The 72,089-nt window shown below is 38.1% G+C and overlaps 1 long non-coding RNA gene across 1 annotated transcript; it reads left to right on the forward strand.

The window, feature by feature from the left end:
• Positions 1 to 22,711: 22,711 nt before the first annotated feature.
• On the forward strand, positions 22,712 to 26,731 carry LOC113963293. The gene is made up of 3 exons (XR_003532719.1): positions 22,712 to 22,785; positions 24,372 to 24,436; positions 26,660 to 26,731. It is a non-coding gene; the product is annotated as an uncharacterized LOC113963293 (long non-coding RNA).
• The last annotated feature ends 45,358 nt before the right edge of the window (positions 26,732 to 72,089 follow it).

The following is a 72,089-nucleotide window of genomic DNA, read 5'->3' on the forward strand; positions in this document are numbered from 1 at the left end:
CGGAGTTGGTCCAGTCAGTAGAGCCCTGGCTACATCACTACTTTTTTTGCTTACTATGCTCTAAATTCATCAGAGTTTGGGAACTCCAGAGTCCAGGCACACCGTCATCTAATAATGGTGATTTTAAAGGAGAAGATGAGTGAGCTGTTCTTTTAAATTGAGTGCAAGTGGTTTGATATCTGTGAGATTATTGTGTCAAAGATTATTTATCCCTCACATAATCACCTAGTATTTCTATCAGATAGTGCTCTGATCATCCCAAGTGTTCTATTTTCATTAAACAATAAGGTTTTCATAAAACCAGAATTTTCACAAGAAGGGTCCATGAATTTGCAGGGTTGAAAATAGAGCATGCCATACATGCGACTCCTTTATGGCTGGATGTGCAGCTTCCTGGACTCAGAATTCCTAAACCTGTGTTAATACAGTTCTTGCCGTACATTGCTTTGGAGTATATTTCCATGATTGTATTATCTTCGTTGGCTTGACCCTGGCAAGGTTTGTGGAACACCTGTTGAGGTAGCTGCAAGTTTTTCAAAGCTTCCACTCAAAGCAGCGTTGAGAATGTCAAGGCTCGGCTCAGAGCACTCATGGTGCAAAAGCAGGCAGTCCTGAGAAAGTGAAACCATACTTAGTAGGTGGTATTAAGTGTGTTTATTTCTCAGAGCCAAAAATCTTCTTAACCCTCAAATCATATCATACCTGAGATTAAATCAATGCAATTTCCTCACAAAACCACTTTGAAACACACCAGGCTACAGCATCCTAGTGGTTCGGCAAACTACTGAAACTAGCTATGTGGCTTTGATTTTTTATTTAGAAAATTGCACAAAGCCTTTTTGTTCACTTGGCAACTCTTCCTGAGGAGCTGAGCTCATTTGCTTCAACTCTATGTAGTAGGTGAGAGAATGCCCAGCTTAAACATCTTGGGAATTGCTGCGTAAATCTGCTTTATCTTCATTTCTTTATCTCAATTCCAGCAAAAAAACAAATGTAAGAACTTCTACACAAGGCCAATTTCAGACTAAATCCCTAACAACTGCAGTTATTTCTGCAGAGGCTTTTAGCTATAGACAACATTGTCTAGACAAAATAAAAAGTAGTTTGCTTTTTCTTTAAATAAAAATAAACTCTAAAAATTTAAAAAGTATTATGAGATCTGACCAAAACTAACAAAATCTAAGTTATTTCAAGATAAGGTTGATTGAATCAGAGCAACTTTGCTCTGTTCATGCTGGTCAGAAGTACACAAATGTATCACTAGGCAGACAGAATTGACTTTGACATAAAAGTTAGAGCTTTGCTTTTTGCTTAAGGTCTTATTTTTATTTTTTGGAGCTTTTGATATTTTGGGGTAAAGGTGATATGCCTAATACAAAGTAGTTCACATACAATCAATAGAAGGAGTAAGAGTTAGCTTCAGTGATTCTACAAGCTAATGTGGTCTCTATTTATATATATCCATTATTATTTGAAATGTCTTCACTAGCAATTTTCTACACCATTTAAGTACTCTATAATGATGTGATTCTTACATATGATAATATGCCACCAAATGTTTACAACGTTGTGTTATTTTCTGTTCAGTTCTATTGAATTTTTCCATGGGACCCTTGCATTGCAGAAAGGAGAAAGAAAAGTGGACAATTATGGGGGGAAAAAAAGTGGAAGTGCACTAGATGACATTTTCAGTGTCACAAATACATTTGTGTTAAAGAGCATAATACCTCTTTGTATCTGAAAAACTTTAGTGTGTACTGGTGCTGACTTCATTAGCTTCTGATCAAAACTAACACATTCAATGCAGAGAATTTGGCTCCAGCATTAGCTAAACCTAGCTTTTGCCAGTTTTCTCCAGCTGGGTATGTTCTCTAAACAATTTATAGAGCTGACCCACAAAAACTTATGTCAGTTGTTGCAGACTGTGGTGTGGGAATGCTTTTGAGAATAAAATATTCTTCATATGGAATTGCTACATCTAGTACTCCTATATTGAAATTACAAGCTTGGCATCAATATAAGCTATTTTTTATCCAAGGATGCTCTCACTGTGGAGTTGACTGTGGTTATGACCCAAAGATTTCTTCTAGCATTTAGCTTTGTCCTTATGCAACCACTCAAGAGTCTGCATCTAGTAGGAACAGGCTAGCCATTTGGAAACAAAGCTGCTTGGGCTGTAAGTTCGCATTAGAACAGTTTACCAGCACTAACACCAGTGTGCAGCCCAGCTCAAGTGAAATTTTGCAGCACAGCTTCTCTTACCTAGCTTACATTAGTATAAAATTGAGTCATATTTGCAGGGAAGAAACACATGCATCTTTCTTGATTAGTTTTTATCAAGGTTCCCCCCTTACCCAGCTCCCATTCACAGGGGAAAAATCCTCTTCCCCAAATAGAGTGGTTCTGTAAATTTGGACTGTCTGGCCTGTTTGGGATGTAAATTAGAGATTAAATACTAAGTTCATATAGGATAATAATTTTCAGTGAAAAACTGACCAGGACATATGCATGCCCACACTGATCTCTCTGCCTTCCTGCTGCTGTTTTCTTTGAATAGCTGATTTTGGAATGGACCTTTGGAGATCATCTAGTCCAAACGCTTCTGCTGAGATCCAGGTCAACTAGTGAAAGTTGCTCAGGGTTGTGATTCTTTTGATCTTAATTTTTTCAAGGACAGAGGTTTCAGTTTGGGGCTATTCAAATCCTTTCACTGTGGCTCTGTCACCTTTACTACCACCATCAAATATTTGTACACACTGTGATAGGATTCTCTCCTAAGTCTGCTGTTTTCCAGAACGAACAGTCCCAGCACTCTCAACCACTCGTATGATGAAATGCCATATGAGAGATTCTTTAAGGTCTTAGAGATATTTATGGCCCTTTGCTGGACTTGCTTCATATCCCTCTTATACTGGACTCAAGACTCCTGATGTGGTCTCACCAGTTCTGGTTACAGGGGAAGGATCACCTCCTTCAACCTACTGCAGATGCTGTTCCTAATGCAGCCCAGGAGGCTGTTGCATTCTTTGCTGCAAGGATGCATTGCTGGCTCATATTAAAAAAATGTTGAACATGAGAAATGCTGAAACTTTTACTAAACAAATTTATTGAAAATTTTAAAGCCACTTGTTTTGTTGAAGAACCAAGGGATGTTCCCAGAAGTTTTACCAGTATTAGGTGGATTTCAAGTGCATTAATATGCAGCATAACTACTCATGCCTTAATTTGGCTACTCCAGTGCTTATCTATCTAACAATCCGGCACTGGAGTCATCAGGATATTTTCTACACTAATGCGTATAAAAGGAGAGGAGGAGCACTCTGAATGTTCCATGTTACACCTGATTGCAAAAAAACACAACCGAAATAAACCAAAGAAAGGCTAAGTCTGCTCTTTATCTCACTTTATCTGTCACTATCTGTTGCTTCTCCTTTGTTCTTCTTGGAGATGAGGCCATGGAAGCAAACATGGTCCTGTGCTTATAAGGTTCACAACCTTTTAACAGTAAGTCGTATAGAGCCAGATTTTAATATTATTTACATGCCAGTGTGAGGTTTTAGTATCTAACTAGTGCTAAACAACTGTGGGAGTTTTTTGTTTGTTTTGCTTTTCCTCTATATGCCTCAATTTTTCATTTGTAAAATTCAGGCAAGTCTATGTCCTTACTAAAGGGGAGCAAATCAGAAACTATGAAAAGCAACTTTGAACAAAATAGAAAATCTTTTCTGTTTCCACTTTTTGGACTCCATCTTGTTCTGAAATGAAAACTTTGTCAAATAATGCTTCACTCTAGTGCCAGGATTTAATAATATTACTTAAACTCTCTATCGGATTTTAAAGACTTTCTAATTTAAATTTTTCAAAGTTTTCCCTCAGGACAAATTGAATAGGATCTTCAGGGTCTAAGCCATTATTTTGTATTGATATTCCTTAAATCTCTTGAGGGTACTTTGCATCTCTTGAGGGTAAGTGCATGTTTGTTTTTGTACACTAACACCACAGAAGGGCTTATCTTTAATTATATTTTTATTAGTCTGTGTGTTTTACAATTTTTTAGTATTTAAAACACCTAATTAATTTACAGAACGGTAGCTCTTCCAGCCCTTTTAACAAGTGATGTGATATCTATGTGATAAAGAAAGGACTTTATTAGGAAGGAATTAGACTCCTCCTCCCCCTGCTAATTTTCATTGGGAGGACGACTCCTGAACTCTGAAAAGTCAGGCTCTTTGGGCCTTCTCTCAAGTTCTGTGAAGTCCACATTTTATTGAGCCCTGAAACTAGAGGGCTTATCCTGTAGCAATTAAAGAGAAATCAATCTATCCCGTAGGTCTATATTAAATGCTTATCTTTCTAATTTTGATTTTTTAAAATTTGTGTGTGTTTGATTTGACTGATGTTCAGGTTGCTTTTCAGAGTGATCTTTGTAAGAAGTGTCAGCAAAAACTTTCTCATTGTTTTAATTTCTGTGTATTAAGAACATTCCTCCTAGCTCATTTTCCTCCTTCTTGCACTACCTCCTATGCAGTGTGACATTTTTAGAGAATTTTATGTCTACTTTTCTTCTTTGTGGGCCAATGAATATCCTCACATTGTTTTACCTCTACACTCTGCTGTGCTGAACTAACCATTTTTGAGGGGCATTCTACCATCAGTGCACATTTCTAATAAATCATGGCCCTTTTTAATATGTTTGGTCGGATTGATGGTGTATTTTGAAAGAAAGTTACCTCTTTATACTGTTATTGAAATGATTATTTTTTTATTCTTGAAATGTTGGAAGAAATAAATGTTAGCCTGGCCATGATATTAAATAATTCTTATTATGTTCCCATAATTATTTTCCAATTTTCATTAAACTAAGCAAACTGAAAGTCTAACGTTGCTGAGTTTTGCATGTGTTTCTCAGGGCAAGGTATTTAATTAGAAGTACTTTGCTTTACCTTAGGCTATTTTGCCTAGGGAATTTATTGTTGCAAAATTCCTGATCCTGAGCTGTCATTCTGTCCATTACTCCAAACCTGAGTATGTTTTTGACAATCGGAACAAAAAAACTAATAGATTCCCTGAATTTTTTGAATGTATCTATATATACAAGTAGCAATCCTGCAAGGTATTTGCTGCTCCCTTCTTAATTGTTTTACAGAAGATTGTGCCATACCTGCAAGACAAAATACATTTGTTTATTTCTCATGGTCCTTAATCTTTCTCTTTTTCTCGTGATGTTGTGTCATAGAGCTCTTTCTGCATCCAGCTAATGTAAAAATGCTTTAAAACATGTTCATTTTATCCTAGGTGTTCTTTCTATGTGCCATAGTCTGCAATTTTACATTTACAGGTGTAGTAAAATGGGCAGATATTAATTTCATAATTATATCTAGTTTCTACAAGATATCAAATCTTCCCAGATTTATGCCTGAGTTACAGATTTTAAAAAGTGTGATAGACTGTGTATCTATTTTATTCCCCATCTAAATAAGTATATTTACTGTATATCTTTTTCTATATATGCCTAAAATAGATGACGATAATGTTTTCAACAAGACTGAGTTAGCGTAGAACCAGAGGGTTTTAAGCAAGGAAATGCAAATTCATTAAATAATTCAGTAGACAAAACCTCATGAGTAGTTGCCAGATTCTCTGTTAGATCAGATTGTGGAAAAGGCTTATAATATAAAGGTTTGTTTTCTAATGGGCCGCAACACCTGCATGAAAAATAGCCCCAGTGAAACCAAGAACAATTTGTTTTCATTTCAAGTCATAGAATCATAGAATGGTTTGGATTGGAAGGGACCTTGAAGATCATCTAGTTCCAAACCTGCTGCCATGGGCAGGACACCTTCCACTAGACCAGGTTTCTCCAAGACAAAGATGTCATGCGTGACAGTGTCAAATGCTTTGCACAAGTCCAGGTAGATGACATCAGTCACTCCTCTCTTATCCGTTGATGCTCTATCACCATCTTAGAAGGCCACTGGATTTGTCAGGCATGATTTTGCCTTACTAAAGCCATGATGCCATGTTGACTGTCATCAATCACTTCCTTATTGTCCATGTACCTTTACATAATTCTAGGAGGATTTGCTGCATGATCTGTCCGGCACCAAGGTGAGGCTGACCAGCTTATAGTTCCCCGAGTCTTCCTTTTTCCTTTTATAAAAATAGTGGTTATATCATTGTCATAATTTTCCAATGGAACTGAACTCTAACAGAAAACTCTGTTTTCTTCTTAGTTTGGAAAACCAGGTCCTTATTGTCATTTACACTTGAATACCTTTGTATCACTCTAGTGGTCTAATAGAAGTCTAAAGGACCGTGAGTATGGATGGGAAGAAAGGCTTATGGAGATTATAAAGAGTATTAATACTATATAATGCATCACCAGAAAATTAGATTTTTTTTTTTTTGCAGAATGAGGAGTATCAAAATAAAGAGAACACGGTGCTTGGCTGAAAGTAATAACTCATTTCAGAGTAATGAAAGTTGAGTCAGAATAGGCACGCCTTCACTGTACCTAAATAAGGAGTACATAAGTAAACTCAAGGACACCTGGAAGATTCTCCAGTTTTATCTTTGACAAGAGACTAGAATATTTACACTTTTAAAAAACCCTCAAAATCTCCTTTTTAGACTATCTGTCTTTGAGCAATGGAAGCAAAACAAAAACTGATTGATAAATGAGTTAAATAAAATAAAAACCAATAAATACATTTTCTACTAAAAAAATACTGGATATCCAGTGGCTTTGGGTTTTTTCATAGTCTAAACCTCCTGTTTCTGCTGTCATGAAATGGCATCATAGCCAGAGTTATTTTCTGAGAGAGATTTTGCATTTAGGGGGAAAGTAGAAAACATTTTTGTGGCATGCTGATTTTTGGAAAACAATGGTAGTTTAGAATTGCTCAGAGGAGTGGAATGTCAGAAGTAGTCTGGAAGAAAATGGATTTGTTGGCAGAAAGCAGGCAAAATGGACGAAGCCATGTGCTAAGTGCAGTTTGTGACATGGCTTTTTTTATTTGTGCTATACCTAGTACTAGTTCACTTTTGGATCTGGTTAATGTGCAGCAATATGTAGCTGACTCCATAGGCTTTACAATTTCAAAATGTACATTTAAAATGTTGATTGTCATAGCCAGCAGCCAGATGTTAAACTGCTGTAACATTATCAGCATATCTAGAAAAGACTCAAACTTTTTGACTAACAGAAAATTTGAATTGTCAATAAACTTGATTTGCAAAATGTTTTTTCAGTGTGTTTTTCTGACTTGCACCATGGAAAGTTGTGGGTTTTGAACTGAATAATATAAACAACACTGAAAGTTCCAGCCTGCATGATTCTTGGTGGGGCTTCAGTGAATGAAATTGGAAATGGATTAGTTCCATTAACCTACATTTGGAAATAGGAATAGTAATACTAAGTGCCACCAGATTGCTAAAGTAAAAATCTAACCAGAATTACATCAGGACAGCACCAGACAAGTGCCATTTATTTTTCACTTACAAATGCAAGCAAATCTTAACAGTTTCAGAAAAAATTCTTGAGCTTTCAAACCAGAAAGATAGTCAGTAAAGGGAGAGGATTGGGGCACTTTGCTGTCTGGTAAAATATTCAAATGGCTTCTTCAATTAGATAACTGGAACAGTGTTTTGTGTGAAGAGTATGATTGCTTAAGAAGGACTTTGCTTTGCTGTTTAATATCAGAAATTATAATAAAAAATTTGAAAGTCTCTGAGGTTTTTTGGTATTGTTTTCTTAGAATCATGTCTGTTTATGTTTTCATGTGGAAAATGTGAAAAACTTGGAAGAAAAAAAAGAGAGCACTTTTTTATTTCTCATAGTTTAGATTTGATTGAATCTCAGACTCAAAATAATACTCAGGTGATGTGATGATGTCTTGGTAGAAGCATGATTGAGTTTTATTTGACTCTGAAAAAATAAAAAAAAAAATAGCAAATTGCTCTGCTATGTTAACCAGCATCTGCTACATCACAGTAGATGGATCTATCTTTGGGGATTCTCAGCTTGTTCGCTAACTTGGAAAAAATTTAGCTGTGCCCACTTTGTCAGCCCCTTTTCAATACAGCTGCTGTGTTAAATGAAACATGATGCTGCTGTGGAGAATCAGACTATCATTATCTTGCTTCTCTGATTATCTAGGTTTTCTCACTAGGTGATAGAGAGAAACAGGCATTGTGTGACATACAGTGAAAAGAAGCAAATAATACAATAATACTGTAGTGAAGCAAAGTGGTGCTCAGGCTAGTGTATACCCAGGGGTTGCCTGGCTCTTGACTCATTACAAGTGGGGCTTGTGGAACACCTTTTGCTGCTCTGCAGAAACCATGTCTGAGATTGTAGACCATCTATGCAGACTTGCTAACACTTCAGTCTTACTTTGCTTTAATTTGATTCACATACCTCTCTTTAATTTGATTTCATAGAATTGTTAAGGTTGGAAAAGAGCTTTAAGAGCATCAAGTCCAACCATCAGCCTAGTACCTTCACCCTGTTTACCATTAAACCGTCTCCTCAGGAGCCATATCCACACATTTTTTTAACGCTTCCAGGAATGCTTACTCCACCACTTTCCCAGGCAGCCTGTTCAATTGTTTCAGTATTTTCAAAGGCATATGGTGATCCCTTCACATGTTTTTAAAATGCCTGGTCTATTTTTGTGCAATTTTGAGGGAAGGTTTTGCTAAAGAGTTAGACTTCTTTGAGGTAATGTTGGGATTTCTAGGAATGCAAACACGATCTCACAAAAGCCATAAGCAATTCTAGCATTTTTCCACTTTTCCTTTCACCCTTCCTTTTTCAGGCTGAGATACAGAAGGGAAAAAGTTCCCTAAACACTCTCCTGACAAAACCACAAAAATAAAACATAAAAATCTGGAAAAAGTGAGGCACAAAATGTGGGCAGGGTATTATTATTTTTCCTACTACCATCATCATCATTGATAACTGAGATTGTATTATTGCTACAGGTTTCTTGCTATTTATTATCAGTAATTAGGTGTGTTGGCTATTTCAGTGTAAAAGTTCAATGTTTAAAATCCTAACCTGTTACTGCTCAGAACCTTTCAGCATGCAAATACTGTCACCTAACATTTGAAAAACAGCTGCATTTTTGGGATAAGTCAAAGGTCCTGCTTTACCTTTCAATTGCATGAGTGCAAATCTCCTATTCATTGAAGCCTGAAGGAATTCTCTTGGGGTGAACCAAAGGCTGGTGAGTCCTGTGATTTCAGAAGAAAGTGCATCGACAGAGCTATTTCAAGTAACCCAGGTTTAAGTTCTGAAAAGCCTCCAGATAGATCTTGCCTAACTTTCAGAAACCTGGAAATTCATCTGCTTCCTGCAAAGTGCCTTCTCCATAGTCATTAGGTTACTACTCACTGCTCTTCTGCAACTTTTGCACTTTCAAAACTCTTCTCCAGTGTACTTGTTTGTTAGCTAAAACTTCTGTGCGTGGGAAGAGAAACAGTGGCAGCAGTCTTTAGGTGATCTTAGGTTGCTGTAGGCAACTTCTTGCTTTCTTCAGTTGATTATTTTTTCTTGCTTTTTAAGAATTTTTTTCTTGTTCTGTCTCCTAGAGCTTACACTGTCATTGGAGATGCAGTGCCTCTTCAGACCAGCTGACCAGAGAAGCTCTGCCTGCTCTGGATTAACATACTAAGCCTGAATTATTTCAAGACTAGAAGAAAAAGTTTTAAGGCATTTGAATCCTTTAAAGAGTTGGAAAGCTATCCCAGAATTCAGATTATGTGATCACCAATTGGTCATCATTCATCTAAAAATGCAAAATTTACATCAGATGAGAAAATTCTAGTCAAGGTCTAAGGGTACATCTCCTTATTTTTCTCTATTAAGCCAGAATTCTCTATGAAGCTGCATCTCTCATGATGGATTTTAAGTATTGTTTCCTATGACAAACTGGTGTTCATACAGTAGGAAGAGACCCCTTATAGTGCTTGCGGCACAGGCACAGAACAAACAGGCCCGTAAAGGAGAAAGGGAGTCTGAGGTCTGAAATGACAACTTCTACAAAGCATTTTAGAAGGCTATTTCTTTTTATTTAGAACCAAAATTGACTTTCACTGAAAAAAATCTGTCTTGCTTGGCATTTCACATTAATTCGGTGGTTATATAGTGCCTCTCAGGGTGCTGTTCCCCATGCACTGGGGAGCTGGGAGCCACAGGGCATCTCTGTGGGGGAAGCAGGACCTGTTAGCCAGGTCCATTCCACAGCCTTAGCCAGGAGTGGCATAGCAGAGGGAGACCCAGTCCCAGATATAGGGTACTTCCCTGGAGCAAGGGATAGCCCAAGCTGGGACAGGAGGTTAGAGTGAGGGTGTGGTAAGGTCTACATCAATGAGCTACATGCTACCAGGCTGAGGAATGGCTGGGGTGCAGCTGGAATGGCAGCTTTGGGACCCAGACCTTAACTAGGCACCTACAGTAACTGTTTTACAGAGAATAAGGGCTCAATTGTATTTCTTTTTTAATGGGGCTATTTAAAAATGGGGGTGCAGAATGTGGAATTACCTTCTTTCCTCCCTCCTTGCAGGTGTGTGCTTCAACTCCTTCACTTGTAGATGGTTATTACGGTACTTGTAGGACTATCCCTCTAACGAGAGTTCATACCAGACTTTCGTTACGAATTTTATAGAATATGTATTTAACTCCAATGTAGTCAAAAGCTTTTGGGTTGAATGTGCCATTTTAGAGGTGAAGTTGTTAAACAAACGCACTATAAATAAAAAATGCGGATCAACTCAAAACCAATATTATATCAACATCATAGGGCACTATACAGATACACCTAGAAAACTACATATACTGTTCTGGCTGAAATGGCTTTCATAGGACATTCTTAAACAAAAATGTTGCATTGTAGGAGTGATGTTTATACCAGGTGCAAGAATTTCTTTAATAGACGTTACATTTATAGCGCACATAAAACCCTATTTCATTTATCCTTCTTGACACCCATCTGCTTGCACTTCCTTAGAATGAATTGTTTTCAGCTAAAAATAACTCTTGGCTATAGATATTTTTATTTTTCAGTAATAGTTAATATTTTCTTTGAGAAATAAATCCTTGTCTTTGAGGTTACTTTTTTGTAACTCACTGCAAATTACTATGACATGCTAAAACTGCAGATTCTTTGAATGTCCAGCATAGGAGGCAGTGGTTAAAGATCACTTATTTTTTAGCAAATAGATGTTACTTGCTTCCTACAAGTGTTATAAACACTTTGTTAGCATTTGCTTAGAAGCATAACCTTTTTAGAATTATGTATTTTCTTAACACTTGCACTTGGTCTTTCTGATTATAATTTTTTTTTCTGGAAAATTGAGAGTAATATAAGTCACTATTCATGAGCTTTTGAAAGATTAACGTTTCAGCTTTGTGTTGTTCATTATGGACTTGCACAGTCACTCATCTATCTAAGTCTAAACATACACACACAAATGCAGGATGTCTGATGTTAAAGGAGCAGTATGATATTTGCAAAAGTTAGGGAATGCCAGAATTAAACTTCAGTCTACTTATGAGCAGGCATATGCACATTATTTTTAGTTCTAGGGAAACAGGTTCTTTAGATGCTTTCATTCACAGTAAAATTTAACTGTCCTTCATTTAACAAGGGGATTATTTTTCATTTTTATCATATATTGCAATTGAATGGTTGGCCCCATGTTATTTTAATGTATGCTATTGAAATTCTCTTCTGTATAGCGAGTGCTTTTTTTCATAGTGGATTTCTTCTTATGTCCACAACCGTAGTCCTGGAATGCCTCGTTGATTTTCACAATATCTCCATAAGAGGAGAGAAGGGAATTATTAGATAAAGGAAATTGAAATGTGAAATCATTAAGATTAGAAGCTTCCACTCATTTTGGGCACAGTATTCAAAAACATGGCATGTGGTTTCATTTTTCTTACGGGTGAATATAGTACTCACTGACAGGAATGGGCAGAAGTAGGTTCTTTGTAAAACAGAGTGGAAACAGAGAAATTTTATATTCCATCATGTCAATACCACCGTTGTTTACAAGCTTTTTGATTATAAGTATGATCAGAAATCACAGAAACAGTGGTATTCAGAGGCCAGGGTTCCAGTCAGCACCTTGTACAGGAACATCCTTGGAAAGGTGTTTGCTCTTCTGTCTGGGTTTTGCTAGCTTCAACTCTGCTGCTCATCTCCTTTTGGCCATCTTTGTTGCAGTCCTGTCTCTCCCCTACTACAAGTCCTTGTCTAGTCCCATTCCTTTCATTTAGTCAGATGCAGTTTCTGCTTTCCAGTTTTTTAATTTCAGTCTCATTCTCTTCATTGTCTTTTCATAGATTTTGCACTCAAACTAAGTCTCTGTTCTGGTTCCAACCCTTGTGTGGTCACTACTATGCAATTCGTTCTTGTCATGTACTGACTCCCTCTGAACCACCCAGCTCAGTTTAGTCTTACTTCCAAATTCTTGCCCTGGGTTTCTCACCCAGTTTTAATGTTGATTTCTCTTGCCAGTTTGCATTCAGATACCATTTAGTGCCTATCCACCTTTGCAGGGTCAAGTCCTGTAGGGTTGAAGGTGTCGAGAGCGCTGAGAAGAGAGTGCGCTATCAGGAAGCATGTCTGCTCAGCTATGCATTCCCACTCAGGAAATGTGAACCATGTATTTTTATTTTGGCCAAATGTGAGTAGATTCTTGTGAGAGATCATCTAATTCTATCCTAAACCATAATAAAAGGGTCTTCTAAAGTCATAATAAAGGGTCTTGAGAAATGAGAGAGCTTTCAGTTCTCTGGCTCTGCCTTTCTGTGACCTCTCAGGCAGCAGAGTTCCACTTTGCTTTTCCTGGCCTAGTAGGGGAGGGGAGGACAAAAAGCACCACCCACCTTTCACAGCTGATAGAGCATGGTGTAGTGGAGGAACTGCTGCAGTAAGAGAAGCTGGAGTAGGAAGCCATTCCTCTGCACAGGTCTTAGTTCCCTGGTTGGTCTCTTCTGTAGCAGCCTTTGTTGGCTGCAGCCTGTGAAGACTGCTGGAAGTGCTTTCCTGGGGCTTGTGCAGGGGATACAGGTCTGTGAGGACCATGGCGGTGTTAGTGACCTGACTTTTGCAGTCATGATCGAGGCATCTACCTCAGCTTGTTCTGCTGTCTGCGTGCTAAGCCAGCCACCCAGCCAGTACCCTTACCACTCCTTTGCCTCGTAAGTCCAGAATGGAGTAATCACGTCAGCTGACAGGAGCGATATGTGGTTTGGGCAGGGGGGACCAGAGCACCTCATGCTCACCCCATCCTCCAGGGCCCTGGTCCCTTCTCCTTCCCCTTCTCTCTCCTCCTTGTGCCAGCCTGTGCTGCTCCTCTGCTTGCCAAGCCCTTGATCTGGTGGCAGAATCACAACGGGGCAGCCATCAGACCGATGCTTGCAGAAGGGCACCCCGCAGGTGACAGCCTTTCTGCAGATCTCTGTAAGTGTTGGCAGAGTTTGTTTTAAATAAAATGGAAATGCCTCATTTGCACTGCTAATTTTCAAACCATAAGAGGTTCTGAATCTGTTGCTGTACAAAGAAGAAAATTTCAAAGTCCTAAAAGAAAGCAAAAGTCAGACAATAATGACAAGGAAGGGGAGAACAATTCCCTGACCAGGAAATCAAAACAAATCAATAAACTGCTATTTTAATTTCTCACAGTTTGGGGATGAAAGATACCAAAACTTCAATAATTACCAGTGTGCAAGCACTTTAAGAGGTGTCTCAAAAAAGAAGGAAGCTTCAGGTGTCTGCTTTTATCAACCATGTAACTTTAAGGCGTTACTCAGTGTTTCTGTTACTGACAGGCCTCTCAGTCATGTGTGCATGCTTGGCTTTCTGAGTGATACAGGTCAAGGGCAAAGTGCCATGCAACAGTTTTAAATTTAGTGGTTCCCAAAACACAATTCTGCTGGTGAGCTATCCACTATAATCTGTGCTTTGTCATTTTATAGATTAATTCTTAAAAGATTGAAAACTTTTAAAATTTGGAAGAGACAGTAAGGCATGAATGTTTGGCAAGAATTTCCTAGATCCATCAGTTAGTCAACCAGACAAATCAATTTTGTTTCCAAGGGCTTTTTGTTTTGTTATGTATTTTCATTAAGTGTAGCTGAAATATGCTAGATTAACAGCTTTATAGAAACTGGAGTTCTTTATTATTGAACATATGTAGCACCATTCAGGACCCAACAATATAATTCAATTTTTCTTTATTGTTTAAGAAACTGCCCTCAGTTTGACAAGTTTGAGGCGTTGACCTGTGGGGCATTAAATGAATAAATAAAGTATTGCTAAGGTTACCAAACACTGTACTTGAGTAAACAGATGTTTCCAAGAGCTATAACTCAGATACACTTTAAAAGAAGCATTATTGCTCAAATCATGTGAGTGTTTGATAATCTTAGATTCCTGTTTCAAGTTAAATGCTGTGGTGGACAACTTTCTGAATTGCATATTTTTGCCTATTAATGCTTTATTAAGAAATTAAAGTCTGGAAAACTGATCTGTTTGAGATTAAAGTATTTCCCAATACTTACATAGAGAAACAACATAAATCATAAAATACATTATTTTCTCAAAGGAGGCCTTGGCATATACAGACATCCAGCTTCTTTTGCGATGAATCACACATACAAGCTGAACTGCTCACTCCTATAGTGACTCATTTTAATATACTTCTTTCTCAGACCTCAGCTCATGAAGCAAAATTCACCAGCACAAGTTTGTCCCATCTCCACAGTTTATTTCAATCACTGTTGGTTCTTATCATGTCGTGTTTTGTGTGATGGGAGGACCCAGGTGCCTGAAAATGGACATAAAGCAATGTGTAGTATGAATGAAAAGAAACCTTTTCTCTTTTTAAATTCGTGCACCAGAGCATCAAACATTTCTTATTGTGTGAAAATTTCAAGGAAATGTTTACCTGGCTTGGTAAAAGGAGCACAGATTGCCCTGTGGAAATGAGCATAAATTGTTTTGACTCTATTTCAGTTCAAAGACACTTTGGTATCTGAAGCAATATACATCACATGGCCAGATATAACATGATTTCTATTTCACTTCATTGTCAGGAAAAAAAGGGGAACATAACATCATTGGGTCACTGACAAAAGCTCAGGCTCATAATACTTTCTGATGCTGAAATTGACAGTTTGTAGATTGTATCTATTTGGATATTACTATAATCCAAAAAATGAGAGACTAAGTTAAATATCCAGTCACCTTTTAAATGATTTCTAAACCAGTATGGTGTCTGTGAATATGCCATTGTTTTCTATTCTGTGCAGGCAGCTTGAGTTGGACAGTCTGGATATAAATAACTATTTACATTTACCATCTTTTTTTTTTCCTCTTATCATCTCATTTTTGTGTGTTTATTTGAACATATATGTAGGCAACCTCTGGAAAGGCCATCAGTTTTGCGGTATTTCACGTCTAAGGTAGTTTTTCATATTAGATAGCTGTCACAAACCAGTAGAACTACCCCACCTTCATGTATTTTAGAGAATCCATGAAAAAGAGTATGTTTTTTAATCTAAGACTCCATATTGTTTGTATTTCTCAGATATCTTTCACTGAAATGAGTTCATACCATCTCTGTATGTAGAGCCTTACATGATGCTGCAAATTACACATAAGTTATATGTAGGAGTCATTTAATATCATTTTATCCTTATTAGTCTCGTGTAGAAGTGTATCTTATACGAAGTTATCACATTTACTCCTTTTTGTTCTCATTTTAAGATGTCAGTTACTTATCCTTTCAGTGTTTCCCTGTGGAAAAGAATGATTTAATCTAAATCTATCTTTTCTGCCACATGAAATGACAGACCATGGGAGAGGCTGGAGGAAGAGCTGCTGAAAGAGATGGGAGGGAATAGGGAATCTGGGGTGGCTGATTTCTATGCCAAAGGATTACAGCACAATTTTCTACTTCAAATATGATGCCTTAAACAACAGTTTTGGATCATGCTTACTCCATGATTGGATTGTATCCCTTTTGTTGTGCAATATGCAAATCTCCAGATAGTGACAATACCTGCTAGAAATAATGTCTAGTTACAGGGCCACAAATTTGGGGTAACTGGGATAATGAAATACTCCAAAGAATTTCCAGCAAGACCTGTTCGTATTTTTGGTTAGTCTGATGAAAATCTGTTTAGTTAAATTTTATTCATTCTGCTTCCAGGCTACAAGGAAGAAACAGTAACTTGCAAGAGGTGAGGGGAGGAACACAGACGAAAGGATTAACCTCTCCAATCAAAAAATATGCTCAGAGTGGGGTTTTTTGTAGGATTGTAGCTGGATTGTTTTGTATATTTCTTGCCAGTTCACTGACTCTGACTTAGTTCTGAGCTATGCCAAGTGTTACTATCTTAAATCAAAATGCAGTTGTGAGTTTGGGGTAGATATCAAAGATTAAATAACCCAGAGAATGAAGTCCATTCTCTTTCTCCAAGATGGTATTTTGCCATATTATGATGTAGGTATATTTTCAGGTATGTGCCTTGTACAGAGTTTTGGCCAAATAAAGCTCCCTATAAATGGTACTGCTTGTCTATGCTGACATTATCTGCATATTACAATAAGGATGAAGCACTGGGGGAAAAGCATTGTCAAATCATATGTGCCCAGCTGTCCTGACAGTCTCCATTTCCCCTGGTGTACTGATACATACTCCAAAGTTTCATTCTACCTGATGTGTCATTTACTGAATCACTGTACTCAGTGTATGAAGAAATTGTGAAGAGGATGTTTGTTTTTCTGATTAGGGAGAGACATATGTGGTTTCTCTGAGTTTACTTTGTTAATTTGTCATTCCTTACTCAAGCTGGCTAGACTCGACATAGCTGAAGGTGACCTGATTTTGGTCCTGACAAATTCCATCGACTGTGATAGAAGGAAGTGCTGCAGGAAATATACAGTTGAGTGGCGGGACATAATTACTCCAGCCACTCAAGCTAGGTATGCACAATGTCTCATCCTAGAGATAACATAGTAACTTTATCTTGTTTAGTGATTTTTTTTCTGCAAGTTTCCAAACTCCTTCATTACGCACAGTAGAGTTTGCATAGACTGCGCAGAAGGAGTGGTAAGAGTCTAGGACTATTTCGCAATAGGATTCCATATCCTGTCTAGCCATAATCCCTAAAGTCTTAATTTGAGAGAGTTACTACTAAGACTTCTAATCAGGTATCTGAACATTACATATTTCAAAAATTACGTCAGATGTACTGAGAAAGAATACTGTCTGATTGTAACTGAGCACTACATTCTTGTTCCTGATCCGGAGTCAACCTGCTGTGAAAAGCAATTGACAGCAACTAATTGATTAGAAGAATGTTAAAAAGAACATGTGCAATTGCTGAGGATTGTTTTATTTAAAGCACCTTTCCCTTCCAAACATTCAGACAAGTTACCTGCAACATTGATTTTTTCATATCTCATGGGCTTTAGATAGGTTTCCATTTTTAAAAGTAAAAAGTGTGTTATTGAACCCATCTTTTCAACCACCCTTTTATTTTGAGCGGGCTCAGTTTACAGTTTTTCTCCCTAAAAACAGACCAATTCATTCAAGACTGTGAGAATCACTGTAACTTTGCAGTTTATGCATCATGTTCTGTGGGAAAGCCAAATTTTGTCACCAAAAATGCAAGCATTTTAAAAAAATCTCCCATGCTACTTTGCAGCTTCTTCTAGCTCTGCTTTGTGAGAAACCATCAACCGTACATTCTAATTCCAAGAAAAAACCCCTTGAAATTCCCAGAAAAATCTTGAAGAACTGTGAATCCCATTCTTGTTTTAGGGATTAAAAAATTGCCTTCCAAATGATGCACTGCTTTTGTGGAATTCGTTTTTAGTTGTTTAACTCTGCAACACCTTGGAACACAAACTGAACTGCCTTGTTCACAGCTATCAATTCCCTGAGGTGATGGAAAGGTAAGCATTGTGACAATGATTCTAAACCCCTTTGTGGATCAGTTCCATGGTAAATAATTCTGTTGATGGTACAGAACACTGTGCAGAGAATCCTAGTCTTCCTCCAGCTCTTTTCAACTTTCTGGTACATAATCTAATTCTCTAAGTAGAGAAATGTTTCTTCTTGCACCTTGAGGCAGCTTTTCTTTCTTCATTCTGGAAAACTCTATGCCTTACTTTTACAATTGGCACCTAGGTGTAGTCTGAAATGCCTGTCAGGTTTTTGAGCTGCATCATCCTTTTCCTTTATAATCTGTGTTTCAGTTTTTTTCTGTGTTCAGGAGAATTTTTATTTCAAATCCTCTACTGAAAAACAAACAAACCAACCAAAACAAAAAAAGAAATGTGGTTGAAAATATATGATACTTGCATCCTCCTGCCAGAATTTGATTCAAATCAGTGGTTAAGAAAGCAGTTCCTTCCAAGCTCATGGTGCCAGCTGGTAGCTCATCAATGAAGCCTTTCTTTTTTAAGGGATTTTAAAATGTAAGATATAGGGAGTGAGGAGGGATTGTAAACTTATTTTGTAGCAGCAGTGTATGTCCTTCATGTAATTCAAAATTCAGTCTTAATAGGGAACAGAGTCTATATTCAGGAAAGAACTATCATTTGGTCTAATAAGAGTATATGTAAGTGTTCCCATTAAAACAGAGTGGTTCAAGTCCATGCTAAAAATAAAGCTTGTCTGTACGTTTTACTGAATCAAGAGTGGTTTGCTGGGAGATAACCCCAGTACAGTTTTATAACTGCTATGCAAGTGTTCAGTAGGAGGTAGAAGAGCCCAAGACAGATAAAAACTTTTCCTCTCACCTGGAGATTATTTCAGCTGGATTTTTTTCATAGGTTTATTACTGAAAAATGTCTCATCTGTAGCTTCCTGCTGCTAAATTGTTCTTCCTTTTTATACTTAAAATTAGTGTACATGCCTCCAGCCATTTCTTTTTATACAAGTGCCAGATGCTATTATAATTAATGATTTGCCCCAGATTGTTATTGTTTTTTTAAATAAGTTAATATTTTTTAATTCTACAGAATTTTAATTCTATACTATACTCTTGTAATATTCGTGTTTTCTTCCTGTGAATTTCTGCAAAATTAGAACTTAGCTTTACAATACTGTAGCAAAACAGATTGCTTTACATAATTGTCATGAAATCAAAGGGGTTAAACCTGTCAGAAGAAAATATAATATGTAACTCAGCAGCTGAAATTATGCTAGAGTGAAATAATATTCATATCTCACCAACTTAAATCAGATAAGCTGTGGCTGAGTACATAGGATGATTACAAGCAATATTGTCTTTGAGAAGGCTTTTTTTTTTTTAGTAATATCCATGTATATTTTAGCTATCTCCTGGGAAATTGCTCAGATAATTGCAGGTAGAATAATGTTAATTTCCAGAAAGTGCTGAAGTCATGTTTCTCATGCATGTATATATATATACATATATTTTTAATAATAAATTCAGTTTGTTATTCATCTGAAAAGGGTACTTCAGACTTGAAGTAACCAAGAAGATTAGTGTCCTCATTGAATTTATTATTCCAGATTACACAAAATGAACTGTTAAAGTAATTTTAGTTAAAGTTTGGGAAAGAAAAACAAAGTCTTACTTTTATTACTTAATTGATTAAAAAATGGGTAAATAGTATATATAAAGTGCCTTTACGCATACTTTTCCTGTAAATTTGTGTTGCATATCTCAACTTTGGTTTCATCTTGAGCCTCTCCAGGCTGAATGGAAGCTCAAAAGTAATGTTATCAACATATGGTTTATCATAGAGCATAGATGCAAGTGTGCTGGATAAAACACCAAAAGGATAGAAACAAAATAAAAGAAAAAAATTATAGATTTATTCAGGTCCAGCTCACTATAGTGTAGTGTAGACCACTCTTCCTGCCCCTGAATATATCTTTGTGCATACAATTGAAAAACATTGGGAGGTGGGGGTAATCCACTCCCATGGGTCAGAAAATTACAGGTGAACGATCTTTTTCAAAACAGTAACCACTTTTATTAAAGTAACTGAAAATAGTTTAGATATTGATCCCTTGCTTTTTAAGGTACTTCTCAGGGTGAAGAAAAAAAAATTTCTACAGGTTTAACACAATATTTTAAAAAATAATTTCAAAATCATAGTCAGAGAGATGAAAGGCAGAATTTATCATTAATCTTTTTATATCCTAACATTCTTAATGCTTTGTTTATCACATCACAGCTCATTCATTAATTATCCCAAAATCATGTTACTATGGTGGCAAGCAGTAATTCCATACAACAGCAGGTGAAACCTTTCTTTTATACTTTCATTGTTCTGGTTCATTTAACAGGTGATCTTTCAGTCACATTAAAAAACAAACAAACAAAAATCCCTAAAATCTTCAAAAAATCAGGCACTAGTCTTTCATATGCATTAGAAATAGAGCGAGGCATTCAAATGCATAATACCAGGCTGGGACCTCTGACAAGGGTACCAAATGCAGAACTTCAATTTATGGATGAAAAGCAGAATGAGTTGAACCATAGTATCTGGAGCTCATCAACTTGTGGGAGACAGCAGCTACTAGAAAACTGGCTCAAAGTAATTATGGTCTCTGAAGATGTCACAGCCTCATAGAGTGCATGCACCCTCAGTAACTGCTTGGAAAGGTGACTTTGTGAAGTTCTCAGGAGCATACCAACCATTTAATTTAGAAATCAAAATGCATGTCCAATACACTACCCTTGGAAGAACATGAGTCACTAAGGTCCAGAAGGCTGAAGCAGCCACAGGAATTGCTCTTCCAATGTTGGCACAAAGGATCATTTACAAAGACCTTTCATCCCTGCCTTTCCATGCTGTCTGTCTGCCGGATATTCTTAGAAGATCCTGAAGTGGAGAACAATATGGTTTCTTTACAAGAGAGAACACCTCTCTAACTCCTTTGCCCTGTAGGATAAATATACATTTTGCTGAAGTATTTGTTAACAATTTAGACGTTTTGATTGGAAATAATATAACCTTTTTTTTTTTCTGATGTGATTGTATCAAAGCAGGTCTATTTCTGCGTCTGGTTCTAGATTCTTACAAGGTTCATGCTATTTCTTTCCAAATTTTGAGGAATCCTGACATAGTTGAAGTGCTGGAGATGACCTCAAAGCCACTAATTAATACTCCAGAATATTAACGGCATAGCTTGAGGAGGAAAGTGGGTTACTAAGGAATGGCAGTAATCACTCAGTAACTGAAGTTGTGCCACAACTCTGTCATAAATTTTCATTTTGACACTCTACCACCATCTCCACCCCTGCACCCACAATATTCTGCTGATAGAGAAATCTTGGCATTCCTGAAATTTAGCACACTCATTCACAATCCCAGAGGAGGTTGTAACAAACTAGGAAAATAAGTTTAAACCTAGGAGGAAGAAGGGATATGAAGTCTCATTGTTCTTAGGATTGGCAGGATTTGAGTAATGTATATGAAAATTTAGTTGCCTTTGGTTTGCTTACCCTCTCCCCCCAGTGGTAACTGACTGCAAGTGTGCGAAATATAGCAAATACAGCAAATCAATTAAAGCTTGAGACAGAGTACACTGGCCTGTGCAGCAATTCAGCTAAAAGGTAAATGCTCCGTTGGGACTGAACATGCTCAGTACCAACTGAATCCTCAGTGAGGATCTGTTGTATTATTGCAATCCTCTCTTCAGCATCACGGAATTGATATTTTTCAGAGGTTAGGCTGGCCTTATTCAACTGAAGTTTTGCAGACATCAGAATCTCTCAGATGGTAATAATTGAATCATCCTGAAGCAAGCATCCAAAATTTCAGACAGAACAGTTAATATTTGCTGAATTCTGGAAGAATTAAAGAAGTGTGAAATGCTGAGGAATGTTTATTTCGGAAAGTAATTCAAACTTTGACAATCCTAAAAGGACATAAAGAAGTTTCCCTTAGTAATTTCATTCATTAAATGATTTCCACCATATGAAAATTTAATTTTTACTTAGGCTAGTAGCTTTTTCTTCTTGCCTGTTTTTATATATTACTAGGTCCTGGAGGTCTCAACTGAGATTGTAAACTCACTGTACTTGACATAACTGCGACACAAAATAATCACGGGCCCAAATTCTGATGTGGACGATCCATCATCTTTCTCAGTCTGTGGTGTGGAAAGATTGAAGATCCTTAAAAACAACATCCTTATATGTCTGCTAAATTACAAGAGTGATCCTATTTCTCCTTAGGCCGTTATACTGCTCTTAACTCAGGACTGTTCTTCCAGGGCTTCTTTCAGTCATTTCTTTAAGATATTATCAGTGCAAGGCTCATCAAATACCAGGAATTTACAGACAATCCCCAATGTCATCAGAAAGAAAGCAAACTTCCAATAGGTTTGTACACCTCATGTCATTTCAGTCTTAAACTTCCCTGGGAAATTTAGTCAGCAACCAGATTAAAATAAACATTTAAACATTTTGAAAATGTCATTGCAGCTCTGTTTTTTTCAAAATTCTTGTTGTGTTCTTGGCTTATAATATCATTGACATGACTTGGTCATGTTTTGTTAAGTTGACCTAGTCGAGGAGAAATGCAACTTTGGGACAAGGTTAAGAGGCTACAAGGGGTTGTTTTTGAATGTACAGAGATCATCATTTGTCCTTATAAACAGTGCTAGATTTTAACTCATCCCCTTCTAAATCCAGCTGGGTCATGGAAAAGCTTTGATTTCCTGGCAGAAGAATCAAGAAAAATGCAGAAGACGGGGTGAGAGTGAGTGTGTTTGGTGAGTAGAATGGAGATTTCTTGAGAGGTCATATAGTGCAAGGATTACAAGTCAGACAGGATATTGGAAGGCTATGAGAAAATGATGTAGGTATAACTTGTCCCAGTATGGTGCAATACAAGGGACAGGCCGTGTATCTGCCAAGGACCTGTATAGCTGTACTGTTTGACAAGGAAAGGCAAACCACATAGTTTATTTGTGTCTTCTTTCTGTTCCTTTTGACCTTCATTTTTTTGAAACCATTTTTAGAAAGCTTAGTCATTGTGTGGCATTAGCAATATGATTTCCTGGGAGTTCTGGGACTTTCTGGGTGTTGCAATCTTAGATGTTTCTTAGGGAAGTGTTTTATTTATGAAGCATCTTTAAGTAGTCAAGTCAGTGTTCTGATTTGGAGGAAAATCTTCTTTCTTGTCAACATGAAACTATTCCTGTGGTATTATGTCATTTTCTCTTCTTGACTGTAAATTTTCTTCATGATGATGGTAACTTATATATTGTAGAAGAAATAGGTTATATCTCACTAAATGGAATCTCAAAAAAGTGGCAAGAAAAATGTATCAGTCAAGATAAAAACCAAACATGGTTAAATATTGCTGAGTTCATTTTACTGTAACTGTATGTATGTGTTATGCTTTAAATCCTCATGATTTGTTATTGGAGGAAAACTGATTTTAAAAAGCTACAAGACCAGAATTTTTGTTATATTCTTTTACAGAGTTCTATCTCCAAACAATTGCTAGGAAAGAGTCAGTTTCACACATGCAAGACTATTCAAAATATTCTATATTTATTTATAATTACATAAATATATAGTCCACATGTAAGTATGATATTTCCAGGAATTGCCATGGAAAAAACAAAATTAATACACAGTGTTACTTAATTAATGGTAAAAAGTGTTACTTAGGAGCAAAAGCATCAGGAAAGTCCTCTCGAGTACTATCTGCAACACACTTGCCATCTGCATTTACTGTACCAATAACTGAGTGTTCAGTTTTCAAAACTGAATGTCTACTATGTTTTATGATGTAATGATAAATTACACACAAATATACTGTGAACAGATGCAGAACATTTTAGTGAATCTTGTCTCCTATCCAAATTTTCATCCAGGGAAGATGAAATTATAGACTAATTTAGTTTGGATGAGGCCATAAGAAAAGTTAAGAAAAGAAATTATATTGGGGTTGTAACTTGATAAAGTACTTTAAGTGAATTTGAAGTGAAGGAAAACAAAGAGAAGTCCTGACAGGGTGGCAGCTTAATCATTGGTTAAATGGTTGTGATTGAAAGATCTGGAATATTGACATCTGAAACAGAGGCATCAATGCTGTGTTTGCTACACAGACAGCAAAAAATCCTATTTTGTGTTAACTGGAATTGCCAAGTAATTATTGCCATAAGGACAAATCTCAAGTTTTTAACACAGAAGATGCTAACACAATTTTTGAAACATACTGCCATTTATAGAAACTGTATTTTAGACAGTTAAAATTTTCTTTATAGTTCCAATTACAGAAACATTTTAAATGCTATTTCAAATCTACTTGACAGTATATCTTTAATTGGTTGTGTTTTCTTTGCAGAGGTGACTAGACATGCAGAACTCCCCCTGACTACCAAAAGTTTTGTCTGGCGTAAGAAGATAGAAGTAAGGGCTATAATTAAAATTTAAATGTAAAAGTATTTCTGGAACTAAAACAGTTTTCAGAGGCATTCAGAGCTGTGGATTTCATAGGGGAAGATACATTGCTAGAATAACCCCCTAAATCAAACAGAATTTCTTTATAAAAGAAAATTTTCTACTAGTGACTTATTCTCTTTGTTTGTTCTTACCAAATTCAATCTAGGGCAGTTTTGACTGCCTGGCCATTTTATTCATTAAAATGACAGCTTGAATTCTAATATCGAACATGTAGCTACCATGAAAGTTTGATACAGTTGTTCCTTAGAAGTGATCAGAGATATACCATAGCATGTATATAGCTGCATCTGCACAAAATGAATATTATTCAAAGGGAGATGTTACTGTGTTTGCATTAAAATTCTGAAAGACTGCTTGAAAATATTCTCAGTGAGAGAGAGTTTTGCTTTCTTCCTTGTCTCAGACCTACATAAATAATTGTATACATTTCAGTACAAGAAGCAGGGAAGACTGATCCTGGGGCAATGAAGAGGATCTTAAGCAAGATTTGGAGGATTGCTCATCCTGCTATTTTTTTCATTGCAGTTTGTTTGCATTGGGGTGCCAAGAATTTTTAGTATACATTAAGACGAACTGTGTGCCTGCTTACTGTCTGCACAATCAGATCAGACTTGTATGGTTTGTTTATTATAATACAACTGGTCTTCTAAAGTCTGCAGTTGAAATTACTACAAGAAGTGAAATGGTATGTTGCTTTTCACAGCTTCATGCTATATTGCACAGAAACTTTTAAGCTGCTTACAGATTTTATTGAGGTATAGAAGCAAGAACAGATAGATGTCTGTTTATTTGCATAAAAGGAGTTAGTCACTTTCTGGAGTCAAAACCTCTGCGGTTTTGACCAATTCTTTGGCCTCAATGACTTTGAACTTTCCTATCAATGTAAAAATGCTATTTGTCTGAATTATTTTTTTTTGTTTTGCTATGCTGCTTTTTTAAAAAAGATACTGACAGCAGTATAAAATAAACAAGGGCATGATTGTCAGTACTAAACTGGTAAACATAACTGATTCCTGTTTTGCAGAAAAAATAAAGGTCCAAATAAAGGTTAAAGTTGGCTGAGAAAGTCATAATTAGAGAATCTTAGCAAAAAGCCTGATTAGATTTTTAGGCCAGGGAAAGTTAAAATCACTCAATATTAGGGTCTTTTCTGTAAGAGGTGAGATATAGATGCATGAATCCACGAGATAGACAAGTTCAGGTATTGTAGCCCTGGATGCTTGACACATGTTTCTGGCAACACACCACTTTCTTTATCCACCTATTGCAGGTGGTGTGGAAACCCTGAAAGAAACATCTCAGTGAGCCTACATGTCTTCCACATCTTTGTTGTGGAGGTATGTTGAGTCTAATATTTTTTGACTCACAAATATGGACAGGAATGAATGCATCAGTGTTTCTGTGTTAATGGTGGTTACTTCCATGGTCTCCTTCCATGAGATGATGCTTCATGGAGATAGATTGGGACTGGACGTACAATTGTGGAAGAATTTGATCTTTTTGCTCAGGTGAACACCATGAAGAAAATGAACTTGGGGAATTTATACTTAATTTATTGTCCATTAACAGAGATTTCTGATCAATATTTTGTGTTTTAAGAAGAAAAGAACATAAACAAACAAATAAACTCTTTTCTTCTTCTTTTTCCAAGCTCAACTCCAGGCAAACACCTTTCCTCCCACTTCCTAGTCTAAAGTTCTCTCATTTTTAGTAAGGGTTACACTTGGTCCATACAAATTCCTCCAGTGAGGTGAGGAGTGGTGCAGGAAGCTGGTGGTGTGCATGCAGATTTTGGTCTGAAGCTCTGAGCTTCTTACTGGTTTTCTGCTGCTGTTTTAATTACTACCCCTACCCTTGTGTATTTTGCCTGTGCACTGCAGCATTTAAGGACTGTCTACGGCCATGGGTGAGTTGCCCATGTACTGCAGCCTCTAAGGGGCAACCCTCGTCTTGGCAAGGCATGTGGCATTTGGGAACCCGCAGCTCAACACACGACACACGCACCCCCACCCCCCAGTGTGTGCTGTCAGAGGTGTTCTTTTCATTTGATGCATAAAATGTGTTTTGAATGTATTTAGGGGATGGCTTCTCAGCCATATTGGAGATTTGTCTGCAAGAAGAGTGACCCAAGTTCTGCTTTGACTAAAATCTAATTATTTCGCTTTACAGATTAGAAGAGCTTTAGCTAAGGAGGCTGAAAGACACTTGGCCTGAGTGATTCCTAAAAGACGCCTGAAAGGTAGGAGTCCTTGATCCAGTCTCATCCTTGATGAGTCTGAGACTGAATTCAGACATGAATTCAAACTGGAGACCCTGTATGCAAATATGAGTGATCTGATCCCTAATCTTCCACATCTCGTGTAAATGCTTTCTCATCCAGCTAGTTAACAAAGTGAAGTCAGTCACCACCATGACTGTGTGTCCGCAAGGAGCCTAATCCTGTCATTCAGCATGCCTTTAGTTCAACTATTGGATTTGGGTTCCAGGTGGTCTAACCACTGGTTTTCTGGAAATCTCAGGTGGTAGTAATGTCCCTTGCCCAGGCCAGAATATTTCAGGAATGCCGGTAGCACAAGGCTACAGTCACGTAGGTACATTTCAAGCCAAGAAAGGATGTGCTAGTGCTTTCAGGCACTTTGAACATGAGGTAGATATCTATCTGGGATATTCTGAGATGCTCAATTGGTCCTAAAGGCTTAAAATCCCATTTTAAGCACAAAGGGCATGAGTTTATACATGGAATTCGTATAACAATTTCATGTTAAATAATAAAAGAAATTGCAAAAGACTGTGGAAAAATAGAGTCCTTTTGAGAAGGCCTGATGATAAATAAACTGTTCATGGTTCCAAATATTTCGTGATTAGAAGAGCCTTATTATATACTTTTTTCCTGGTAAGATACTCTATCAATCATGATAGATTAAAATAAGTTGCTGAAGGTTTAAATCATTTCATAACCTGTAGAAATATCTGGCAGAGATTTTTGTGTGGGGGTAAATATGTTCATAGGAGCTGCTTTGCATTTCTTAATACTTCCAGCTCATAAATGTAACAAAAAGGAGCAATAAAATATCAATGTGATTGTCCAGAACATTGAAATAATTGCAGTTCAGTTTGCTGGACCACACACACAATTTCTATCTGTTAAGTTGTCAAGGACATTGTAAATTTTCAATTATGTCTGATATTTTGCAGTGAAATATGTACATATAATTTAAGTTGTTTGTCAGAACGTTTGTTTCTCTTATTTTAACTTAATGGGACAAGAATCCTTTCTTTTTCCCTCATAGAATATTGTAGTTCTGACTGAGCTGCACTTAGAAAATACTATCAATTATTTTCAAACCACTCACATCTCACGTAAAGAGTACTATGTTGTAGTTACTTTCTATTCTTATGGTAGATATACACTCAAGGTCATTGTATCCATTGCTCGGTGCTTATGAACTTCCTTTAGTGACTACATTTGCAAGTGCTGAATGCTGCTACTGATAGATGTAGGCATGAAACCACTTAATTCCACTGAAATCTATGGGACTACTTGTGTCCTTATGATTAAGCGTGATTCAGTGTTTTGCTGGACTGTGGTCAGAAAGCTCAGTGCTTTTTCAGCCTGGCTTATTAGGCACTGATCATGCAGTTCTAAAATCTTAATTTAAAGCTTAGCTGGACAAGGCTAGATTTCTATCAGGTAATGCAATCTGCTTGTGATCCTCTCTTCAGTTTCCAGTGTAATGTTAACTTGTGTAAAGGCAAAAGTGCAACTGGGCCATTTGTGTAGTAAATGAAGGGCTGCCCAAGTCCATTTAATTAACAGATTTAACTCAATTTTTAAGAGTCCTAACTGAATATTGTGTATAGACACAAACATATCTGATGCCCAGCATGACTCATGTTTAGTTATTAATATAATCCTGGAGATAAGGTATTTGACTAGAGCATGCCTTTTTGCATGCTGAAACTAAGATGGTTATATAATACCAGGAGTAGCAAACAACTTTTTCAAAGTCTCATGGAAGCCATTCAGGAGTGGGAACTGAATGCCAATTTCATTATCACCTATGAGGAGCCAAACAATGAGGCATTGTAGCCTCACAGACTGTGCTCAGAACAGGAAGTTTAAGTGCATCAGCCAGTAGGTAAACTCAACCAGGCTGAGTCCTGTCAGATAGAATACATCTGTTAACAGAGCCATTAGGTGTATTGTAAACGTTTTAAAACTTTTGCGAGGAATGTTCATGGGATGAACAAGGGAGAACGCCATGCTCTGGGCAGTTCATAGTAAGAGTGGGTTCATAGTAGTATTTTATCCACTGGCCTCAGGACATTTTGCCATGTAAACAGCTCTTTTAATGTACGTTTCATAGACCTGAAAATGAAGAAGGTAGGGGCTATGTGGAATGGGAACAATAACATTTTAAATTAAGGAAGGAAGATGCTAGAGGGGTAGAGAGGAAGTGATAAAAATACTTTTTGATTAGTGCTTTTATGAGGGAAAAGAATTCTGATGATTCTAGTTCTGAATAAGTACTGGTGTTGTAATTTACCAAGTTACTAGCTCTATTTCAAAGTATAAAAGTACTGGTAAAAATTTATTTCTACAAATCTCTTAGGCATTTATAAGAAAGGTCTGTTTATTCCCAAACAGTAAATTGACCAACTGTGGAAAAAAAAAATCAATGAGCGGCGTCACAAGAGAAATGGTGTCCTGGTTAATGATAAGGGCTACAATTGTGATAATTCTAATTATAGTAGAACTTTTCTACTAGAATACAGAACTAAAGTGTTTTGTATATCATGGTACCCTCTAACTACACAGAATTTCTGTCAAAAATAATTTGGGAGAAAATGTGTTGCATCAGTACCTCCTCCCTTTTGCTTTCTACGCCTTCAGATAAAAATTACAAAATACAGACAGCTGTTATTCAAACTCAAACAGTAATTTGAAAAAGGAGTCAGAATTTCAGTATTTGGAGTCTCTCTTATGTTGGTGGAATATTTCCTTCAGGCACTTTCTGAAGAAGACAGAGGCAGAGCAGTGCTGAATAATACCTGCAGTGCTCTTCAGAAGTTCTGCCAAGAACCAGTTCCATCTCTCTTCCTGGCCGAGGTGACAAGAAAGATTTTCATCTCAAATTTATTTCCCAGCAGCAGTTAGTGTTCACCTTCCCAACATAGCAGATTGCATTCATTAAAAATCACATTCAAAAATGTTGACAAGGAGAAGGAACTTTGCTGCTGAACTTTTAGAGATGTGCTGATATTCACATGCATCCCTCACACATGGCAAGGCTAGCAGTTACATGTAATAAACATCAGATTGTCCTTTAGTGATGTGATTCCAATGTAATTTTTTATACTCATTAAAAGGAATAGTTCTCTAATTTGAATCTAATTGTGGTGAATCATAACACTCTTCACAACTGAGTAGTCCCATTCTTACAGGAAAGAAAACCCAGAAGAATTTGCAATTTGTAGAAGGTGTTACACAGCTGTATGGGATAAAATCATGTGCAGAATTTGATACCCTGACTTTTATTTCTGTATGCTGATGCAGCTGTGCTTCACCAGCACCTCCACAAAGCAGAAGAGTGAGAGAAGTTGTGAATGGGGTTGTTCATTTATTTCTAGGCTTTTCCAGTGAAGATTCTGCCATTCAAATATAGGTCTTATCAGTCTTTAAAATAACATCATGTAAGAGAGTTTCCAATATATTTTTGTTTCTGTTTGTTTTATTTTCACAGGTTCTCAGGGAATTTTTTTCTTTAAAATTCCCAGCATGACAGAAAAAAGTCTGGTGACAGGTTATTACAAGAGCCTTCTTTTCCTTAGTACGAATTCATACATGACAAAGTTTGAAAATATTTTTTGTATTGCAGCTCAGACATTGTGGAATTTAGGAAAGCCTAAGGGGGTCAGGAAAACCCAGCTAACATCCATTTCACATGAACAATAGAATCTCATCTCTCATTTTGAGAATTTAGATCCAGATTGGGATTGAGATCTAACTGTAGATGTAAACTTTCTCAAATGGTTGTCTGTTATTTCTGTGGATCCGTAAATCCCCATTGCTGTGTAAATATAAAGCAAAATCATTACAAATGTCAACACTAACAATAAAACAATAAAATTTGTCGTCCTGTATGGCAAAATGAACACCCTACATAAGAGGCCTGAAATAATTTATCCATAAAACTAGAAATGGAACACAAAATTCTTATGCTTCATGTACAGTTTCAGTATTAACACAGCATGTAGACCTTGTGAATACCAGGATTCATATGGTACAGTAGGGAGGGCCAAGAAGTTCATAACTTTAGACCGAATTTAATATTTGAATTGGGCTATAGTAAATTACTACATAAGATGTCCTCATCTCAAATTGCTTCTAGTGTCATCTATCTGAGTCCCCTTCTTAACTCAGCTAGAATAACCCTTGAGGTTTTTATTCCCCAAAGACCTGTCATAATGTGAAATGGGACTGAGTTATTTTGCTCAGACTAGCAACAGATGCTAGTATTAGGACCACTTGTTATCTCCTTGCTACTTTTCCCCATAGATTTCATAGACTTGTGGTTCTCAGATTAAACTTTCAGTTTAGATGTTCCAGTTTGTGACCTAGGGAAGACAGAAAATGTAGCTGCTTTAACACGAGCATGCTCTTATTCTGTCACCACTAATAAATGTTTCTTAAATTGAGCTTTTATTCTTGAGAAAGATTCAAATGTTATTGTGTAAAGGGAGCTGGATTCATGTTTATTTCTGAGGTACTAATTGTGTATTTCAAGGAAAACTAGAAATCTGTAAAGTGAAATAATCTTTTCAAAATTTGCGTCCTTATGTAGGATCCTCCTCTGAAAATGTAGTTTATGTGCCCGGCCTTTGAAGCCACCTTATTATAGACCTCTGGCTGAAACGCTAGTTGTGTATTCAGCCTAGGATTTGGTTTGTTTTTCTTCTGTTAGTCATGAATGGGTTAGGAATGAACTAGCATGGTTTGCAATGACAGATTTAATATGTTGTTTTCCTCCAGCTTCTTCACAGAATTCTGTGTGCGTGTGTGTTTATACATACACATGCTTGCAAGAATCAGAGTCTAGATTTTTCACAGTGAGAAGTCAGTAGTGTCTCTGCTGGAGACTGCTCGTGTTTGTCTTCAGTTGTCAGTGTTTTTGTTTAGCCACAAAACAAAATTAACTGAAAATGCTCGTTGCAATTCAGAATTTTGGCATAGATTCTTAGACCAATTTTCAGGATATCCAGATGAAAAGAAATTTTGGTTTTTGCCCCAGAATTTATTTCCATGCACTTGTTTTCAGAAGGTCAACATAAATCAGGGTTTGCTATACAAGACAGAAGGTTAAAAAGAAGCAAGTTTTTAAGCATTCCTGCTTGTCTTGGCAAGCCAGTATGGAGCTGACTATCTCTCTCGGTTGTGAACATTCTCCTGCCACTTTTGTTGTCCTTTGAGCCCAGGTTTTACTGGTGTGATAATATTAAATCTGTATAAATGATGTCATGCATTTTTTCAAGGTCTGTTGTTAAAACCCAACCCTATATAGGAATGCCCTTTTATTCCTCGTGCCAAATTTTTCTTGGGACAGAGGTTCTAAGTACACTGTTGCTTTACACTTTTAGACTTGAATGCCTCTTTTTATAGCAGATATATCTCCTTTTTTTTTACTGTAGTAGCTGTTATTTTGTCACAGATCTGTAGGTTGGCAACAGTTTCTGTCAGCTGCTCACATGATTTTTTTTCATCATTTTGCATGTCTCTGTTTAACTGAAGTTATTTTATAGTCCAAGCCAAAATTCATTATGCTGAGACACACATGGTAGTGTTATGACTATCTCTTAGTATTACTGGGAAAAGGCATCAAATAATACGTGAAGTGTTGTTTTGAGTTCTTTTCTGTCATAAATTCTGTAAGTAATGTGGTGATTGAAGTAAAGCAAGAATATTTGCAAAGTGTGCATAGAAGATAGTAAAAATGCCTTTTTTTTTGGTACTTTCCATATTCCAGAAAGTCATAATTCATTCTTGCTCATTTTCAACTGTCTCAGATAGTGATGGCAAACCAAGAAATTAAGAAAATGGCAGAACTTACAGGGTATTTCAAACAGTAAACTTTTCTCTTATCATAGACTCATCTTGCATATGTTGTTTTTCTTCCCATTTCTATATGCAAATGAAATAGATGAAAAATATATACTGAGTTGGATTCCTTTCTCTGATTGACTTTTGAATGTAATTTGGGAGGCAGGATGATGATAGGCTGTTGAGCCCTGTGAATTACTTGGATTGCAATCTTATTTTTAGTGGACAGTTTAGAAACTTCAAAACTGAAAAATGTGCTCAGTTGAAGATGGAGCAACAGAGCAGGTGTCATAACTTTAGTTGTCCCTTCACCAGTAATATTTTATTCCAGATAGCAGTATGTAGAAGATAGCATGTAGTAGGCTTGATGGGCAGTATGTGGATTGAGTTGGTGGATGTACATTATCATAATTGTTTTCTAAATAATGTCTAAATGTATAGTTATAAGAATACTTTTTAGCTCTCCGATCCGGGAGTGCAGACCCAGCCTATTTTCCAGCCTTCTGTCAAGGCCAGATCCTGTGTCCACCAGTCCTCCTCCCTGTGCCTACACTAGATTTTTGTAGAAATGAAGTTCCATGCATGGGCTGGAAGGGAATTGGGGCTGTATTTCAGTATATCCCTGGTCTGCATAATGGGAGAACAGTGTACCAGGGATCTGGAAGGAACTGGCTGTCAAATATTGATGTAGATATTTCTAAAATTTTCTATGGGTAAAAGCAGACTTGGGAACAGGAAAAGTGAATACGAATAAAGTGGAAGCAGGGGAAAAAAAGCACAGAGAGGATTCTGTTGGAAAGAAGGAAAGGTGAGCATGTTGGAGTGGGATAATGAGGTGATGAAAAGTGGACTGTATGATTCCCTCTTTTCCATGGATACTCTTCAACAGGTGGACAGTAAACTTGGACAAAAGTGACAAAATGTGCACCTCTGCATGGTCTGATGACACCAGCAAAGCCAAGGGGATCTTCATTTCCTGGTTCTTCTCCTGTTTAGAGGAGCTCTGGTGGCTTCTTTGCTAAGCTCAAAGCAGTGACTTCCTTGAAGGTTTGCCTCAGGGTTTTGAGGTTTCTATTTATTTCTGATAGTTATGAAAGAAGCTGGACTAAAGTTTTATTCTCTTCATTACCATCAGTGGGTTTGTATAGTAAATTCCAGGCTTTGAGCAGGTTCTGGTTTTCATAAGAACTTGTCACCCAAAAACTGATAATGCTTTCATCTTGATAAGGATTGTGACCTGGCAACTAGGAATGTGATTCTGGTCTGGGCATTTTCTTTCAGTGTAAATTCAGTAGCTTTTCCTAGAATATACTCTGCCTAATTTCTGATCCCTTTAACAGATGCTAGATGCAGTGTCATGTCAAAATGTGCTGCATATGGGAGAATCTCAGTTTTCATTCAGTGATATTCTAGTCCTTGTGGTTTTTAGTAAGGAAAAAATACTAAACGGTTAACAAAAATTATCAAATTAACATTTTTACCTTGAAACTTTAGTCCCAGAGTCATGCAATTGGAGTTAGCAATTGTATAGACTACTTTATTTTCTGCAGCTGATATTGACGTTGCACATGACAACACCAAGCATTGATATTACTCATGATAACAGTTGTACCAATAGGTACAGCATATATTAAACATGCTGCAAAGATCAACCTGTAAGGCATGGAGGAGAGGAGCAGGAATTGGGAAAGCTACTGCACCTTTGTCATCAACAAAGAATTTCCTCTGTAGTGCCTCCTATCCTGGTTTAAAAGATGAGAATGTGTGCAGATGAGTGTGAGAGATCTTTAAGGAAGCTGTATTCAGTTAGGTCACCTCAGCTTTTCCGAAAACACTTGTCTCAAAATAATTTAGGCTGATTGCAATTCTGAGAGACAATTGGAGTCATCTGACTGGCAAACATACTTAAGGCTGTAGAAATGTCCTCTATGGGACAAGCGAAATGTCGATCACCTTAAAAAAAGTCATATACATTTATTTGTAAATGATATAAACCTTGAGTTTGCTGAGTTAAATTCTGCAGTTCATGGAGGCCAATTTCCCATTGAGAGCTGCCCAAATCAGAATTTTCAGAATTTGGCCCAGTCACACAATTGGCACAGGGTATATCTGTATTGGGTTTGCTTGGCAAAGTTCTGGTGAGGGCGGGGCTACAGGGGTGGCTTCTGTGAGAAGCTTCCAGAAATTTCCCCTATGTCTGACAGAGCCAATGCCAACCAGCTCTGAGACAGACCCACCTCTGGCCAAGCCCATCAGTGGCAGTGGTAGTGCCTCTGTGATAGTGTATTTATGAAGGGGGAAAAACGGCTGCAGAGCAGCAGCTGGAGAGAGGAGTGAGAATATGTGAAGGAAATAGCTCCTTGGACACCAAGTGGTCCTTGGACACCAAGTGCTCCTTGGACACCAAGTGTCAGTGGAGAAGGAGGGGGAGGAGGAGCTCCAGCTGCTGGAGCAGAGATTCCCCTGCAGCCCATGGTGCAGGCCATGGTAAGGCAGCTGTGCCCCGGCCCATGAAGGTCCATGGGGGAGCAAGTGGAAGCCCAAAGGAGGCTGTGACACCATGGGAAGCCTGCACTGGAGCAGGCTCCTGACAGGACCTATGGACCTGTTGGGAGAGGAGCCTGTACTGGAGCAGGTTTGCTGTCAGGACTTGGGAACCACGGTGGAGCAACCTGTTCCTGAAGGATTGCACCCCATGGAAGGTACTCATGCTAGAGTAGTTCATGAAGTATTGCAGCCGGTGGGAAGGACTCAGCTTGGAGAAGTTTGTGGAGAACTGTGTCCTGTGGGAGGGACCCCACAGTGGAGCAGGGAAAGACTGCGAGGAGTCCTCCCCCTGAGGAGGAAGGAGCAGCAGAGACAATGTGTGATGTACTGACTCCCCCATTCCCTCTCCCTCTGTGCCACTGTCAGGGAGGAGGTAGAGAAATTGTGAGTGAAGTTGAGTCCGGGAAGAAGGGAGGGGTTGGGGGAAGGTGTTTTAAGATTTGTTTTATTTCTCTTTACCCTACTTTGATTTGATTGGTAATAAATTAAATTAATTTCCCTGAGTTGAGCCTGTTTTGCCTGTGGCATTAATTGGTGAGTGATCTCTCCCTGTCCTTTTCTTGACCCATGGACTTTTCGTTATATTTTTGTTTTCCATCCTCAGATGAGGAGGGGAGTGATAGTAGGACTTTGATGGGCACCTGGCATCCAGCCTTGATCAAAGCCACCACAATATCTTGCCTTTTGATTTTTAACTCTTCATTATCCTCAACTGTCCTGGACAGACACGTAAGTTCTGCACACAGAGCTTGAAAAGGAGACAATCCCGTTTGTCTGTTTTCCTGTGGTGCAACCAGTGAATGAATAGAAAGATTGGAGTAGCATGATTAAGAAGGTGGGACTATCAAATAGGGAAAAATAATTTCTGAGGTGCGGTTATCATCCAAATACAGACTTACTGGGAGAGGCAAAAGGAAACTTTTATCTGCTTGTTAACATGAATCAATGGACATATTCATACAACGACAAGATGCATCTGCCCCTACAGCATTGTACACACCAACCTGGAGACCCCTATGTAGGAGCAACAGTCAGTTAGATGAAATTCATTTACCATCATGAATTAGGTGTACTCATTTCAAAGTCAGTAAGTGGTGTTGGTGTGGTGATTCGTTCAAATATGTTCAAAATAATTATGACAGCAAGTATTAATGGATGACAAGACCCATTTCAATCCAAAAATTAAGGTAAACCTATCAGAATTTCCTGAGGGAATTTTCAAGTTCTGAGATCTGTTCTCTCACTAATAAGGTAGTATTAAAACATTGGGGTATACTGGCTCCAAAAAATGAATTCTTCATGTTCTTTTTCCCCTCACAGAAATGTTTGAATGACTTATTAGTGCTGGTAGACCAAAAGTGGGGGGTCAGATGACTGCTGGAAGCACAGATGTCCTTGAAACATGTGGGCTTACATTTACAATAAAATCTGCAAAAATATTTATACACTGATGTACCATCTGTTTTGTATTGGTACTTGAATTTCTTTGAGGGTCTAGTCCTTAATTGCTATAGTGGAGGTAAACAGAAACATACAGGGTAAGACAACCTGAGTTTTAAAGAACCAGAATATTTGCAGTTATTATCAACGTGGACAGGAACTGCACGTTTGGTGGCAGGAAAGTGGAGACTAATTTGTACATGCAAGAGAAATCACAATCTATGTAATAAATTTTTCCGTATGAATAATTTCTTCATCTTCAGTGTTTGATGTGATTGTCACCCAATCCTGTCCTTTTTCTTGTGAAGTGAAGGTTATGGAAGAAAATTATTAATAAGATTTTGCTGTCTAGATGTTGATCCAAGGTTGTGATGCAAAGATCTTTAGAATGGAGGAGAATAACAAACTTATCTGAAAGCTGTTTCCATACTTAATTGGTGGTGCTTCTTGTTTATTCTCATATTTTTCAGGTGAAGTGTGCACTTTATAATTCGATTAATAAGATTGGCATTTCCTCCTGAAAGTATTCTAGAGGGCTAGATTTATCCACTTTTCAATGCTTTCCTGATATTTTCACAATTTTTTAAAATTTGAGATCCTGTGCAGTGATGATTCTAAATCAGTACCTACATTTGTCTTCCAAGAAAACCCATCGCTTCTCTATTTCCTTAATTTTTGAACAGTCTGTCCATGCTACTATTCTTATTAGACCATTTTCTTTTATGCAAGACAACATATAAACTGTTGCTTTTACACATCTGATGCAATAGTAACTTTAGTATAGTCCTCAATGAGTTGGAATTTCCTGCATAGTGGTGTGTGACACTGAAATGGTTTATGACATAAACATTATTAAAATCACTGAAGGACTTTTGTCCACTGTAGCAAACTGTGCAAAGTAGAAACTGCTCACAGAAGCACCCTTCCATCCCACTGGTAACAGCTCTCCGTGAACTGCTGCAGAGTGGGTCATTTTCCACAGGGTGTAGTCCTTCAGGCACAGGCTATTCCAGTGTGGGTCCCCCACAGGGTCACAAGTCCTACCAGGAAACCTGCTCCAGCGTGGCCTCTTCTCTCTGTGGGTCAGCAGGTCCCTGACAGGACCCTGCTCCAGCACGGACGTCCCATGGGGTCACAACCTCCTTCAGGCACCCACCAGCATGGGTCTCCTCCACAGGCTGCAGGTGGATCTCTGCACATCCATGGACTTCTATGATTGCAGGGGCACAGCTGCCTCACCATGGTCTGCACGACGGGCTGCAGGGCTCCAGCACCTGGAGCACCTCCCGTCCCTCCTTCTCCACTGACCTTGGTGTCTGCAGAGCTATTCACATGTTCTCACTCTGCTATTCTCTGGCTGCAATTTTCATCTCTGCAATAACTTTTTTTCCTTCTTCAATATGTTATCACGGAGGCATTACTATCATTCCTGATTGGCTTGCCCTTGACCAGGGATGGGTCCATCCTAGAGCTGCCTGGCATTGGCTCTGCTGGAAATGCCAGAAACTTCTGGCAGCTTCTCACAGAAGCCACCCCTGAAGACCCCCACTACCAAAACCCGGCCATGCAAAACCAATACAGTTCCTTAAGTGACCAGATAAAACAGAGACTTTCTCAAACTGCTGCTTCCGTTAGAGAATAAACACCACTTACACTTCTGCTATGCAGCCTGTCCTAGGCAGTCTTCAGCATGCTTTTTTAGAGCCAAATTGCCTGAAAGACCGTCACTTCAACCTCATGAACATCTCTGCTTCAATAGATCCATGGTCTCTAGCAGTAACATGAGGTTACATATACACATTTGTGCACTGTCCCATCAGATCTACCAGATTCTGCTCATATGGAAGCCCCACAACTGTCCTGGATTTGCAGGATTTCTTTGTTGCTCAGGCTCTGTGCATTAGTGTACAAACACCTTTGGAAAGTGTCCTTTATCAAATGTAGCAGTGTGACCAAAGAAGACATACCTTTGCTGGTGACACAAGCTGTGTATCTGTGCATTCAGTGGCAGCTGAAGGCCTCTACTCCTTTCTGGGCTCTTACCCTTGACCAGAAAGACTAAAGATAAAACCTTGTGAGCCCTTGTTTCCCCTGATCTTTGTCTACAAAGCCCAGTAGTCATCTTTAACCTGCTCAGGAGTTGCTCTGGTTGTCACTGGTGCCTGAGAGGATGCTTGTCAAGGCTATTGGTCTGAAGGTTTGAAACTAGAAGTCTGTTCAAGTTTAAAAGGGTCCTAATAAACCTGTGAAAAAATGCACACATTTGGAAGAAAATAGAAGTTCTGAAAAGGTGAATTCCTTCCATTTTGCATCCTAAAGGAAGACATTTGCAAATGCAGGTGATTACATCTTACATTGCTGAGCTGCAAGGTAAATCAAATCAAATTATATTTAATTCACATTTGCAAACAGAGAAGGTAGGAAACATGTCTTCATCCCAGGGAAACATATCTACAGTCACAGACACTGATTTCAGGGAGGTTCAGAGAAACTGAACTGAAACTGTTTTAACAGTAGCCTGTTGGCAACTATTCAGCCATAATAATGTGAATTTAGCAGCACTTAAAAAGAACATGGTAATTTGGTTTTCTTCCATTATATCCTCCAGATTCTCTAATCATCAAATTCTGATATGTTTCGTGCTGAAGGAATAGAAAAGAGTAGCAGAAAAGAATTAGGATGTTAAAGTGCCAGAATGACAATACTTATATAGAGCTTTGCAAGAGAAACTGCCTAACAAAGCATATTGAAAAACTCATCCTCTCATGTACAGCTATGAACTGTACAGAGGATAGAAAAAAAAGGCTCCCTCTAAACATTTGTGATCAGTGAATGTTGTGGGGTAGAGCTGTTTTCAGAATGCAGAATACTTTGGCATTCAAGGTGCAGTTATGCAATACAAAATGTGTATAAGTTTCCTTTATGTACACACATATTGAGATATGTATGTATCTTTTTGCATGTCCACATCAACACACGTACTCCACCTAATTAGCTCAGAAAGTGTTAATTAAGGGCATAGTTACCTCTGCACTTTGAATAGCCTTGCTAATCCAAAAAGAGACATGAAGAAACCAGTAGCCTAGGGCAAAATGGGGGCAGTGAGTGGGATGCTGGTTTTTTTTCACAGCTTTGCTCGGTCTATGCCTCAGAAGTGCTGCTAAAGGCAATGTGAAGTGTGCAGGAGGAAAACGGCTCAGGGTAGAGAAAAGATCAAGAAAATCTGCTGCTGCTGAACTTATGATCTTTGAACGGTCAGTCAGAAGATGGCTTTTCCATGGTAAAAAGCAAATGGTACCTCTTGAGACGATAGAACTAGAAATTCACGTGTGGAAATATGGCCGTTTGGGTTTGGATATGACTTCTGATTTTCTCTGATGGCTAGCATATGCCATTTCCTACAGACAGTATGGTGATAAATAGTCAGCCTTGCTGTGGAACTCTGAGATCCTAGTCTTATCTTTCTGTAAAAATTAGTGTTTCAATGGCTGCAGAGTCTTTATTTTTTAAATTCCCTTTTCATCCATACTGTTCATAAACAGTAGGAAGGATGAGGAGGGAAAAACTCCTCATGAAGTTGCGTTGGAGGTATAAGTCAGGGGATATCAGAGGGGAAATTGAGCTTCATCTTGGTCATCATATTTAACACAACGAATTCTTTAGAAATACCAAGTTTCAGTTTGGTAAGAAGAATGCAATATGCAAACTGCTCACAGAACTTTATTGCACTTTATGGTGATACCAGTTCTACAACTTCACGATGATACAAGCTACTTTATTCTTCCCTATTGAATAATCTCATAGTGCCTAATGATGTACCTCATGGGCTCAATAGTACTGCAGATGATGCTAACACCAGTAGTGGGATCCCTTTTGAACTGATGATAATCTGAATGGAAATAAATATACACTGAAATTATTGCAAATCAAGGAAGTTATAAGAAAACATATATATGAAAAAAACTACATGAGAAATCAGCTTTAGCAAACATGACTAGGTGATATGTAAAGCTCTTTTGGAAGTGAAGAAGAGCTGTCATCTAGTGAAAGCAGCTGTCATAACAGTAAATTATTTCCACAGAAAGTAAAGATAAGAAACAGCAAAGGATGTAATAATAGGGAAAAAAAAGAATTAATTTATAAGGCCAGGAGCGCAAACTACAGATGATACTGAAAAAGCAGTGAATTATTTCTTTGTTTCCATTTTCAGTCAGGCATTACATGTAGTTTAAAAATTTATCATATAGATATTTTAAAAATTAACAATAAATTCGAAATGCAAAAGTAACAGGTTGAAGGGTGCCTAAATAAAACAAATGTGGTCACATTGCATAGGCCTAATGAAAGTTAGTGCAGCATATTTAATTCAATAATAAAACTAGTCTCTGAAGTGTGAATAATCATCTTTGAAAATATGAATGGTTTAAAAAAAGAAATGCCAGGTGTGGATTCCAAGAGACATTCAGAAAAAGATTATTACTTATTAACAATAGGGAGAATAATAAATAGATAAACAATATGAAATTGTCAAAACCACATTACAGTAAATGTATCTGTTTTCTGGTTTTTTGAATGGGAAATTGCCTAATGGAGCTGCAGGTATAGTATATCTTGAGCTGAGAACTTCTGTATTGTCATATCAATTCTCAGAATTAAGCTAGAGAAGTCATGTCTGAATAATGTTTTCCCCACAAGTTTTGTGGCACAACTGCCTCAGAGAAAAATTATTGATTCACTGACAAATTGGGAGAGTATTTCAGGGAATCAGCCTCCATTTTTAAACAATATTTTAGTGTAATGATTTAAATTTTGGAATAGAAACTAAAATCAAGCTAGGTTTTTTTGATACTGGCTAGGAAATGAATGCCACTGATGATCTACCCATGATGCTGATGTCATTTACTTAGACTTCTGTAAGGCCTTTGACATGGTCTCACAGAAAATCTTTTTCTCTAAACTGGAAAGATGGATTTGAGAGATGGGCTGTTCAGTGGACAAGGAATTGGCTGGATGAATGCAGGCAGAGAGTTGTGGTCAATGGCTTTATATTCAGGTGGAGGCTGGTGACAAGTGGTGTCCCCTCAGGAGTCTGTATTGGGACCAGTGTTCTTTAATGTCTTCATCAATGACATAGACAGTGAGATCAAGTTCACCCTCAGCAAGTCTGCAGATAACACGAAGCTGAGCTGACACAACAGAAGGAAGAGATGTCAGCTAGAGGAACATGGACAAACTTGAGAAGAGGGCCCATGAGAACCTTATGAAGTTCGACAAGGTTAAGTGCAAGGTGTTGCACCTGGGTCAGGACAATCCCAGACATGAGTATAGATGAGAGAAGAACTCATAGAGAGATGCCCTGCAGAGAAGGACTTGGGGGTTCTCATGGATGAGAAGACGGACATGAGCCAACGGTGTGCAATTGCAGCCCAGAAAGCCTACTGTATCCTGGTCTGCATCACAAGAAGTGTGGCCAGCAGGTAAAGGGAGGTGATTCTGCCCCTTTACTCTGCCCTTGTGAGACCTGGAGTACTGCACCCAGCTCTGGGGTCCTCAGCACAGGAAAGACATGGACCTAATGGAGCAAGTCCAGAGGAGGGACATGGAGATGATCAGAGGACTGAAGCACCTCTCCTATGGAGATAGGCTGAGAGAACCTGGAGAAGAGAAGGCTCTGGAGACACCTTATTGAGGCCTTCTAGCATTTAAAGGGGGCTTATAAAAAAGTGAGGGAATGATTTTTTACATGGGCAGGCAGTGATAGGACAAAGGGGAATGGTTTTAAACTGAAAGGAGGGATTCAGGTTAGATATTAGGATGAAATTCTTTACTGTAAGGGTGGTGAGACACTGGAACAGGTTGCCCAGAGCAGTTGTGGATGCCCCATCCGTAGAAGTCTTCAAGGCCAGGCTGGATAGGGCCCTGAGCAGTCTGATCTCGTGTGTGGTCCATGGCAGGGGGGTTGGAACTAGTTGATTTTTAAGGTTCTTTCCAACTCAAACCATTCCATGATTCTATGATGATCTGAATATTTGCTCTGTTTTATGAAGAAAGTGTTGATAGAGAATGGATCCTCTGAGATAACTCCAAATGCCAAAGAATACTTTTTCTGTTGCTAAAGCATTGATGTCATTGATATCACATCCTTTACAAGGTACTGAAGGAACTGAGGTAAGGCAGAGGCCTGTGGTGGTGCCTGACTTGCTCATCCCTGAAGAAAACAGAACAGTTTGACTCTGTGCTCTTCTGAGTGATCTGTGTTAAGGTCTTACGCACCAGTGCTTTAAAAATGTCAGCAGACCCGTGGAGCTAAGAAGTTGAGCAGAATAATAATCAGGATTTGCCATACTTCAAGTCACTGTCTTTCTTGTATTATATAACTAGTGAATGAGAAAGGTAAACTGGAAACACCATTTCATGCACATAGGAAGGAGATGAAGGCAGGGAGATGTGGTCTGATGAGGTGTTTTTTTCAGTTCTGAAGGTAGTGGAAAAGGTCTGTTGTCACGTTATAATAATACCCATCCCTCCAGATGGAAGAATAATGTAAACAAGTCTGTTAAATAGTGCTGCTAACTGTCCCAGCTGTATGATAGAACTGAACCTTTCAGTTCATGATAGAACTGAACATTCCGTTGAGAATGAAGAAATTAAAATAATGCAGGTTCTGAGGATGATCTTTGGCAGGATCACCACTACAAAAATAAAACTCCTTTCTCATGTTTCCTGGTGTGCACGTGGCTCAGTCAATTCAATAAACCCTTATTTCTGAGAGAACTTGAAACAGACATATATATATATATATATATATATATACAGGTATTTATATAAGAATAGATACATGTCTTATGAGTGACACTGAAAATTCCCCTTAATCATGAGAAAACACTAGCAGCTCACTTTTAATGGCTCTACAGTCTTAGTAACAAAGACACTTAAATTGTTATCTTATGGTATCACAGTGCACAGGTATATAAAATATACTTAAGTCAGTGATTACTGGATGGATGTTTTTCATGAATTAACTTGACATAAAAGGTGACTGAATAGGAAATAGATACACAACATATTCTTTAGAAAAGTTACTTTGGAAGCAACGTCTTTGGTCTTGTGTCCATACCATGATCTTAAAGGTTCACACTGGATTTCTGAAATTCAGAATGGCATGTAAGAGCTTGAGTCTGCACAACACTGGTGAATTTTTCATAAAGAATTTTTCTGCTAATTATTTCAAGACTAGGCTAATCTAGAGTAATACAACATGTGATAGAAATGGAATACAGATTGTTGATTAACAGATAGAAAGAATTCCAGCATTGCAACAATGCCCTCTGCCTTGCACACTTCACTTCCAAAGTTTCTGAGAGCATGTAATGGTTTCTACATTATACTTTGCTAGAAATTCCATACCTCTGACAGTGCCAAATCCGCTATGAGTTGAATTAAATATGTCCTTTATAATAATTTATTGCTTCCAGTCTGTGAATTGCTGCAACAGTTTCAAACATCTGGACCTGTCATATCATATAATCTCAGAACAATAACCATAAGATGAGAGACTGGTCTATTTATGAGAATGGTATCTGTGCAGGGCCACAAAATCACAACCAAGAACATTCATACTTCCCTACTTAGTGCCTTATGCTAGAGCAATTTACACTGTACTGTTTTGTGCCTTCATTTTAGATCTTGAGTGGAAATTGATTTAACACACGGGAGTGCTTTGTTTATGGCTGAATATCTTTGAAACATAGGCATGGACAATTCTTGAGCAGGGCAGGAAAAGTTGGAAAACATCCCTCTACTTAATTATCTGTATGTGGGGGGGTTTTATTATTATTTTTCTGAATTATGAATACCTAAATTCTTTTTACAAATTGTTATTGTTATGATAACAACCTACTGAAGAGTATTTTGGACATATGGAAATGTTGTATAACCCCACAGCTGGAACATGCTGGGTGAGTGTAATGCTGGATTGTGTCCACAACCCACCTATAGCTCACTGGCCTCCTTCCCTACTGATGGCAGAATAACTGCTGGATAAAGGGCTTACAGAAGACTGAGGAGGCACTCAGGCATCACATTGGAGTGCATTTTGAAAGATAAATGGGAGCTGTGTAAGCCTTAGCTAGGGTTTTCAGAAGTGCTGAATGTTTGTGCTGACGCAGACATATGCAGATAGTTTCTGTGCTCGTGTCTGAACAGACATACATCATGTTGGGCTGTTGTGTGCCAAGGCTGCTTGCCTGTTCTGTACACTAGGTGAAATGCAGTGTAATGCTAATGTACCTACCCAGCTTCTGGTCTGAACCACACTTATGTTTGTCCAGGCAAACATGCAGGGCCATAAACATGCAGGGCCATAAACATGCTTGTTTACACCTGCAATGCATGTACATATTATGTCATACAAATTTTATTGACAGTAAATTTTCAAATTATGTATACATCTCTGAAAATCTCACTCCTAGTAGACTGTGAATTTGATTTTGCATTTTCAACCTGGAAAGCCAGTATACAGTAAAGAACACACATCATCACACAGATGTGATGCTGCCTCTGATTAGGTTTTCAGTTTAAAAGCATTGTGATTTGCTTGTACTTCATGCTAAAGTAACTAGAAACTTTTCTGTAACTAACTGAAATGTTTCATACGAGTTTGCTTTCAGAAGATAGAAAAGAAGAAAAAGTATAGTTGTACAAAAATGCTTAGGTATCTTTGGTATTACTTACTCTTCTTTTTTGAATAATTAAAAATAATACCTCTTCCAAAGAGTTAATGCTCAGGTGATTACTGAAGTAGGTATATTTGCAATGTATGGAGCCTGTCTTTTTATATAGCGTCTTTTACTCAGACAATATAACTTTTTCCTTTTGTTAGTTCTTATGATTTCCTCACATTTCAGTATCACTCAAAGGAAACAGATGAATTAATTAAATTAATTTTATTTTCTAAAATTAGTGATGAAAAACCTTTGGGGGAATAAGAATTAAAGGTACACTCAAGTTACTCTTAGTTGTTCTCCATGTTCAGATCAGATAAAATCTGAATAAAAATTGTTTCAAATTATGAGAAATCGTCACGTCAGCTTTCTCGAGCCTGACCTGATTGTAAGCTCACATGCAACTCACCTCACAACTCATCTTTCCTTCCTTCTAGACATGAGCTCTGCAGTTCAGAATATACCAGTAGCCCAAAATAACAAGCTCCCAATGAATGATGTCTTCTTCTGCTTTCACGGGCTGTGGAACCCAAAGAAACATTTTCTGAGACCCCCTTAAGGGCTTTACCTTAAAAATTCTGCACCCTTCAAGAGGCAATGAGTGTCCCCTGTGCTTCAAAACCTGCAGACCACATTCACACCATACTCCAGCCTACTAGTCCTTATATAGAAAAGATTTCTTCATATCTAGCTAATGATGAACTTTACAGAACTTTTTGCCTTAAAGGCCATTTCCTTACCTGAACTTCAAGTGCAAAACTAGAGACATGAAATAATATTATGTATTGCCAAACAGTCTCAAAGAAAATACCACACTTAAAAGTTTTATTTCATGTGTATAATTCAGCACAATCTTAAAACTACATGAAATAAGATTTAAATTGTTTTGAGCTCTGTGGCCAGGTTTTGTTGAAAGACTGAATCTCTTCAGCCTGAATTCTGCATTGAGAACAAAGCACAATCTGCCATTGTGTTCCTCAGTATTGAAATGCTACAAGGCTGACTGATTCAGCCTTCCCCTGTTCATGTGATGAATGACCAGATTAAGACACTTCATGATTTATGAATGAGGGCTGGTCACCATAAGGGTAAAATGGATGACCACTCATGTTGGAAATGCCCATTCTATTGTAGGAGAACACTACACTTTTTGGTTGAAGAGTCCACCCATCTTGTGTTTACTACAGTATACACTTGAATTATGAGAGAGAATGCAATATTTTATTTTATTTTTTTAGTTAGGACATGTAAGACTCTCAAGTGAGACCACCAAATTCTATTTTGTAGTGGAAGTTAAACTGACATCTTAATGACTCTCTTATGTGTTTAGATGAAAAGCACTGAGAGGTCCTAGAAACCACAGTTTGTTACTACCCACAGCAATGGTTCTTAGATTAGAAAGGATTCCACTGTAGTTTTACCATTTTTTTCATTTTATATATCAACAACTGTGGTCTGTTGAATGCTACAGAGCAGGCTCACCAATGAAGCCAGATTACTAAATTTCTGAGAAGAAGCAATGAGATAATTTGTATATTCTTTGTGTCTCCACAAGGAAGCATAGAAGAGTAACAAGCAAGAAATATATTTTACTCAATGAGTATCTCTGTATGTTGCAAAAGTCTCTGCTCTTCTGTGGACAAAACAGCTTAGTTGAAAAGATTTTCCCTCCATCTCTGAGTTAAATTTGCTCAAATACTACACTAATGCAGGATGAAGAGCTGATGCTAGATTACTGGCAAACACCACAGTCATAAGCAAATTTTTTTCTTATGCATATGTAGTTGCAAGGCTCCTTACCATCATTTCTGTGAGTTCTGGGGAGGGAGAGAGGATTTGCAAGTGTTTATTCATGCCTTTACGGTGGTCAAACTTCTAGCATAAAAATTAATAATGACAGTTTTAGAAATTAACTGCTAGACATTGTAGCGCTGTAGCAGGGTCCAGCTGACTTCAATTTTTTTCTTTTTTTCAGGAAATAGTTTTACACAGAGCACGTTTAGAAATCTGCTATACTGTGTCACATTTAAAGACTGTCTTCAAATATTCTGTTAAGAGCTTTGTACTATCTTGCTGGCAAAAATCAGATTTACTTATCTGTTTCATTACTTATGTAGCAGATACTACTTTGACAGCTGCTGCTGCAAAACTCTAAAATGGCTTAAAAATAACACAGCAGTAACATCAATACACTGCATAGAACTTTGCTACAGCTGCTTTGGGATCAAACACAAAACCTCCCAAATAGTTGCAAAAGAAAACAAAACAGTATGTGCTGATTTATATTGCATTCAGAAGGCCAATAAAACTGGGATCTGTCAAGGAGTACAGGAGAGCAAATTCCACAGATAAGTGGTGTTGCCATTGCTGCAGAACTCAACAGCAGAATTTGACAGTAAAAAATGTCCTTACTGGTCTTTAAATGTTTAATTAGCCACTAATAGGCAACATGAGAACACAAGAGAGTATTTAGGCTTATGTTGGTGAAAAGCATCCGGTCAAATGGTCAATCCAGCAGGAAATATTTATAGCTTTCAAAGTTATGTCACACCTACAGCATGTGGGCGAACCGTGGAAGACTGATCTGGGAGCTCCAGCTGCAAAGCACTGCAGACCTTGGCCTGGATATGTATCATGGAGTCACCTGAGGATAGTCCACTAGGTCCAATTTGTGTCAGTCAAGATTAACACCTGGATATATGTTGCAAAAAAATAATTATTCTACTTCAGTTAGGAATGAAGACAAAGGATGGTTCACCTCTTGTCCCTGTTTCCTGTCTTCACATGACAAAATACACTCTTTAATGGCCACAGTTCTTGGTGGCCTCAGCAGAAAGGTCAAGGATAAGTTAAGTTCTGAAGTCAGAATTACTTTTTCAACAGAATTACTTTTTCAAATTTCTTTTGGAAGCGAGACCTGTGTAACACAATGGAAATATTCAGGAAAGAAAGCTGAAGGAAGTAAATATTTTTCCTATATGTAATACTTGTTCTATGAATAGACAGCAAGTCTAATTTTTGTGCATGGTCAGAGGCAGGTTGGCTATAGCTGTGAAGTGTTTGGGTAGGCTTCATATGCTATACTGGGAGAAACTAACAAGTAGGGAGGCCAAAGGTTTCTTATTTCTCCCCCCAGTAGTAAATCTGATGTCAATCACAGTCATATGCGGGCAAGGGTTGGGAGGAAGCAACTAAAGTATCAATTTTTTGCAATTCTCCAATCCACAGCAGCATCTCTGCCTGCACTCTTACATTGATCAAAAAACCCGAGAAAACATTTTCATGCATTTCCTAGTTTGCAATATTTTAAACTGTAAATAGGATAATGACAAGTGAACACCTGCAGACATGGGATCAGGCTCTTTTCATCACTGACACTGAACTGTGGGTGTTTCCTTGACAAAGTGCTTTGCCTTGTATTTAAGTTAAATTTGGAATAATCTGTACTCTCGTGGTCGAATTCTATAAATAATTAAGCACAGAAGTAGACATATATTAGGAACACAAATTGATTGTCAGGAACATTAAATATGTAAAGAAAGGTATTTTTAAGTGGTAAATATTTGTAACAATACTTTGAATGAATAAGGTTCTAATTAAATTTTGATAGGAAATGTGGCAATTCTTGATACATATTTAAAAAGAACTATCTATATCAAGAAGTGGGACAGTATAAATCAATCCAAGAATTGGTAATTGGAAAATAGAAATGGAGGCTAAAATTGCTTGCTAATGTTTCTCTAATTTCAGTGGTGACAAGGCTGCAGACAGTTTATTTTAACCTCATCTAAGAGCTTGTCTTGTCTATACGGCAAGAGAGCAAATAAGTATTGTGCTGTAATAGCTGTGCACAAAGAACATTTTGAGCTCAGTTGTCTTTTTTCTTACTCTAATTGTTAATTGCTCTTTTAAAGTAATGTGTGCAATTGATATTTTCCTCAGATTTGAAGGACTTAAAAATATTGAAATACAAAAGATTGAGATTAATAAAAGGTAAACCTTGAAAAGAAAAAAATCTGAAGTGCATGTGGGGAAGTGTGTAAGATAAACATTCTGTGGGAGGAAGCCTTTTAACTGCAGACATTGTTTTGGACAACACTGTAACCCAGAGTTTGCAATTGCCTATAACATCCCTCACTGCAACAAATCCAAAATGCACATGCACAGACAGAGATGTAACCTGACCCTATGCAAGGAACTGGGGGCCGCCAAGTGGGCTTGTACTCCCTGAATCCTTACCATTACACTTTTCAAATTTCTGTATTGTTGGCTCTTTGATTGCGATCAACTGGGCTTTGGAAGAGCTGGGTTCACTGTATTTGCTGGTAAACTGAGCTGTAATAGGTTTTTGTATGCCCAAGAATGTTTGCCTGACCCACGGGAATGATGCAAGTGAGAATTCCAGTGCATGAGACCCCTCTAACAAGTTCAGGCTGCAACCAGATGTGAGAACATGTTTGCCTGTTGGGCAAGTTGGTATCTGAGGATAGGCTCAGATTCCCACTCCATTAGGAATTTAGACCTGGAGTTTATAGCCTGTGGCTTGTGAACTATTTTTGACTTAAAGCCTACAGAAGACAATGAAAAAAGAAAAGCAGTCTACTGCTGCTAAGCTTATATTTGCTCCACAGAGCTTGTATTTGCTCCACTTCTGGTCAGTCCCAGAAAGATTTGCAGGCTCTAAAAATTAAAGAAAAACAGAAGAAAACAAAAATGACTGATTGACCCGACTTTTTCATGGAGATTGTAATTTAAATGGTGCAGTCAGTAACAGGAAGACATTTGAACTACTTTCAGGGACTTGTAAGAACGATGATTTAAGTACCTGAGATGAAAAATTCTTTAGGTGAAACATATTAAATTCAATGAGAGCAAGTTCAGGCCCAAAACTAAAGAAGATTAAAGAAAATATGGTATCCTAATATATGTTCTGTGAAATAATATATTTATCTATTAATCAGAGAAATTTGAAGATTTTTTGAAAAGACATTTTTAAATTAACAAAAGCCTTAAATACCCCAAAACTAATCAACTGGAAAGAAAAACATAGTTGTTTTCTGTTGTCAATGGCCAGTGATAAATATGCAATGCAGCCTGGTTTTGTATAGATCACAGCCTGGGGTTTTTTCAGATGAAAAGAGATAGTTGCTTTATTATGGTACATATTTTTAGTGGTGATTTTGGGAGATTCATGAGGAATCATAATAAACATAATTAAAATTATCCAATTATCCTTCATGTGCACTTTTGTCAGTTGTAGTGTGTTTCATTTTCTGATGCATCTGCCTCTGAACTCAAAATTAGAACCCACAAGATTTAATTATAGGTGTATTTGCCAAGGCAAAAATTAGAGCTTTCTAAACTCTTTCAAAGTGAATTATGTCATTTAAGCCTTTATAAGGTGCATAATAAATGGTGCATATTCCAGATTAGTCAATCACCATATTTTTGAGAGATAGTAAGAGTGGTCAGGAAAATTAGGGCACAGATTTTGCATAAAAGATGTAATGCTCCTCAAAATCAGAAGAGCTTTTGTATTTTGTATTATTCATAAAGTGCTTTTAAATTTTTAGTTAAGTTTTTTTTTTCAGGGGTGGCAAATATGCTTACAGATAAAATCAAATCAATCACAATTCTCAATAGTCTGTATTCAAAAACTCCATAAGAAACTTGTGAAGGCTTTCTTTTGTATACCACTGTGTCCAGTTCTGGGCTCCCCAGTTCAAGAGAGACATGGACATACTGGAGAGAGCCCAACAAAAAGTCACAGATATGGAACTGGAGTATCTCCTCTGTGAGCGAAGGCTGTGAGAGCAGGGACTGTTCAGCCTGGAGATGAGACGGTTCAGGGGAATCTTATCAAAGTATCTAAAAACCTGATGGAAGGGTGCAAAGAGATGGAGCAAGACTCTCTTGGTGGTGCCCAGTGACAAGACAGGAGACAATGGGCACACACTGAAACACTGGAGGAGCCATCTGAACATCAGGAAGCACCTTTTCATGGTGAGAGACACTGAACGCTGGCAAAGGTTGCCCAGAGAGGTTGTCAAGTCTTCCTCCTTGGAGACAGTCAAAAGCTAGTCCTGGACAACTGGCTCTAGGTACCCTTGCTTGAGAATGGGTTGGACCAGTTGACCACCAAAGGTCTCTTCTAACCTCAATCATTCTGTGAATTTGTGAGAAAAGTCGAGCTTATGCAATTTTTCAGTTTTTCTCACGAAATTTCAGAGAGCTGGCCTGTTTGGTTTTGGGTTTTTTTTTGTTAGATGAGTGGATATAGTTCTCATCTTTCTACATGCTATAAAGAAATCTGCACATGAACGTGTTGAGCTTAAGTCAGGGCATACGGGGAAGGAAAAGAATATGGGAAGATGACATCTTTGTAAAGGGATGTGCACACCAGGTTTTCTTCTATTATACTATTGTTAGATGAGTGGATAGCTATCTTAAGCCTCATCTTGTGGAAAACAAAAAGTTTCAAGATCACAGCAAAAATTATATGCAAGAAATACAGAGACAAAAAAGACAGAATACTGTAGAAGTACAAATGAGCATTAAAGCTGTGAATGCTTTTCAGTACTGGAATAATACAGGGCTAAAGGAGAAGCAAATCTGATAAGTAAACGTACAGTTCTACCAACATCTTCTACTATGATTTGGTCAGATTCAATTTATTACTGTTTTGTCTTCACATGTGTATGCAATTGAGCCTCACTGGTATCTTTTACTTAATTTCAGTTGGTTTTCGTTTTGGGATTTTTTTAATCCTTATTTTCATTTTGTGTAGACTGTAAGGTCAGACATTAATATAATGACTAGAAACACCATAGGCCTGTGTGTATGTCAGGAGACTTATCCGTTCTTATAAAATTTATGCTGTTGTTACTCTTATGATAAGTCTCTCTAAAAATTAGGAATGCTTTTTATTTATTTGCTGCTTGGAAAGGATGAAAAACGAGCATATTTTTTATAAAGTTTAATGAATCACATTATTAAGCATTACATATTTTCCACCATGTCACAGCACAATACACAGCCCTACTGGGATCTTTTGTTAGCACACTGCAGAACATGTTGTAAAAGCTTTGTCATGATAACAAATATTTAGAAAATAATGACTATTACATGAATGGATTCCCATAGGTTATTTCAGCATAATGCTATCACTACAATCAGGTATTCCATGTACTTCCTTTCTTCTTATTCTCAGTGGTTGTGTGCACTGGCTTTCCTTCTCTGAGGTGGGAAAATATGATTGCTAAATTATTTCTATTGTTCACATGTTTGTGTAAGTGTTTCACCTAGGGTAAAATGGAGAGAAAGTCTGCACTGAGGAGGTTGCTTTTTTATATATACCTCTTTCTTTATATATACCTAGTTTTTATTCAATTTCTTGTTGTGCTAAATACTGAAACTGATGCAGAACATCACTTATTTTACTCTTTAAGCTTGTATGAAGGGACATTTTTTTGTTCCTGCACACATAAACACAGAGGTGTTTTTCTGACCTATTAATAAATGGAACTGAAATCAGGTAAGTTAACAATTTGTCATTTTATTAATTTTGTTGTAATCTCCCAGCTTCATCACCAGGGTGATGGAGTCATGAATTCTGATGATTATCTCTTAAAGTGAGGAGGGCATGAAATCATGCTTAGCAAAACTTGCCCAACCATAGCATCTTACAGGATGCACACTGGTATAAATAGGTAATCCTATTTATTTAGTGTATAAATACAAACAGTGCTGTGGTATAAATACCACTGCTATATGAACCACTTCTAGTTGGTAGCAGTGTACAGAGTCCCACAGGATTTCGTGTCATACAGGACATTTAGAGGTGTATAGAGAAGGCATGCAGTCCTTCAGGAGCCAGTGAACAAGGAGACATTCCGGTGGCTTATGGACTGCACCCATCTTTTGACAGTCTTAGTAAGAAGTATAATTATTATAATTCTGTTTATGGTAGTGCATATTGTTCACCCAAAAATATTCACATATTCAGCAGTGTTCTCAATTGTTAACAAAGGTGTCAGTTTAGAGTTGATTGAAGTTCCTCCAGAGAAAAATGCAGAGTTTTTTTCCCTGTGTAGATTTAGGAACATTTCTTCCCACAAAATGCATTTAATCCCCATTTTCCAAACACAAAGCTAGTTCTTCAAATCTGGGAGGTACAACTTTGACATTTGGCAGGGGTAGAAACTAATGATCCCTTGAGATGCATTCTGACCTACTTTTTCAGGATTCTTTTGTAGGTCTATTACACTTTTGATTGAATCAGAAGCTCATCTTTTGAAGCTCCTTTGGATAGATTCCACTCACGGAATCATAGTAAGGATACCAGATTTAGGCCAGGTTGCAAAATACTGTTGAGACAACGGGTTGATGTTTTAGTGGCCTTGCCTTGTGTATGTTTTAGATACTTTCTGTATAAGCCTGTATTTTGATAAATTCTGTCTCAAATGAAATATTTACTATATGACTCAGAAAGAATGTTTGAGAAGAATTTCATCCTGTAACAGTTGCTCACACCTGTAACAGTTGCTCACACCTGGACAAGCCTCATAAATACATTATGTTCTGGTGCCTTGAATTTTTTTCTGTTTTTTACTTTCCTCCTGTAATTCTTAATGTATAATTTATCTATCAGAAATTTCAGGGAACTGGATTATTTGTTTTTCTTTGAAAGGAATAAGAAAGGTTACTTAAACTGTATGAGTTCATTTTTGTATTTCCCTTTTTACTCTGGGGCAGTGGCTTGCAAACATCTGAACACTGGTTACCCCTTGAGGTCAAGCTCTCTATCAGCAATCAATTTTGGTTTTAAGTAGAATTGTCTATTTTGAGAGAGACAGGTTGCAGTTAATTGATCTTCTCAGTTATAGATGAAATTATTGAATACTGCCTTATAATAACTACATCAGCTGAGACTAAAATCTTCTCTGCATAAAATTAGTTCATTCTTGTATGTGGTTCAGTACTGCAATATTTTCATTTAAATCCTCTGCACATAGAATTTCATAAGGCTACCATGTGTAGGCATTGGAAGGATCTCTGCAGTACCCTAACCTGACCATTATGATACATCAGTCCTTGAAGCTGTACATTCCCTGCAGTTCTATGATAGAGATCATGATGTTCCACAGAAATACCACTGTGCTGCTGAAAGTGCATGAAAATGCATAGTGATTACATATGAAATACCACATCGTTCCTGTTTTTTATTGATAATTTTGATTAATTCCTCTTTCACAACTGATAAAGTGCATGGCGATATCTATTTCTGAATGTGAAGCATATCCTACAAGGGGATTTATTTAAAGGATGACTGTTTCCCTAGTATTTTCATTAATTCATAAATTACATGATATATTAAGATTTTATGAGTGCCAGTAAACATCCTCATTAGACTTCAAACACCTGACACATCATGCACACAAAATACTACACTGAATTTCTAAACTTAACATATAAGAGAACTTCAGCACACAAATATTTGTATATTTAAACAATGAGATATTTAGTGTTCCCATGTCTCTTTGCTGAAATCCAATAACGAAATGTCAAAAAGTTGTTACATTAGTAGCAGAACTAGTAATTTATTTGTGACATCTGTACTCCTTGATGTAAATGGAAAGTTCTTCAATAATGCATTAATAAGATCTGTTCTCTCTATCTACTTGTCTACCCCTGTGAAGCTTGTCTTTACCTCCTGCCAGTTTTGTTAGAAATCAGCTTGGAGAAGTGTTATTAGGAGAGCGTGATAAAGTTAGCCTTGGTTCTTCAGGAAATTATGCTAAATTACTACTTTTATTGACCATCGTAGTATAGTGTGTAAGCAGCATTCTATAAACAATGCCTTTGCTTCTTCTTTAGCTATTATCAGTATATTATACTATTAAAAACACACAGCTAAGGTACATGAAATAAGATTATTGAAGTGTTTTTCCACTCTGGAAGTGATTTCTTTTTGCTGAAATACATTATAAATTTCTGTTACTCCTTGTCTGTGTTGTCCAGATACCAGTTTGCCACTAATTTACCTGAGGAGCAAACATCTCTATTGTTTTGCTCTATGAATGGAGATGCAGAAATCACTACAGTTTGTCTCCCAAAATTTCAAGAAAAAGATAATAGGTTAGTTAACTACTTCCTAGCAGCTTTTCTAGTAGGTTTTTTTAGCGTTTCACTAAATAAGTAGCAGCAAGGCAGATTGCATTCCAATGTTGAACATGTATTCTTTCATTAAGAGAAGAAAGGCTGAGAAGGACTAACACTAAGAAAGGCTGAGGCACTCATATGTCCTGCCATTTCCACTAAATGCATCAGTTTTTATGGAAAACTTCCAGCACCTTATACTATACATTATATGGAAAGAAGAAGAATATAGAAGGTTAAGATACAATTTTTCCTAGGCATATTTCAGTAAACAATATTAGTAAAATATGAATTAGAGTTAGTACAGGATAAACATAAAATTGTGAGTTTTCCAAACATCTCTAATTTAAAGTGGGACCGAATACAACATCAAATAATTTAGAAATTTCCTTCAAGGAAGTACCCATAAATCCAAATAAAAAGATCTGATCTTGAGCAAGTGTGATTCTTAGAACTGCCTAAAAGATTTTAAATTATTTTAGGAAATCTCATAATAATGTCTTTTCCTCATGGTCTTCTCAGTAAAAGTTAGAGATCCCAGAAGTAGACAAGATGCTTGAAGAATTTTAAGTTTAACACTAATCCAAAAGTCAGTTTGGACATTATTTTATCTAAACTAGTTACTCATTCACCTTGACTTTAGACAAAACTATGCCTAATAGCTAGAGTCACAGGTGATGAAGTACGATATAATCCCAATCTGTTTTCCTTCAACTGAGACTCCAGATCAGCCTGTAGAGTCCAAGGTAATTTCCATTACCACCTCAATTTTATTCATTGCCTGGAGATTTTAATGCTTTATTTGCAAACTTTTAATACGAGTTAAATCTGAATGTTATTGTATTAATTGGAGAGACATTGTTTTAAATGAGTCATAGATTAAAACTATATACCAGGAGCCCAAGTATTAATTAAAAAGAATATGCCAGATTCAGCAGCATAAAAATACCATAATGATGAACAGTTATAATAGGATGAGATCCTTTTCTGGCAGAAGATACATTCCTTGGATGTTCATGGCAATGCCTAAAGCAGCAAGAGCTGCATGGTTAGCAGTTGGCAATTTAGTCTCAAATTGCAGGAGGCTTGCCAGATAGAATTTTTTAAACTTCAGAATTCAGAGACTTTCTGTTGCATGTGCATGTAAATTAAACCTATTGGAGCCTTTTACCAAGTCTTAATTGTAGAAAATTCTGGAAAGGCAAGATAATTTATTTACTCTCTAAGACTGGTAAAACTAGCAAGGATAGTTAAACTATCATTTTGAAATGAAAATACTTTAAGGAATATTTATCACCATTTTCTCCCCCCCCACCCCCAACCCAAAAGTTACTTTAGCATTCCTTGGCACCAAACATCTCCCTTATTTCAGTAGATGGTCATATTTTCATGTCAAAACAACTTGAGGAAGAAAGAACACTACGTTCTATGGAGTGTGTCAATTCCAGTTCTAGTCAGCAATTCAAACTGTGACAAACTTATATTACGCTTCTTAAAATAGGTGCTTCTTTGTGCAAGTTATTTCCTGTTAGACTATGAAAGGGATTTCTCAATAATTTTCTACATAGTTGAGAGTGCCATCATTGAATCAGCCTGCCTTATCTGACCGAAGGCTTTCTACTAATGCCTAGATCCTAATTCTGGAACTGTATAAATAAGCCATCAAATATTTGAAATTACTGCAGATGTGCCTTTTTTTTTTTTTCTGCAGGATCAAGTTCTCCTTCCATTTAATGGAAAATCTTGCCTTCGTGGGTGTCCTGGTTTCACCCCCGCCAGCAATCAAGCCCTGTGCAGCCCCTTGCTCACTCTCCCAACAGCAGGATAGGGGAAGAGAATCAGAAGGGTAAAAGCTAGAAAAGTCATGGGCTGAGATAAAGACAGTTTAATAAGGAAAGCAAAAGCCATGCACACAAGCAAAGCAAAACAAGGAATTTATTCACTGCTTCCCATAGGCAGGCAGGTGTTCAGCCGTCTGCAGGAGAGCAGGGACCCATCCATCACAGGCAATGGCTACTTGGGAAGACAAATGCCTTCACTCCAAACGTCCCCACAGCCTTATATGCTGAGTTGCCGTATGGTATGGAATATCCCTCTGGTCAGTTTGGGTCACCTGTCCCAACTGTGTCTCCTCCCAATCTCCCATGCACCCTTCACCAGTGTGGCAGTATGAAAAGCAGAAAAGGCCTTGGCTCTGTGTAATCACTGTTCAGCAATAACAAAACCATCACTATATTATCAACTCTGTGTTCAGCACAAGTCCAAAACACAGCTGCATACTAGCTGCTGTGAAGAAAATCAACTCTACCCCAGCCAAAACCAGCACAATGGGATAAAAACCATAGTGTCTTTACCACCAGCAGTAAAGATCATTACCGGCTATTGGGTTAAATAGAAGGGTGCAGTCCAAGACCCAGTATTACCTTTGAATAGTTTATTTTATTTTGTACTTGACTACTGTTTAATAAACATTTGAGTGGATCCTATTCAGATTGTTTTACAATGTAGAGGGTGTCCATTTTGCAAATGATTATAACTAGTAGAGTCAGTCATCCAGATAGTGATGTGAATTTTCACTTAACCTCGTGGATACCAGCATTCCCACCTCTCCTTTTCAGGTTTTTGAAAATACTGGTTTGCTCTGAAAAAAATTCCTCTTCTGAAGTGGACATAAAGTTACATTGTTTTGTCTTTTAAAATTCACTGTGTATGAAGAGTGACTCACCCTCCTAAGCTCTAGGACATTGTGGGAGTTAAGGTAGCTTACCTGAACCAATCAAAAAACTTAGTTTTTACACCTTTCCTACATCATCAATTTTGGTAGCAGCATTGAAGATGACAGGTTACTATTTAGGCAACATTCCTGTAGCTAGATTAACTTTGGAAGCTCAATAATAGTGAAAAGTTCCCTCATATTATAGAGCGAAGGACATTTCTACCATGAACAGGCAGTGTGACATTAAAAAAAAGAGGCTACCTTTTCTGTAAAGACCTCATGGTCTCACCAGTGCACTGCCAGCCCAGAAGACCCACAGCATCCAGGACTGTATTCACAGGAAGGGAAATAGGAGAGCAAGAGAAGTGCATAACCCCTCTACTCAGAGCACTTGCTAAACCATATCTAGATCCTGCATCCAGTTCTGGACATCCTCTCCCATGACATACACCACACCCACACACCTCACTCCCCCAGACAGGAAAGGTGGGTAAACTATAGCAAGTTCATCAGAGAGCCTCTGTAGATGCTAATGAAAAACAGTCACAGCACTCAAGAGAATGTCACAGGTTCAGTACTTGCCATGTTCCCAGAGGGAGCCAGAAGAGGAGGGTGCTCTTACCACGTCCCCTAATGTCAGCCTGCCCAAGGCTTTGTTCACTGATGAGGGCAAGGTGACTGCAACATGAGGAGGGGGGTATGAGCCAGCTTTGTTTTAATCAGCTTGGATAAAAGTAACAAGGAAGACATGATGGCACAGGCTCTAGTAACTTAAGTAAATGTTCAGGCAAATGCATACGATGGGTGCAAGTCCATGTTTTGTTATCATCAGTTTTACTGTTATCCTACCCAGGTAGAAAACAGCTAGATGAACATTACCAGAACTGTGCATAACAGTAGACATAGCCAAATCTAAATTTAGCAACTTTAGTAGTAATAGTGAAATACAATGGAATTAGTTATTTCCTTGTTGTTCTTTGTTTAATAACAATTGTACATGTTAATATTTGGATGAATGACAACACCAGCAATTCTGAGTATTTACTAGGATAAGTTCTTGTGCCAAGGACTCTGTAGGCAGTGAACTTTAAGGAGACCTGAGTAGACACAGACTTAATTTCCATGCCTATTCACACAGAACATTTCAAAATGCCTTCAGAATGCTAGACCTTCCTGTGAATAATGGAGTAAAATGTTTCCTTATTGACTACATTTATTAACTTTTAATTCATTTGTATACCATGGACAAAAGAAAAAAATCAAGGAAGAAATGACTAGCTGAAAAATCGTATGTTCATTTTTTTCAGGATTTAATTTTCTCACTTTATCTGTTACAGATAAAGAGTACCTTAGCATCCCATAGTAAGATTAGGTTAATGTTTTGATCTCACTTAAATCTGTCTGAGACACAAGTTGTCTAAAAATATTCTTGAAGGATTGTACTGTGAATGTTAGCTTCCTCAGAAGATGCAGGTAAAATCCAGTGTTGCAGAGTATAGAAATCCAGTCTATAACAATTTTGTCAACTGAAAATCCCAAAAGTTATTATACAGGTGACAAGAATCATCAGTTTTTCCTTTTGGATTGATGACAAAACTGTTTGGAAATTTTCAAGTGACACAAAACCAAGTAAATGAATCTTGAAATCTGCTGGGCCATGGCACACTGGTATCTTTATCAAAGAATGTACAGATTTCACATTCATCCCATGATTCGTTCTAACAGCATGTGCTATAACTTCTTTAAACCACTGCAAAATTTCAGGTAACATGGCAAACTACTCAGAAACAAAAACAAAGTAAAAAATGAGAGTAACATTTAGCACTCAAAATAATTTGAGAGTGAAAACAAAAGCTATAATTGGGCTAGAAGATGACCTATCTTAAAACCGACAGATGCACTTTTTCATAAATTAGGCATGACCAGTTTTGACACATTTGTGTCTTCTGCTGTAGTGATGGACAGAAAGGTTTGAGGTTAATGGGCATTATCCTCTTTCCACAAGGAGATGTATGGATGGTAGTGCTTAAAAATATTATCTAAGTCTCTTTATCTTTAAGGAGAGCTTTTCTTTAGGTGAAAAAACAATCCCCAAAACCAACAGAGGAGCTCAGGTCTCACTTATGCTCTTAGGTGGAGCTGAAATGACAATGTATTATTTGTAATCTCTATTTGATAGAAGTTGTATGCTACAATCAGTACTTTGAATTGGGACAAAGAATGTTAAAATCTTGTCCAGTTAATGAAATTTGAATTGTCTGCTTTGAAGGTGTGTTTGAATGTGATATGTTCTAAGGTTTCCTGTGCCTCTTGGCATTTACTCACAGCAAGTCAGATCTCTTTTTTTTTCTTTCTGAAATTCTTTTTCAATTCTTACATGGTTATGCTGTGTTGAAACTGGCTCCTTTTTCAGTTGGGAATGCAAAAGCAGAAGGAATGCATTGTATCTTTTCTGAAGAAAGGAGTGAGAATTTCAGAACTTGGCCCAGAGACTGGTCTGTAGCCTGTGTACTTAAATGTCATGGGAAACTTTTCATCATTATTTGAAGTCTTTTTTTTAGCCAGAACTACATATGTCCTAACATCTGTAGCATAAAATAAGAAATGTCAAATGGTCAGGGTTGTATTTTTGGAGCCTTCTGTATGGTTTGCATGTATTTGTAGGAAAATTACAAAGCTTTTATCAGTGGCAGTTAGCCTAGCATGCATTTTATAAGATAATTTTCCATCACTGCAATTTATAAAAAATTTCATACTTTTTACAACTATAATCAGGGTGACATAAAGATGTACTATTTAGTTTTCAACAACCAACTATTACCATATATAATATTAAAAAAACCCAAACCCAGGAGAAAGCAACATTCTGATTATGAAGCTTCAATGATTTAAACTGAAAATACGCCTTAAAAATTCTATTTTCTGGGATGTGATTAAAGGTGCTGGAGAATTGTCTGGATCTGACATTTCTGCAGAGGAAATCTTTCCCTTGCAGAGACAGAACCATCAGGCCTCAGAGGCAATGCTGTCACTAACGAAACCAAAAGTATGCAAGAATAATTCTGCCTATGAGAGAGAAGCCCAAGAATTGGAAACAACTGTAGAGAAAATGGCTACCAGCTACAGATGATGAAAGGCACTTCAACCAAGCTGTGCCAGAAAGAAAGAAAGAAACTTGCTATTAGACACAGGATGGGCAAATCAGAAGGAAATGCATGATTCCAGAATAGCCTTTAGATATGTCTCACGAATTTCAGTAAGTTCTAATTGTTATTTAAGGGTAGATGTTTTCCACCTATTAGTCTCTTTTCCATTTATTTTGATTGATCTTTATCCAGTTTTCTCCAACTCACGCTCTAATTTCAGGCAGGTCTAAAGATCAAAGACTTTGTCTATCAGAGAGGTGATTCTCACTATGCGTGTGAAGACTCAGTTATTTCTCAGTCTTCTCAATAGTTTTGCAATACAACCTGCAATAAAATTAGCTAATCAATGGAATGTACATGTGGTGGATGTAGTAATTTATAAAGTCTGTGGAATTAGACATAACTAGGCAGTTCTGTCCAGCAATGTATAAAGTGTTGAAATACACTCACTGAAGATGGATCAAATGTGGCTGAGCATGTTTTCAGTGAATCAAAAGAATCTTTCCCTGATTAGTCCAGAAGTAAATCTGACTGAACAAACACATCTGGATTTTAGGTTCACAGCTGTACCTCTCCAGTGTTCCAATATGAGAAAAAAGAGAGGTGATAATTGGCAAGGCTGGCAATTTTGTAGATGGCTTCTTGAAGGATCGACTAATCAGCTACTCATTGAGGTTATCTGTTCACTGATCTCCTGCTGACATGCAGTAAAAATCATGGCTGCCAAATACTTTTAAAGCACAGATCTCTTTCTGGATGCCAAGCCTGAAAGGCCTGTTATTTTGATGCAGCTTGCCTGGATGTAGAAGGCCTGATTTGGAAATCATTCTCTTTGACAGATGTTGTTTTTGCCTTCGGCTTCATAGGAAAGTGAAGCAAGTAATAAACATAATAAAGTTACAGCACTTAGAAGTAAGCTTTCAAAGCAGTCCAAGAAAAATATTATTAATATAAAGTAGTTCTCAACTGAAATCAGAAACGTCTCTTTGGACAAACACATAATTGAAACCCACGGCATTGTCTTCTGACTGAACATCATACGAATTTTATATTTACTTTCCGTACATTTTGGGAAAGATAACCTGCCTGGTTTTTAACAGTGAATATTTTAAATCCAACACAATTTGTAAGATATATTTAATGATAAGTTCTGACTAACAGCATCTACCACTTCTCGAGCGTTTGAGAAACAGAGTTAGACTACAGATGTTGCAATGTTTTCAAAGATCTTATAGTGTCTCTGAGCATATCTATCACAGCTTTGTTTTATGTTTGAGACTTCTAAATCCTTTCTCTGTGAGTATATTGTATGGGGTTGGCATGGCAAGGTTTTTGCAGTGAGGGGCTGAAGAAGCGGCTTCTGTGGGAAGCTGCTAGAAGCTTCTTCCATGTCCAATAGAGCTGATGCCAGCCAACTCCAAGATGGACCCACCACTGGTCAAGGCTGAGTCCATACGGGATGGTGGTAGCACCTCCAGGATAACATAGTTGAGAAGGGGCAAAAAGTTACTGCACAAGAGCAACTGTGGCCAGAGAATAGAGGGGTGAGAATAAGTGAGACACACAGCTTCGCAGCCAATGGAGGTCCATGGTGGAGCAGATACTCACCTACAGACTGCGGAGGACCCTACAGTGCAACAGGTGGAAGTCTGAAGCAGACAGTGACACCACAGGAAGTTCACACTGGAGCAGGTGGAAGCCTAGAGGAGGCTGTGACACCATGGGAAGTGCGCTGGAGCAGGCTCCTAGCAGGTTCTGTGAACCTTTATAGAGAGGAGCCCATGCTGGAGCAGGTTTGCTGGCAGGACTTCTCACCCTGTGGAGAGAGACCCATGCAGGAGCAGTTCATGAAGAACTACAGCCTGTGGGAGGACTCATGTTAGAGAAGTTTGGGGAGGACTGTCTCCTGTTGGAGGGAGCCTACGCTGGAGCATAGGAAGAGTCTGAGGAGTCCTCCCTCTGACAAGGAAGGAGCAATAGAGACAATGTGTGATGAGCTGACCACAGCCCCTATTTCCCATCCCCCCATGCTGCTGGAGGGGGAGGAGGTAGAGAAAATTTGGATTGAAGTTGAGCCCAGGAAGAAGGGATGGGTGGGGAAGATTTTTTTTTTATTTCTCATTACTCTACTCTGATTTGATTGGCAATAAATGAAGTTAATTTTCTTGATTTGAGGCTGTCTTGCCCCTGATGGTAATCGCTGAGTGATCTCTCTCTCCTTATCTCAACCCATGAACCTTTTGTTGTATTTTCTCTCTCCTGTCCAGCTGAAGAGAGGAGTGATAGAGCACCTTTGCTGAACACCTGGCATCTGGCCAGGGTCAACCCACCACAAATATTTAGGAACTTGATTGTTAGGTATTTTTCTGTTTGGAGTGCCAGAAATAGAACTTAATGTAAACTCTGAAGATTACACAGGTTGGCTGATTTTATTTACTACATTTGGGCAGTTTAATATGGTAGGGTTTTGTTGGTTTTTCTTTGGTAAAGCTGCTCGTCTACACTTAATATGACCTAATTTTTAAAACCCTCTTGCACAAGCCAATTCAAGCAATGTGACCTAAAAGCATAATCTCTTCTGAAACCATGAATTAATCGAAACAAATGGTTTCCTCTGACACTAGTTTTTCAGGCTACAAATTGTAAACACACACACTGAAATTACAGGAAAAATCTCCTTGTTCTTCTTTGGTTTACTTCAAAACAGGTGATGAGGAAAGCACACCTGCCTTGGACAGACCACCTAGAGAATCTTCTGCTTTATAATTTCACTTCAGCTAAAATTCAGGACAGTGCCGATTTTAAACGCAAAGGAAGAGCCTTTGACCTTAGAGGTTTAACTCTAGCACTTAAAATTAAGCCAGTTTTTAAGAGGCATGTGACTTAAGGGCCTAGAGCACAAAGAAAAATGAGACCAATTATTTCCCTTTTAAAACCAGCAACTAAGAAAACCTAGCAATATGTGTTATTTCCTCTCTGAAATTCCAGTCTGGCATGCAATTTATTTGTTGTTGGAAGAACAGGCGACACTTGCTGTGCTATTGGAGAGATCATTGTACTGCTTATGATGGACAACTTACCCTTCTTCTCTTGCAGATTCACACAGGTGACTGCCAATTCAGGATCACAGGATAATTTCTGTTGGACGGGATCTTGGAAGATCTCTAGTTAGTTCACCCTTCGGCCCTGACAGGATCAACTATGGGTCAAACCAGGTTACTCAGGGCTTTATCAAATTAAGGGTTGAAAACCCTCCAGAGCTAGAGATGGCACAATCTCTTTGGATGAGGTGTTCCTCTGCTTGACTGCATTCATGATGTCTCCTTATATTAAGTCTTAACCTTTTCTTCTTTCCACTCAGTGCTTTGTGCAACACTGAACATCCTGGCTCCAATTTCTTAATAATGTCCCAGTACGTACTGGCAAGGCTGCTGTTAGATGTCCCCAAAGCTACAGGTTCTCCAGGCTGAACAAGTCCATTTCCCTCAGCATTCCTCACAGCTTAAGTGCTCCAGCCCTCAATCATCTTGATGTCTCTCTGCTGAACTTTTTAATGCATTTTATCAATTTCTTTCCTGTATTGTGGGAGTCCAGAACTGGACATGGGTTTTACATGTTGTCTAACGTGTTAAGTAGAAGGGGTAATCATTTTCCTCACTCACGTGGCTCCACTCCTATGAATTCAGCCCTGAGTGCTTTTGGCCTTCTTTAGTGACAGAGCACACTGCTGGCTGATGTGCAACTTGTGTCTGCCCATCTACCAGGTCATTTTCAGCTCCTTTTCAGAGCTCTTTCTGAGTCAAATGGTTCCTCATGGCTATTAGGGGTCTTTCTTCCCAGATGCAGAATGCTTCGTTTATCATTGTTGAATTTCATAAAACCTGCCAGTCTATTCCTCCAACCTGTCAAGATTTCTCCGAATGGCAGCCTTGCCCCAAGGGTCCTTTCTTCCCAACTTGATGTCATTTTCAGACTTGATGAAAGCTCATTCCTTTGCCTGCAGCTTGTTGATGAAGATCTAAACAGTACAGGTCCCAGGATAAGCCTTTTGCAATACCTTACTTCTAAGTGGCACAGTAATCACTACGCATAGAACTTAATTATCCAGTTTTAACCTATCTAGTTTTTAACCAGACTGTAACATCCTAATTAAGACACAAGACCCTTATTTCTGCAGAGTCTATGTGAAGATCTAGTCAATTTTTTTTTGAAGTTTCCTGGTGTTACACAATCTGCACAGCTACTCATGCGGTTCCTTGACTTGGCAACACAGCTCCTCAGCCAGGGCAGGACTCCTGCAAACAAGGACATCTTGCCTCTGCCCCAGGCACTGCCAGTAACCTGGAGAGGTGTGTTGTTCCTCTGGAGCTCTGTTTGTATCTGCTTACTGCTGCACTAAGGTAGTCATTCCAGTCATAGTTTTCTCCGTAGAATATGATGAATGAGTGTTTGATCCTCTTTAACAGTGAGTCAGCTGATGACAAAAGCTCAAAGCTTTTGACAGAGGCTATGAGAAATTGATCAAGTTTACCAGGAGAGGAAGGCTGTAGTAGATACCTGTTCCCAACAGCAGCAGTCTAGAATTAATTCAGAGACATACAATGTTTTTAATTATAGAGTCTCAATAATAGTGGAAATAAAAGTTTCTTCCTCTGAATCATCTCCAAAGGTCAACAAAAAGTTGCCTCTGCTAATAGGTGCTAGGAGTAGTAAAGCTGATGATTTTGAGTGCATGATACATCTTAAGGAACTCAATTTGCTAACTTCAGAGAAGCCTACCTGGAGAATTGAAAATGTGGATAGTTTTATGATGGATGAGTTTGTTCAGTGAAGAGTCTCAATAAGAAACAGAGCTAAAGATCCATGAGGATCCTGCATGAGAAATGAGGAAGGAAAAGGGAAGAAGCAGTCGTTAATGAAGAAAGTGAATGAGACTTCCTCATTTGGCCATGGACAGCTTTTCGAACTTTGTTCAAGCTTGTGTAATTTCATTGGTATGAAATTGCAGTGTGTCAATGGCTCTGCAGAAACTGCCAACTCCTGATCCGAAATAAGGACATGTTCCTCTATTCGTGTCATAAGCTAGGTTGTATGAGATGATACTGATAGACAATTTTCAATTATCAATTAACTATCCTACTATCTGTGTCCTACAAGCAAGGCCACAGTCTATTTTATCCTTGTAACTTATCTGCCCAGACACTTAGATGCTTAATAATTGAACAGGACTGTGACAGTTTTGAGTTTGGCCTTCATGGGACCAAATGGGGAAAGAAATGCTATAGCTACCTTTAATTAAAACTGAGAAGTGTAAATTTGGGTTTAACACTAAAATATATTAGAGGAAATCCCTCTTGTAAGATCTTAGTGTTTTCTAATTTCTGTGACTTCACAGGGGAAAGGAGAATAGATGGTAGTTGAACAAAATTACTTGAAAGCAACCTGTGTCTCAGGAAAAGCCTTTCTGTAAACTGCAATGGTAGACAGGAGGAAGGATCACTCTTATTTGTCCTATTTACTGCTAGGTAACGTGATTACAGACTGTACTTTGTGAACACAGAAGAGCAGAGAGGCACAGCAACAGGTGCTGGAACCCCAATAACCTACTCAGAGAAAAGAGCTCCTACCCAAACCTCTGCTCCTCCCCAGGCTGTCACAAGGGAGCCTCAGTGCCATGGGCCAGGGGTGGCCCCCATCCACGAGTCTGTGGCAGAGGTACTCCAGGTCTCCTTTCACACGAGGGGTGTTTAGCCTGGGGTAAGGGAGTTATTGTGGGACACAGGGGAACAATGGGTTGCATAGGGCAGGTATCAAAGATGGAGGAAAGGAGAATTCAAGGTGTTTTTGGAAGGAATAGGTGTGGAAGACTAGGGGAAAAGGGTGATAAAAGACATCTCTAAATTGGCATTTGGTCAGTACACTCATCTGGTCATGCCCTGGACCTAGTTAATTCAGTCTGTCCCATCTTCTCATCAATTCCATTCCAGATTCTTTTTGTGGGTGAGGAGCTCTATTCTCTGTTCCACATGTGCGTAGAAGGTCCTAAGTGTGGCAGCTGCAGTGGGGGCCATGGGTCATTGGGGATCATGCATCTAGGGTGCCAGAAGCTAGAGTGAGGGCTTTGGTCAGCATGTGATCACCAGCGAATATCACACTGAACTCATCGATGAGTAGGTGGTTTGGGAGCCAGGGGTGTGTTTGTGTGCACGTGTGTTTCTATGAGTACGATGACTGGAGGCATTGTGACTGAAATGATCAGGGGATCCAGGCCAAGTGCTGAAGAGATCAAGAGGTCTGAATGCCAGCAGTGAGACTTATTTATATGTCACCTGTGTATGTGTGTGAAGGGTTCCTGTGTGTGTGTCTATGAGGGGTCTGGACCAGCACCTGAAGTGGGGCTGCAGCCTCGGCACCTTGTATCTTCAGGTATCAGGAGATACCAAAGATTTAGCAACCAGATACTGGGTAGCTGGGGGGGCTGAGTCCAGTCACTGAAGGGATCTTCATTGTACATATGGATATATTTCCTACTAATGGACCTTCAGCCTGATCACCTGGAGAGGGACCCTGGACTGGAACTGAGGTACATTGTGTATGACCGGAGGGACATCCTGCTGTTTGCTATTGCATGAGTTCTGAGTGTTTCTGTCTGTATTGCTCTGTGAAGCTGGCTGTGTGCATACATGTGTATGTGTTGTACGTGCATTTCTGTGTGTACCAGTGGGAATACATTCTCAGTCTCATTATTGGTTGGACCTGGAGCATGGAGCTGTGGCAGTCTTGCCTTTTTTGACCTATCATGTTTGACCACTACCTAACATCAACTACCACTAGTTGCTATTAGAACACACTGAAAAAAATGGTTTTTGTTATGACTCAATACAGTAATCCTGTACAGACAATTAAGGGTGCACTGTAAAATTTCAACAGCCATGCCTAGCAAAAAAAAAAATTAAAAATAATGTAATAAATTCCTTCTAAATTTCCTTTATTTCATGTTTTCCTTATCTGATTCTCTACTTATCCTCCCTACATGAAGTCATCTGTTGTTTTTGTATCAACTAGCCTTACCTTTACACATTCTTTTATAACATTTTAATTTTACTACTTTCATATTCTTTGAATTCACCTGAGGGAAGAATAATCATCATAAATTTTATAGTTCTTCTACCGAACAATGAAAGAAAAAATCAAGATGAATCCAACAAAAAAAATGAAAACTGGTGCAAATTGTGGCTTAACACTTAGCGTATGCCTAGCCAAGGTGATGTGAAGTGTGAATTAGCATTTTGTGATTTTTCTTTACTTTCCGTAAAAAAATCACAACAAAAAAAGATGCGAAAATGACATGTAGCTACTTAAATTTCAGTTTATTATTCCTATTACCAAGCCATGTTATAGTCACATGTACCTATGGATATGAAAAAACACTGATATACGTGTTCTAAAGTTACTATATTATCCCCTTAGTTTTTAGTTTTTAAAGGTTTTTTAAATTTTTACAAGGAACCTCTTCCACTTCCTTCATCCACGCATGCAAAAATAACTCTGACCACAGCCACTACACATATATGGTAGGATTCAGTGGAGAAATTAGAGAAAAAGTTCAGCATAAGAAACAAGAAATGCTTTGTAACCAGTTTAAATTGTGATGAGACTTTAGATTAACAGAATGTAATTAATAGCAAATTTCAAGCACCTTTACTGTAGAGTCAATAATACTAGGCTGGTCTGTCCACTAGAAGAGTCTGTGGATGGGAATTTAGGACAACAGTTGAGCTCTAGCAGAAGTTTTATATCCCCAGGAGCATAGGTTTCATGAGTGATGGATTGAATCCTGACTCAAAGGAATATTGTTTCTTTGTTACTTCAGAAAACACGTGAGGTCTCCTGTGCAGCTATTTACTCACATGCACTGAGCTTGAGATCAGAGAGTATCACAGCCTGAAGTTATATGACTTCAGATTAGAAATGAGTATGAAATTTCTTAGAAGGAGCGGAATGTCTTCGGTTTTGTTTGACTGAGCTGTACATAATCAAAGGCATTGCAATAGCTTGGGGCTGTGTGTTTAAGTTATTTCCCTCGTGAATAAGTTGTACAAAATTTAACCGCCTAAGTATTTACATATTTTCTGAGACTTCCTCATTGTAAATGAGGAAAGTTTGTCTTCATAATTGTCCAAACATGCTACTCTTTAATCTGGCATAATATTTACTCTTGTGGTACTGTGTGTCAGGAATTCAGGCTCCGGTTGTAGATGGTATCAAATTTTAGTAAGTGATAATAACATTAGGGAATGTTGCCAGGAGAAACATCTGAACTATGTAAATTAAAAATTGCTATTCAAGAATTGATTTAAGGTATTTCTGATTCTAATATTCATTTGAAATGCCATTGAAATCTTATGCCTATTTGTACTAGGCAATGCTTTTTGTAATGCAGTGCAGCATTTTCTTATCTCTGATGTTCAGTTGAAGCACACTTACCATAAATCAGCCCCCAAGAGCATTCACCTCTCATTGTTACATTTCTCCCCACCCCTAGCAAACATACATAAATATCTGAAGTTCTTAACCTAATTCTGTAAAACATATATTCAGATGAAGGGGCTAGAGATGAAGATGTAAAGACAGATATTCTTATCTGGCTAGAATATAGATGCTGAACTGACAAGTGAGTGGACCATTTTAGCGTTATCTGTTCCACTTGATTGGTACAAAGCTTTTCAATGTTGTTTTGACTAGCTATGAAATCAAATTATTCCGCATGAAGTATTGTGCAGCACTTCTGCATGCAGTATTGTTCTCATGCCCATTGGATATTGTGAGTGACTCTTTGTGCATGACTCCTCATTTCTATAACTGTCTTGGACAACTGTTTTATTCTAAGCCACTAAGAATCCAAAATTTCATCCCTGCCTGACCCTGGATGCTCAAGTCCAAAGCAAGTTCATGGAGTGCCCACTGAATCTCAGTGAGTGTCAAATTTCTTTGGCATGCTTAACACAGAGAGGCAGGATCTGATACTTTGCAAATGGCATAGGTAGTTACCACTTTTAGTAGATGTCAATGTAGCAAGGATATAAAAGTCTCATCTACCTAACAGCTAAAGGATTTCAGTACCTTTGGTAGAAGATCTAGTTTTAGCTCACTCGTTAATCTGGACCTCTAATGGGAGTTCTCCATTCAGAGCACTGAGCTGAGTCTGCCCTTTTCAGGTGTTTTTGTCAGTATTTATGGGAAAGACAGGTTTGTGGTGGCATGTGATATCTTCGTTAGATGAATAGGTAATGTTGAAGAAAATACTCTCAGGATAGAATTACTGATGTGGATCTCAAGCAGTTGAAGGTCCCTCTCTCTAAGTTTGGGCAAATCCTTCTTGCCTTTCCTGCTTCCCTCTGATGATGAGCTACTCTTTACTCAGTATACTGGCTGGCTGCAGTCTTGTGCAGTACATTTGCTCCTATGCTGGGCAGAGGGTGCAGCCACAGCACCCAACACACTCGTACTACTCCAGGTTCAGGCACTGAAGCCATACCTGTAGATGCTGGTGCCCAGTAGAACTGGGCACCATAGATACTGGTGCCCAGTGTACTTTGATGCCATCAGAGCATAAGAGTATGGAGACTATTTCCATTTCTGGAGCGATAGGAGTGTCTCAAGAGTTGTCAGTGGTAGAGGCCGAAATAAGTTTGACAGGAAACCAATGGGAAAAGCGTCCCATTGTAACAGGTCCAGAAGCTCCTTGCATTCTTGGCATGGATTACCTTAGAAGAGGATACTTCAAGGACCCGAAGTGGTACTGATGGGCTTTTGGTATAGCCACAGTGACTGAGGAGAAATCCAAGCAATTATCTGCCCTGCCTGGCCTCTCAGAAGACCCTTCCATTGTGGGACTACTGTGAGTCAAAGATCGGGAAGTGACAATAGCCACTACAACTGTACACAGGTGACAGCACCAGACAAACCGAGATGCTGTGATCCCCATCCATAAGATGATTTGAAAGTTGGAGAACCAAGGCACCAGTATCTATCAAAGCACGGTATCTCTGAGGATTCAATGTGCCAGGCCATCGAACCCACACAGTCCAGTAAACCCTATTGTCTTCCGTGTCCCTCTCCGTCTCCTGGCAGAAGGCAGGGTCCCTCTATTGGTCTTGGTCAGAGCATTCGCTGTCAGATTTTTGTTTTGGCTCATTAGAGGCCTTTTTGTCATCACAGAAGCAGACCTCTGTCTTCCTGTGTCTCAGAGATCGCAGTCCTTTTTTCAGGACACCTGCATCGACCACATAGGCAACTTTCTTATCATCTTCTTTCCGTTTTAGTTCTCTCACTCTGGCCTCGAGTTTGGAAGTGGGTTCACCATCCCACTTCTGACACCAAAATCTGTAGCTGGTTGTAGTTGGCTTCCCACCAAACCCCACAAACTACAGCAGAAAACCTCCTAGAAGAAAGAAAAAAAAACGGAATAGCAAAAGCTATATAAAATATATATATATATTTTACATATATTACAAATATACAATTAAGATACTATGTACATATGAACACAGAAAGCCCAAACAGCTCCCAAAAGGGAAAGAGGGGAACGGAAAAGGGAAAAAAGGGACAAAAAGGGACAAAAACAAAACAGATATGCACAATTGAAAAACCTGGCAACCAGCAAAATAAAGAACTAGCAAAATCTCACCACTTCCCTTGAGAAAAGCAGGACAGCGAAACCCGGCCCAGCACTCTCCCGTCACTCCCTCACGCGTGGCAGACAACAGCA

The sequence above is a fragment of the Neopelma chrysocephalum genome, unplaced genomic scaffold, assembly GCF_003984885.1.
Source record: "Neopelma chrysocephalum unplaced genomic scaffold, ASM398488v2 Primary Assembly neopelma1_24, whole genome shotgun sequence".
NCBI lineage: Eukaryota > Metazoa > Chordata > Aves > Passeriformes > Pipridae > Neopelma > Neopelma chrysocephalum.